This window comes from Tenrec ecaudatus, chromosome 3 (assembly GCF_050624435.1).
Source record: "Tenrec ecaudatus isolate mTenEca1 chromosome 3, mTenEca1.hap1, whole genome shotgun sequence".
In the NCBI taxonomy this organism is placed as follows: Eukaryota; Metazoa; Chordata; class Mammalia; order Afrosoricida; family Tenrecidae; genus Tenrec; species Tenrec ecaudatus.
Window position 1 is genome coordinate 25,611,102 of NC_134532.1, and position 72,089 is coordinate 25,683,190.

At 42.3% G+C, this 72,089-nt stretch overlaps 1 protein-coding gene, 1 non-coding gene and 1 pseudogene across 2 annotated transcripts; 2 read left to right on the forward strand and 1 right to left on the reverse strand.

Moving 5' to 3' along the window:
* Positions 1-23,513: 23,513 nt before the first annotated feature.
* Positions 23,514-30,316, forward strand: LOC142443187 (xylosyl- and glucuronyltransferase LARGE2-like; annotated as a pseudogene).
* An 11,351-nt stretch (positions 30,317-41,667) lies between these two features.
* LOC142443188 (uncharacterized) lies at positions 41,668-43,686 on the reverse strand. Its single transcript, XM_075544714.1, has 3 exons — positions 43,347-43,686; positions 42,310-43,082; positions 41,668-42,228 (listed from the first exon to the last, which is right to left on the reverse strand). Exons 1-3 carry the CDS (start codon positions 43,684-43,686, stop codon positions 41,668-41,670), a joined length of 1,674 nt encoding a protein of 557 aa, XP_075400829.1.
* Positions 43,687-64,265: 20,579 nt separating this feature from the next.
* LOC142444047 (U7 small nuclear RNA) lies at positions 64,266-64,326 on the forward strand. The gene has a single exon (XR_012783728.1). It is a non-coding gene; the product is annotated as a U7 small nuclear RNA (small nuclear RNA).
* Positions 64,327-72,089: the final 7,763 nt, after the last annotated feature.

The following is a 72,089-nucleotide window of genomic DNA, read 5'->3' on the forward strand; positions in this document are numbered from 1 at the left end:
GGCCTGAATTACCTATCATGAAGTGGGTATTGTCTGACCCACATAATCATAAGGTTGGACGTGCGCAGCAACACTCCATTGCTAAATGGAAGTGGTATATACGAGATCAGGCCAAAGCAGGACCTGAAGGAAAAATAAGCTGCATGAAGAAGTGGCCCAAATGCCAACAGTCTCCACTCCTGTCACATTGCCTTCTTTCTCCCAGTCTGCACCTATGGCCTCCTGGGGAGTTCCTTACCATACTTTAAGTGAAGACCAAAAAAGTCATGCTTGGTTTACGGATGGCTCTGCATGACATGCAGGTGGCACTCATAAATGGGCAGCAGCAGCACTACAGCTTCTTTTGGGGATCTCCCTAAAGGGCAGTGGTGAAGGGAAATCTTCCCAATGGGCAGAACTTCGAGCAGTGCACCTGGCCGTTCAGTTTGCATATAAGGAAAAATGGCCAGATTTGAGAATATATACTGATTCATAGGCTGTGGCTAATGGCTTGGCTGGATGGTCTGGGAATTGGAAGGACCATGATTGGAAAATTGGTGACAAGGAGGTGTGGGAAAGAGTTATGTGGATAGATCTCTCTGAATGGGCCAAGAAAGTATAGTTAATTGTATCTCATGTAAACACTCACCAAAGGATTACCTCTGAAGAGGAGGACTTTAATAATCAAGTGGATAAGATGACATGTGCTGTGGAGACTGGTCCTCCTCTTTCCTATGCCACTCCTGTTATCGCCCAATGGGCACATGAACAAAGTGGACATGGTGGCAAGGATGGAGGTTATGCATGGGCACAGCAACATGGACTTCTACTCACCAAGGCTGACTTGGCCACTGCCACTGCTGAGTGTCCCATTTGCCAGCAACAGAAACCAACATTATGTTCAAGATATGGGACCATTCCTCGGGGAGATCAACCAGCAACTTGGTGGCAGGTTGATTACATAGGACCACTTCCATCATGGAGGGGACAGCGTTTTGTTCTTACTGGAATAGACACCAACTCTGGATATGGAGTTGTCTTCCCTGCATGTGATGATTCTGCCAAAACTACTATTCGTTGACTTACAGAATGCCTCATCCACCAGCATGGCATCCCACATAGCATTGCTTCAAATCAAGGTACTCACTTTACAGCAAATACAGTGCAGCAATGGGCCCATTCCCATGGAATCCACTGGTCGTATCATGTTCCTCACCATCCTGAAGCTGCCGGCTTGATAGAACGATGGAATGGGCTCCTAAAGACACAATTACGGCCCCAACTAGGTGGCAACAACTTGCGGGGCTGGGGCAATGTTCTCCAGGAAGCTGTATACGCTCTAAACCAGCGGCCAATATATGATGCTGTGTTTCCAATAGGCAGAATGCATGGGTCCAGTAACCAAGGGGTGGAAGCTGGAGTGGCACCACTCACTATTACTCCTAGCGATCCCCTTGCAGCATTTTAGCTTCCTGTCCCAGCAACCCTGTGTTCCTCATGCCTGGAGGTCCTGGTCCTGAAGAAAGGAACTCTCCCACCTGGAAACACAGCACGGATTCCACTGAACTGACAGCGGAGAATGCCCCATGGGCACTTTGGACTTCTCATGCCTTTGGATCAATAGGTCAGGAAGAGTGTCATCATACTAAGTGGTGTGATTGATCCTGATTACCAAGGAGAAATTGGACTGGTACTACATAATGGAGGTAAAGAAGAATATGTCTGGAATCCAGGAGATCCCATAGGCTGACTCTTAGTGTTACCATGCCCTGTTATTAAAGTAAATGGTAAGTTACAGCAACCCAATCCTGACAGGACTTATAATGACCCAGACCCCTCAGGAATGAAGGTCTGGGTCACCCCGCCAGGCCAAAAACAACAGCCAGCTGAGGTGTTTTCTGAGGGTAAAGGTAATACAGAATGGTTAGCAGTAGAAGGTAGTTCTACCTATCAATTACGACGATGTGATCAATTGCAAAAGCGAGGTTTGTAATTGTCAATGTATTTTCTCTGGATGTGATTATCACATATATTTCCTTTGTTCAGGTATGATATATCAGATATAGTTTGATGATATAATTTATTGATATAATATATATATATATGATAGATGATTGATGATAAGTATGTGTGGGTAAAGAATTGTGTACAGGTGCCAGGTTGGCAAGGGGTAGATTGTGATTGTTTATTGTGCCAGCCTGGCCGATAAACACCAGTAGGATTAATTGAAGGGTGGAGGGATAAATGGCTCAGTGAGCCTCGCCTTGCTTGTCTCTCATTCTTTAATCATCGGACCTGCATGCAGCTGCCATACTTGTTCTGTGCCTCAATTTAAAGGGGTACACTACCTGTGGGATACCTAGCCTGTGGACTGTGTCACTGTAAGTTAAGGTCCCTTTAAGCCCACACAATTGGAATGTTCGTCTCTGGAGCTGGGGACCGACAATTGGTGACAGTTGGTGACATCCCTTGCTGTTTGCTGCCTCGGTATATATAGCCCAGCTCTCTCTACAGAAAGGGACTGACAACTGGTGGCTCTCAAGCCTTAAAGGACTGCTAGTGTCTCACTGCTTTATAATTTAACTGTTAATTTATTGTATTATCTATCTGTATATAATTAATGGTTCATTTCTTGTGTTATAAAACTATATTTATAAATATATTTTTATATAATTACTAGCAATCTGGTTTTGTCTCTCTAGAGAAACCTGTCCAACACAGTCACATAGGTTCATGCTCATATGCTGCCTCTTGAAACAGTGAACTGTTGACTAGTTCTTTATGGTACAGTGTCTGTATATATCCTTTTGATCTTCTGTAGGTGGTTACTGCATCATTCAGTATTTCTCCCATAGAATTTTTCTATATTGCAATCAAGAGTTGATTTTTAATTTAGTTCTTTCAGTTCTGTATATTAGGAAACATAAGCACAGGGAGTTCCAGGAAGATGGTGACTGAGTAACGCACACCCGAGAAACTCTGCAGAAATCAGCCCAAGCTTGAAGGTAAACAAACAGCCATCTAGCTCAGAAGCAACAGAGCCCACATGGAAGAAGCACATCAGCCTGCATGATACCAAGGTGTCGAAGGGAACAGGTATCGGGCATCAAAGAACAAAAATTCCTATCATTGTGCGCTCATCTCCATGATATTATTGCTAAAGACAAATGGGTACATAAGCAAATGTGGCAAAGAAAGCTGATGAGGCCCAGCTATCAAAAGATATAGCATCTGGGGTCCTAAAGGCTTGAAGAGAAACAAGCGGTGATCTAGCTCAGAAGCAACAAAACCCACATGGAAGAAACCCAACAGCCTGTGTGATCATGAGGTATTGAAGGGATCAGGTATCAGGCATCATCAGAACAAAAAAAATTACATCTTTGTGAATGAGGGAGAGTGCGAAGTGGAGACCCAAAACTCATCTGTATGCAATTGGACATCCCCTCACAGAAGGGTAACGAGGAGGAGACGAGCCAGTCAGGGTGCAGTGTAGCAACGATGAAACACAAGTTTCCTCTGTTCCTAAATGCTTCCTCCCCACCCACCCCCAATCATGGTTCCAATTCTACCTTACAAATCTGGCTAGACCACAGTATGTTCACATGGGATAAAACTTTGTTAGTGCCATCTAATTGATTCAGACTAAGTGACACTATGTACAATAGACCAAAACAATGCTAGGACCAGCATGTGGGAAACGGAGGATCGGAAGAGGATGTATGCAGACAAATTCTCTATGCTCATAATGAAGATTCTGGAAAGCCAAAACGCTGGTGATGGAAGGCCTTCACATTTGTGAGTTGGAGATTAATCACAGTCATATTCTCCTAACTAAATATCATCTCCCCATAATATTCTACAACAATAATGCTACTATAAAATATTTCTTACAAGCATATGGCTGACCTTTATGTGGTCTAAAGCTCTTATATATTGGAGCAGACTTGTTTCTATTGTTCTCCCTGAACAAGGGGTGGTTGACTCCCCTCTGCCTGCCTCAGTACTGGTATTGGGTTCCATCCACAATGAGCTCAGGAATAGCTAGGGCAAGATACCACCCATGTTGTTATGTATATGATTGATGAGGTTTGCTAGCCCCAAGATTATTGAAACGTTTTTGGGAATACAAACTCTCTCTCTCTTGTTCCTGGCTTCACAGTAGAGGTAATGCCTTGCACGCTTTGTCTACTGCCCTTTATTATTTCCCTTTAATTGTGCAATTGCTCCTCAGGATGTGAGACTGGACCTTGCCAATGGCTCCCTAAGCTAGGGAGCTAGAGGAAACTCTCCCAGAGGAGAGCGCAAATTTATGCGATGGTTGTGCAACCCCCATCTGAAGCTAGAGTGCGTTTAGGGAATAGTTTTGAAGTGAGAATCTGGTTGGGGGATTGGTAAAAATTTTAAACAAAAATGGGGCAAAATGAAAGTAAATTTTAAAAACTTATGGTATTATGGTCACCCACTTACTGAACAAACAAACGAACAAGGTGCAGCAGTAACAGAGAAAAGGATGCCGGGTTTTCAACAAGTAGTGAAAAGTATAATCCATGGTTCCTGGGGCGGTGGGTTGGGGGGGGGGGCATATCTAGGAATCTGGCAAAAGGTTGCTACAAATTTAAGTAAAATACACAGGCGGGGGGAACATATCCTTATGGAGATCTTGGATGTGTGAACAAAAGTTAAAATGGTTTCAGAACTGCTGCAGACAGAGGAGGAAAGAAAGGCTAGCCAGTGTAGTAAAAAGTCTTGTGTGAGTTATCCAAATTCTTGAAAGCAGAATAAGTCACTCCAAATGAGTATGAAATAGTTGAGGAAACTTTAGCAAAGACTGAAAGAACAAAATCTGATTCTAGGGAGAATCTCCTGGCCAGAGCCTCTGCACCCCCTGAGTAATGCTGCCCTGGAAGCTCAAATGCCATAAAACAACAGAGGAAGCCAGATTAGCTTTCCCTGTTTCTGTAATGGAAAGACAACCTAATGCAGACAACCCAAAGGATATGAGGAGCGCCATTAGAGTGGCTTTCCCTTTGAGCTGCTGAAAGACGTCCAGCAGGCAGCTGCAGGTGAAGGTGCTGACTCCCCTTTGCATTTAGCATAATTAAGTCACTAGCTGCGGTTGGGTGTCTGGTCACCACCAAAAAGAACACTTTAACCAAGTCTTACCTTTCTCCATAAAATTACTTACAGCACCAAATTTGGTCATTTGAAATTGCTGAAACACAGGCTCACTTCAACATAGAGGCAGAGCAGATATTGGGGACTGGGAATGTTATCGCCTTAGAAGCGCAATGGCAGATTACTAAATAAGCATTGTCACAGATATGTTATGTTTGTCTCCAGGTCTGGGAAAACATAATGCCATTTGGGGAGAAGCGGCCCAGCCACACTTCTATACGCCTGTGTAATGCAGAGCCCCATATAGATTTTTTGTCCCTTTTTCGGTATGCTGTTCGTAAGAACATCAATAACGAAGACACAGTGGATAGTCTAATACAGACTCTAGCTTAAGGTAATGCTGATATCCGTCCCAGCAAAGAGCAGAGCACACTTTCAGACTTCCTTAAGATTTGCAGAAGAGTTGGGTCCGACGTACAAAGAGCAGGCCTTCTAGGGCTGCTAGGCATAATTACAATAAGCCTAAGGTGTGGGAGGGTGTTTTAACTCTAAAACGGTCTGACATTTTCAAAGGGAGTATGAGCAAAGTCCATCAATTCGCCAGGCAACTGAAGGAGGCACCGGGTCAGGGCCCAGCTGGGTTGAAGAGAACCTGGACTTTGCCACCGCTATAAAAAGGGAATCATTGAGCCATTGAATGCCGCTCAAAATTCAGCAGTGAGGGGGTTCTGTCAGTGAACGCTACCCACCCACGAAAGGGGGACATGGGTGTGCTGCAAGCCCCACCCAACAAACTTGAGGGACACAGTTCCTACCCAGCCAGCACACACTGCATTGAACCTCAGTCAGAACCTATCCCTGAGTTCTGCCACCAGAGGGAGCTTAAAGACATATTTGACTAGCCAAAAAGATGTTTAGCTTTACCAGAAGGACTATCAGCAGTTATTAGGACCTGTATTTGGGGACCACTGCCAAAAGGGTCAAAAGGCTTTTCTAGGAAATCCACCCTAAATGCTCAAGGTGTTTAAATTGTTACTAGGTTTGTTGAGCAGAATTATGAAGGGGAATTTTGAACTATGAGTTAATCTGAAATACCACGGATGATATATAAAAAGGTGATTGCATCAGCCAATTATTTTTGGTTCCTTGTGGTCCTATTGATAAAAACGGATCTTACTCGAGAAAGAGCACCAGAGGAGTCAAATGTGCCCACAGCTAGTGGAGTGTTGTGGAATGCTGTTCTGTGTAAGCAAGCGCGCCCCTAAATAGAATCGAGAATTGAAGGCAAAGGTTTTCAGGGCTTTTAGATTCAGGAGTGGATATCACAGTTATGATCCATAAACAATGTTAAAAGCATGGTCCTTAACCACCCCTGGCTTCAGCATGGGCGAATCGAAGAAGTTAACCAGGATAAGGTATGGCATCGTGATAAGATCCTACAGTGCATGGGGCCTCAAGGGCAGTTTGGTTCAATTAATCCTGTAGTGACTTTTACCCCTATTAACGTAGGGGGAGGAATCTGTTCCAACAGTGGGAGCGCTAGATTGTGTACACGGGGATAGCAATAAAACAAACGAAACAAAATGGGGAAAGCTCTGCTGGGCAGACCGTACATAGTACACATCCCCACGCACCCACCCACCACCCCGCTAGGCTAGCATCAAGCAAATTGCTCAAAGTCAATGCTCCAAGTGCCTTGGAAAGTACTCTCTGGTCAGTGAATTTTTACATAAAACCATTTCACTGGAACCTCGTTTTGTGTGATGGCAGATTTAAAAGAACACCGCGTGGGGGTGAAATTTTGTTTCTTCCTGGGGGAGGGGGCGGGGAATGTTGCAAACACTCGTGATGTTGAACATAGCTTCCATGGGCTGTGGTATGGAAAAAACTCAAGTGTGTGAGTGGTTTTCTCATTTCAAAAGAGTTGAAATGCTGATTGATGACAAACCTTGTTCTGATGACCATTAACTTCCCGAACGGATGAAAATGTCAGCTCATCGTGCACTTGGAGTTAATCAAACCAGATCAGACTGTTAATCAAGCTTTCTATTCAGAAGTTCTGAAAAGATTGTGTAACATCTGTGACCAAAAAAGGCCTGATTCTTGGCAGATAGGGGACTGATTCTGCCACCACGACAATGCACCTGCTCACGTACCCATTTCAGCATGGCAGTTTTTGCAAAAAAAAAACAGCATGCTTGTCTTGCCCCACACACCTTGCTCACCTGGACTCACTCCATGTGAATTCTTATTTCTGTGAATGCAGAGGGACATGAAAGGGCAGGGATTTGATGATGTAGAAGCGGTGAAGGAAAAAAATGAAGAAGGTACTTTCAGCCACCCAAACATGAGTTTGAAAAAGGTTTCCAAGAGTGAAATACAATTTTACAGTGATGACGTGTAAAGGAAAGTACACATTTATTTCAGGTATTACATGTAATGGAAAGTACTTTGAAGTTGATAAGGTTGCTTTGAGGGAATAAAATTAGAAAAAAATTGTGTTATTTTGGTATACCCTCCTCATCCGGCCCCGGATTCCTCCACCAAATTACATAGCACAGAACATGATGAAGAGTATGGGTCATAAGGGAAGAGGCCTGAGAAAGAATGAACATGGAGATCTTTCTCTAATCGAGGTCACTCCCCAAAATGACTGCCAGGGCCTAGGATATTCAAATTTTTAATTGGGACTTCTCTTTTAAGACCTGAACACATTAAACTATCTTGGAAGTCAAATGACCCAATATGGATAGAACAAAGAGCCCTTTATAAAGAGAAAGAACAGGCTTTGCATGCCTTAGTCCAAGAGCAGTCCAGAGGTCATATTGAAGAGATTCTCAATCCGCAGGTTAGTAAAATGTTACTTATCTAAATGAACACATTCTAAACCAAACCAACTGCCTGAAATTGCTCACAGTGCCTAAAAGCCTCCATTATTAAAACAGAAGGATGAGATGAAAGGCAATTATGTAGAATGCACTTCATTTAGCTTCATTAGTGCATTTTTTTTCTTTGCCCCAAAGCTTCTAACAAAACCAGTGCAGATAAACAGCTTTCTGCCCCTACAGAGAAAGCAGATCATGAGAGAGATGGCGGAGCAACCACAAAGGCGTTTGGAATCCCGGATTGTTCATCGCTCTTGGGAAAGGCTATTGGCTTTCTGTCTTAGCAGGTAAGAGAAATTACAGGCAGATTCCTTGGCCGAGAATTTGATCCAGGAAGAAGCAGTTGCTGAAAGCATGATGTGGAGACCTCTTTCCAATTGCTGAAGCTTTCCAAAAAATAAAAATGTCCTTTCAGATTCTTGAGAACGGAAATTTTTGCCTTTCTTAGACTTATAATCATTTCAAACATTGCTGATGTTGCCAGAGAGACACTTCCAAACTCTTCAAAAACTGAACACTTTATGCAAAAGTGACTGGACAGATACAGGCTGTTTAATTACTAGAACATCAGATCGTTGACTTGCAAACTCAATTGATGTTGAATAGTGACTCTAACATTGCAAATTTTATATACCCCCTATCCCTGTAATGTAACCTTATTGTGCTTCAATTATAAATCATTTGCAAGGATTTAAGTGAAACATATCATTAGATAACAAACAGCTAAAGATAGGTTCAGTACATTTAAGATTGGGTCAAAAACATCCCCTGGCTCTAACATGATTAAACAATTGGTGGAGCAGCTGGAGGAGCTCGACTCAAGAGCCTGTGCTTAAAGTATCTCTCACCGCTTAGGTTCTGATCAGACTGTATTACTTGTTGCCATTCATTTTGTGTTGGCAGTCAGAAGGCTTCTGATGTATATAGAGAAGCCATTTTGTGGCTGTAGCCCTTTTTAATTTAAAACATAAAAGAAAAGGGAGTTACCCTCAAAGAGATGGTCACTAGTTCCAAAGCAAACTTTTACAATAGGGACAAAGACTGGGAAGCCCAGGATCAGGGGAAGGAGAGAAGGAAGAATATTAGGCATGTGCAGGTAACCAATGCCCATGGACTGCCTCCTAGGTTTTCAAGACCCCTGAACAAGGCACTAGGTGTTATGTGTTCTGTCGCCCAGGTCACTGGAAAAGGGATTGCCCTAATGGGAATAGGCCACCATGAGGGCCACCTTATCAATGCAAAGAAGTTGGCCATTGGGCAGCACTTTGTCCTATTGGAGACACCCAGGAGAGGAGGTGCCCCCAGGCTAGTGTGCAACTGCTAACTGAGGATTGAAATGGTCTGGCCTAGAAGGCCCAGCAGCAGGAAATCGCATTTACTGGGCTGGAGCCTCAGGTGAGCATAGATATGGCAGGTAAAGGATTGAATCAGGGTTGTATCCTCTCAGCACACTTATTTAATCTGTATGCTGAGAAAACCATCAGAGTAGCTGGTTTGTATGAATAAAAGAACAATGAGGAGAGCTAGGGTGACAGAGCCCATCTTGCAAGAAGGATGGGAAGGAATCACAATGTTGTCTCCAGCTGTGTGATGAGGGTGCTTCCCCTGTGGAGGTGACCTGTGGGTCTAAAATGGATATCTTCCACTTTGCATATTTCTGCCCTGCCCTCCATGTCAGACATCTCTAGCCTTAAAACCCTGGAAACCCAAGGCAGGCGGAGGTGCGGGTCTTGGGACTGCTGGGAGGGACAGAACCTGATCCTAGTAACATCCTGCAAGAGAGAGAGAGAGAAGACGGTCACTAGCACTAGCACCTCTCCCACGCAGAGCACTGAACGGTGGCTCTCCACTCAGTGCATCTCTCAGTCCACACCCGGGGAGGAGTGGTTTCAAACCCAGTGTGAATCTGCAGCCCAAGGAGAGGAGCTTGGGCCCTCACAGACGGTCTCTCCTTACTGTCTTGGGGGAATGATGGTACGGGATAGAAAGTACCTCTGTCTCCTTAGCGAAGACTTTGAAGAATCTGATCTCCCTAATAGCCCCTTCTCAGTAGACTCTCAGGTGCGTCCTAGCGCCCAGGTCTGCCCTGTGCTTCCTGCTGCCTGAGGAGAGGAAACAAATCTCAGGAAGTGTCAGCTTTACTCGGAGTGTCAGACAAATCTGAGCAGAATAAAGCCAAAGATGGGTGTGTCACTCTGAACACTCATGGTCAACCTGGCCCTTGTCACCGTCTATCTGACAGTGGAGCTCTGTTCAGAAGAGAAGTTACAAGTCCAATATTGAGAACATTTCACCTCCGTCAATTTAATAATTTGTCCCTAAATATTTCTCTGATCTGCTCTAATCTAAAGAAAACCATCAGTGTGTTAACTCTTTCTCTCTAAGGAGGAGGCCTTGGGGTTCAGGGAACACCAAGAACCGCTGACATAACAGCCCACAAAGTCAATGTCCCACATCTCGGTTTTAGAGTAGTGACTGGGGACTTTAAACCACACAAGGTGCAGCTAATTGTCTCTCCCTTTACAGAGTGATGATCATTGAAGACACAGGGAAACCATTCATCCAATGCTGTAATAAATCATGGATATGAGTCTCCTGAACAACAAGACCAGAAGAAATAGATGGTGCCTTGCTATCAGTACCCACTTCTTTGGAAAAGATAGTATTAGAATGTCTTGGGTAGAGTGGGATAAAAAGTGAAACAATGCACACAGAGAGAGAAATTAAAAACAAAAAAACTAGGTTTCCTGGTTGGGTAGACTTGTGGAAGTCCTGAGACCATGGCTACCAGCATCCCTTCAGGTGTGGGACTGAACTCACCCCTTGGAATAACTTCCAGTCAAATAATCCACAACCCTACCAGGGAGCAATAGTCCTGGGGAGATACAATTACCTTAGAATAATCCAACTTCTGCTATTAAAAGGGCAACATTTATCCAGGGGAAAATTCACAATGTTTGGAAAGAAAAGGTAATTGTAACTGGAGTTTGTGTGTATTACAGTCAATGAAATGAAACGAGAGTGTATGAATAGTTGAATGCGCATTAACCTTCTCAGTAAACCTTAGCGCAATCCACAAGAAAGTGTAAAGATCAAAATAGAAAATAATAATAAAATGTTTCCCTTCAGTTCTCCTCTGATGGGGAGAGATTACCTCAGGTTGAGTTGACGGTTATGCTAAAAACATCTAAATCTCGATTCTCAGAGACAGGAAGAGGACTAAAAACCATGACACTGGGGAAAATGGGATAGGGGAGGCCCCAAATTCTGCTAGGAAAGCTGTATCTCCCTCCCCATGCACTGAGTCTTGAATCAGGGTCATGTGTCTATTTGGCTTGAGACCCTGTGCCATACATCCCAACCTTCTCTTCGTGGTGGTTACAATCTTGTCTCCCATAGCTTCCCTGACCTACTTTTATCTGCATCACCACATGCATCAAATAAGTGATATAGTCCTGTTGTGGGGACCCATTTACTTGAGATAATCTCTTGAAGAGTGAGTCATTGTTTTATAACATCCTTACTCCTTATGACACACCTCATGTAGTAGTTTGTACATTTAGTCTTCAATTTATCTCAGGATAGACAAGAGTGTAGTCTGAACACCATGTGCCTGGACTCAACCCAAACCCCTAAACCTGAATGCACAATGACACTGGTGTCTGTTGAACAAGTTTCTCTTTCTCTCTGTCATCTATCTATACATTTTCCTATCTCTGCTGTCTATCTGTCTATCTATCTATCTATCTATCTATCTATCTATCTATCTATCTATCTATCTATCTATCATAAATGTATTAATTGGTCTAAAACTATCAATTTAGCTGTCAATTTTCTCTATATAGCCTGTCCATATCTTGTATCTCTCATCTATCTGTATTTCTATTATCTATCAATGTTTCTGTTTCTATTCATTACATGCTTAACTTTATATATCAAATAAATTCCAGCTTAACGGGATCAGTATGTTTTGTTTTTGGTTGAGTATGCTATATATATATATTGGTCATTAATTCTGGTTTGCTAGACCCCATTTATTTGTTTATTTATTTGATTCTTGATGTCCTCATGGCTTTTTATTTAAATGTTAAGACCATAATTGAAAATATTGAATTGAATTACTCCACTATTTGGTGGAGCTCTGCTGTCACTTATTTATTGCATTTAAAATATTAGCCAAAATTTGAGTGATGTATTTTGAAGGAATAATGTTATATTCTCACCACCTGTCTGTTAGTTCATCATACTGTGGTGGCTTGTGTGTTGCTGTGATGCTGGATGATATGTCACTGTTATATCAAATGCCAGCAGGGTCACCCAAAGTGAACAGATTTCATCAAAGCTTCCAGACTAAGACTAGACAATGCAGAAGGACCCCACTACTTTCCTCTGTAGAAGAAGTTTTCAACATCTTATGCATAAATTTGAAGCATTGTTGAATACTGACAGCATAAGGAAAGGAATTAGGAAATCATTGAAGCTACTGCTAGAGGATGGGCCCCTCAGGTTCGAGGGCCCTAAAATGTGACTGAAGTGGAGCTGGTTTCTTGGAGGGGAGTCGGCCATGAGGACGTAATTTGGGTAAAGCCTCTGGGAGTGGAGCCGTCAGGATCTTCATTTGCTGATGGGACATGACTCAAGAGAAAAAAAGTCTTCTAATGACCCAAACTGATCATTTGCATACTATAAATTTAGGAAAATTGGAAGGGGCCAAAGATGAAATGGGATGCTTGAAGGTTGCTTGGTATCCTAGGCATTAGTGAGCATAAGTGGACTTAAATGGTATTGCAAGTTGATCAGGAAACCATAAGATTTACTATGCCGGGAACATCACAATGAAGAGAAGGGGATGGCATTCATTGTCAGAAAGGATCTTGCTACACCCATCATGAAATAAAGTACTGTCTGTGATAAAATTATATCCGCCTTCAAGGAAATCCAACCAATACAACTATTATCAAACAGTACCTGAAAAATGCATTTGCTGTAAACATCAACATTAAAATAAGTGAGGCATAACACTAATAATTAAAATTATATGTGCTCCTTCCTCCCCACTTTCTGCTGTTCCTTGGGGGAAACAGTGCGATGGAGAAATATCCCCAGACCACAAGAAACCAGCCCTGAAACCATGAATCTGCAACTGGTCCTGGGCCGTGACCTGTGATCTGTGGGTTCTGAGTGCCCCCTGCAGCGCAGGTCTCTCCCAGCAGGGAGTCTGTGTCTGGGATCACACTGACTCCCTCTCCATCTTTTCTCACAGAGTACTAGGTGGCCTTGCCTTTCATTTTCTAACCTTCTATTTGCCAATAAACTGTGGTTTTGTCATTGTCTCTGGAGGTGGTAAATAGAACATTCATGGTGTCTGCATAGTTTTAAGTATGGAGATGGAAGTATTTACACAGAGAGCTAAGGAAAGGCTACATACCAAGGTATTTCTTTTGTGTGTGTGTGTGTGTGTGTGTCTTTTTTTATAACAATTTATTAGGGGCTCATACAACTCTTATCACAGTTCATATATATGCATACATCAATTGTATAAAGCACATCTGTACATTCTTTGCCCTAATCATATTTTTTCTCCTCTTTTCTTTTTTTACATTTTATTAGGGACTCATACAACTCTTATCACAATCCATACATATACATATATCAATTGTATAAAGCACATCCATACATTTCCTGCCCCAATCATTCTCAAAGCATTTGCTCTCCACTTAAGCCCTTTGCATCAGGTCCTCTTTTTTTTTATTCCCCTCCCTCCCATCTCCCCCCTCCCTCATGTGCCCTTGGTAATTTATACATCATTATTTTGTCATATCTTGCCCTATCCGGAGTCTCCCTCCCCTCCTTCTCTGCTGTCCCTCTCCCAGGGAAGAGGTCACATGTGGATCCTTGTAATCAGTTCCCCCTTTCCAACCCACTCACCCTCCACTCTCCCAGCATCGCCCCTCACACCCTTGGTCCTGAAGGTATCATCCACCCTGGATTCCCTGTGCCTCCAGCCCTCATATGCACCAGTGTACAGCCTCTGCCCTATCCAGCCCTGCAAGGTAGACTTCTGATCATGGTAGTTGGGGGGAGGAAGCATCCAGGATCTGGGGGAAAGCTGTGTTCTTCATCGGTACTACATCACACCTTAATTAACCCATCTCCTCTCCTAAACCCCTCTATGAGCGGATCTCCATTGGCCGACACTTGGGCCTTGGGTCTCCACTCTGTACTTCCCCCTTCATTTAATGTGTGTGTGTGTGTGTATATATATATATACACCCATATACACATACATACACACACATATATATACATACACACACACATATATATATTTTGCATGATGCCTTATACCTTGTCCCTTGGCACCTCGTGATCACACTGGCCGGTGTGCTTCTTCCATGTGGGTTTTTTTGCTTCTGAGCTAGATGGCCGCTTGTTCACCTTCAAGCCTTTAAGATCCCAGTCACTATCTCTTTTGATAGCCGGGCACCATCAGCTTTCTTCACCACATTTATTTGTTCACCCACTTTGGCTCCAGCAGTTGTGTCGGGAGAGTGAGCATCGTAGAGTTCCAATTTAATAAAAGAAAGTATTCATGCATTGAGGGAGTGTTTGAGTAGAGGCCCAAGGTCCTTCCACCACCTTAATACTTAACCTATAAATAAAGACACATAGATCTATTTCTTCATCCTCCTATATATATTTGCATGTACATGTCTTTGTCTAGACCTCCATAAATTCCCTTTGACGCCTAGCTCTTTCCTCCATCTCCCTTGACTTTCCTCCTGCCCTACTACCATGCTTCGTCGCCACCTGGGCTAGAGTATACCTCTTCTCTATGTAACCTTACCCTTGATCATTTCCCACCAGGCCTGCCACTCCCCCCTCTCTACCATTTGGGGTCCCATGTTTTTCCCTTGTCCCTGTGTTTGTTAACACCACTTCCTTACCCCCCCTACCCCTCCACCCCAAGTCCCGCCGGAACTGTCGGTCCCGTTGTTTTCCCTCCAGATAGTTCATCCACCAAGGTATTTTTTATCCTCCCCCCTCGAGGGGCTGATTTGATTTTACAGTATTGTAATGATAATTTCACAAGAAGTAATTTTCTTCATTTCTCATCTCTAAGTTCATAACTGGTAAATAAAGAGAAGATTCAACTAAATATTCCGAGTCACTGGCTCAGCGAGTACAACTGCCCTACCCTCACGTGTCCTGACGCTCTCAGGATGTGGATTTCTACAGCGTGTGTCTATCACAGGAAGAGGTGGCAGTGTCCTCCTCGTTCAGGATGCCAATCTGTAGATAAACTGTGCTGAGTGAGGAATCTTTGGAGATGTCTTCCTGCCTTGTGTGAATCCCTGGGCATATTTTGACTTCCCAGTGTGGGTGTTGATCCAGCCCTTTCACTAAAGGCCTTTTCCTGGTGCTTGTCAGACCCAATTCGTACCTTAGCTGGAGAAGGTGCATGCGGAAGTCCTGCAGGACACCTTCACCTACTCTCCTGGCTTCTGCACCTCGGCCTCAGACTGCACTAACTGCATCTGGGCATGCACACCTGCGAAGAAGTAAACCAGAAGGTGAGGGCTCTGGAGCTGCCACAGTGTTCTCTCCAGCCCCATGTCTTATCTTACCCAGGGCGACTACCAATAGGAAAGTGAAGCCGCATAGTCACTCCTTGATGAGTAAACTTTGGTGTCAGATGTTTACATTCAACCTATGTGGCAATGTCTTTGCTTAATGTATCAAAGGAGATGGCTTCTGCTTTCAACTCTATAGGACTCTTCTACATGCACGTAATTAACATTCATGAATGCATTTCTGGTCTACATTAAGTATAAATAAGAGGAAACCTGGAGAACTTGACAGAGCCACACACCAGGATAGCTCCATTGCTCATCTCAAATGTGGTCTGGAATCATGAAGGCTAGTGGTGGGTGTATCTCACGATGTGGGTTGACAACTGGTCACGACTGGTACAGATGTATCCACTTATACTCGACCTCCATAATTTCACTGACTGCATAGATGAGGTCTGACAAAATCAGCTTCTCATGGACTAATACTGACCAATCAAGGGGGCCATTCCTCTGTGTCTGTGATGAGGTATAGTGATGTTTCACTAACTCACTGGGGTGGGTATGGGGGGGTCTTCCTCAGTTTACTATATCGTCCTCACTATTACTGTATATGTAATGAGTGTGTTTTCATAAATAGTCAGCTATATCTTCCATGAACTTCTGGGTTTTTTACTCATTTAAATTTATATATACCAAAATGTTATTTTAGCAGGCATAAAGTTTTCTATTTCCTCTCCTCACATAAAAACCAGCCCACAAAACGTTATATAAGAAAAATTGAAAATCTACAAGTTAAATAATATAAAAATATGTAAAGTATTCAGAAAACATATAAAACCAAGCAATACAATCTTTAAAATATAAGGAAATATTACTTTATCACCCTAAGCCTGATAGAATCCCCAAATAAATTTAATAATTTTGCAAGATGCATTAAAGATACATTAACAAGATTAACATAAGTTGTAAACTTTAATAAAATAAAACAGTATTGTGAAAAATATTAGCCAGAGCCCATATGATTAGGATATATCTCTACAAACTCAGATATTTTTCTAATGTACAGTACCTATTTTCTGAAGAAAAAAAAAATCCTTCCTTGCCTGAATGGTCCTAAATCAATTCAAGTGCTTAGGACTCGAGGAAACTCACTAACCATTGGATGTTCTTCATTTCAAGGTCAAGGAACTGGTTTCTCAGGTTTCAGCTGGAAGAACCTAGGGACAAAGCATAAAGGTGGTTGATCAAATGTAGATCACTTTCCCGATGCTGGGTAATGAAACACCCTATACTATCTGTCCACTCATCCCTATATAATGTCATGTGGAGATGAGCACAAAACTCTGCCCATAGACAAGCTCTATGGCCTCTCTGGACACCTGCCACTCCATTTCTTTTCTGGACGCCTGCTCTGTCTCTCTTGGACTGTCTCCCTCTTCTCTGAGTCAGGCACCTGCTCCTTATTCTGCAACATGAGCCGTGGGTGCACGGATGCTGGGAGTCCTTGCAGGCACTATCAGAGAACTGAAGTGAATTGGCATATCAAATGCCATCCGAAATCTAGAGGAGGCCTATTCGGATGGGAACAGCTGTGTTCTGCTTACTTGAATCAGAAGCTACCAAATCCATGTATTTAAAAATAAAACAAAAATGCAAATTAAATTTTATAAATTTCTAGAGACTGAGTATTGTTTACTGTGCCAGTGAGAAACTGCTGGGGCCAGTCATTAGTGGAGCCCAGCATTTTGTGGGCTTTGCCTATAAAAACCCTCCAGATTTTCAAGTGTACATTCAAAATAAGCCCTGTGATTCAGACACTGGAGGGGGAGAATTTTATCATTTTAACAGATTTAGCACCACAGGAAGGTCAATTCCATTGACTTTTCATAGCTGGGGATGAAATATTTCCCCTATCAACCACACATCCCATATCCTATCCATGAGACCTAAGTGGGAGGGTATAGTGAACAGGTATTAAATATTCTAAGATAAAGAAAGGATGTACTGAAATGAAGGGAAGAAACATGGACAGGCCAAACTATAAACTACACCACAGGCATGAAGATCAGAGCCTTACTGCCCAGGTGCTATAAAAGCTTCAGCCTCAATCAGAACACACAGAAACTCCCTGTTCTCCCACTTCATCACCATGTAGATTCCCAGCATCACAATCCTGCATTACAATTTAGAATGGGAAGAATCTGCTCCTCTCAGGAGAAACAAAACAAAACAAATTACATATAGCAAACATGGCTATTGTTTAACTCTTGCCAGATTTGCATGAATCCCCACAAAACTCAGTTCTGAGAAAATGGTGAAAAATGTTTCTACCACGAGGAAACACTAAATACTAAGATAAATTTTCCTTTATCTGAGTACATCCATCTCATTTGTAGATTGGTTTTCTGTGTTGCCATACCTCAAATTTAACTCATTATTCATATTGAAGGTTTTTAAATGTTATTTTATGTTGAAAACTGAACTGAGTATTTTTCAACCTCTCAACCAATTAATATTCTTTGTTAAATCGCTGTAGCTTGTCCAGTAGATGTGTGCAGGACACACAGTTCTGGAAATGGAGTGCTGTGTGAAACAGAGTCCTTCTTCCTAGAAGAGGAGACCGTGGGACAAAATCGTCTACAGAGCACATTGAAATCTGCAAACTAAGAGTGAGAAGACGACCATGATGGATGCATGGATTGTGATAAGAGTTGTATGAGCCCCCAATAAATTGATTTTTTTAAAAGAAGAAAAGAAATGTCTAGGACATAATGATGGTGACAAATGTACAAATTATCTTGATACAATTGATGAGTGGGCACAGAACTATAAGAGCTTTCAAAATGTTTTTTTTTTCAAATAGTGACTTAAGAGATGATCATTCTAATAGAGTGTAAGTGAGATGTAGCAGTGAATAAAGAAAACATAAATGACAATTAATTAATTTCAAAATATAATGAAAGTAGTATGTGAAGCCACAAGGTTCAGGAAAATCTTCCAAGTTTAAAAGACAAAATGAAAATTATTTATGATTCCACTAAGTAGCATCATAAAGAGCAAACTTGCCATTTTCCAAAAGAGTTCACTAGAACTAGAATTCAGATTAGGAGCCCCAGGAAGAAACATGCGTTTAATATCTTTTTAGGGAGAATCCAGGCTGCATCATATTTGAGAATGACGTGTTGTTTTGTATATGTACCGTCCATTTTGACTAAAGGTCACCCATTATAGAGACTGGAACTGCCCCCATCAGCATCTGTAAACTGTAATCTTTTTGGACACAGATCGTCAGTTTAATTGTGCAAGGGGCCAGCTGGTGGGTGGTACCTGCTCACCTTTCCAATAGCATCCACGATCTTGAACTTTGTGTCACCAGGGATTGCTACCTCATCACTTACAAATATATAGAGAAACACAGTTTACAGAAACTTTTAATTGACATGGATAATGTTTAACTGTAAGCAAGGGTTTTCCCATCTCAATCCTATCCTCCACCTAATCTGGGCTGAGAACAGTAACCTCTGTCAACAGCTAAGAGCCGGAAATAAAGGAAGAACCTGCTTTCTGTGACATTCATAAAGATGACTGCATTATTTTCATTTCTTTTTTAGTACTGTTATACCTGTCTTACATTTATATTTGTGCTTATGCATAATGAACCACATAGATTTCAACAGATGAAAATATTTTGTCTATCATACTATTAATTATGAAAGTGTTTATTAAGAGAACATGTATTCACAATCTATTGAAAAAACTGATTTGTTGGTCCTAGTTTGAATACAAAAGAAAAATTACTTTTGCCATGTTCACACTCAAAATCCAACATTCATTATAAAATATGTAATAGAAAATGTAGACAAGAGTCTTGAATGACTACTGGGTATGTAATAAAATCCCCAGAAAAGGATAGAGGCAATGGTCTTAAACAGAATTGGAAGTTGTCTCACATCTGAATGTCAGTAGGTTGAGAAATACCCAACTCCATATAATCAATATTAGAGCTATATCTGAAACATCTATAGGTATGGTAAGAGGGAAAATAAAATAAAAAACTAGGTTTTCTACATAAAAATGTATCAAGAGTGTGCCAGGCCTAAGAATGGCTTGCCATTTTGTCAAACTACAGTGGACACAAAGGATCACGGAACCCATCGCCTATATTATGCAGAGATATCTAGCCCAAAGAGGAGCTCCACTTAAAATGAGGAGCACAAGAAATAGTCTGTCATCTCTAGAGGAGAATTTTCCAATTAGAACACCCAATGGCAATGCTGAACCTTCCTTGAAATGCAAAATGGTTAATATAATTTCTGCCCAACATACCCCCCTTCTCCTTCCCTCAGGATCATAGTCTTCCAAAAGTTGTGAGGAAAAAAAGAAAACTTGTTACTTTTTAATTACATTTCTCAATGAACTATTTGAAATTCAATTATCTTCTTTTAATAGATTAAAAGTTCTTCTCTCTGCCCTGGCCTCCTCAGAATGGTATGATTTACCTTTAAAATAGAGAGCCAAGAGGTCATTTCCTGGCAATATTCAGAAAAAAGATTGAGATCTTCTTTTCTATAATTTTTCAGCCAGATATTAATACACATTTTCTTCCTGTCATCATTTAAATCCAAGGAATATACAGAGATAATAGTTTATTAGCTCAAAAAAAGTAGATTGGCTTAATTCTGGAAAATTACACGTTACTACTGAAAATGTTCTCCGAAGGATATCAATTTAATAATAATAATAATAAGCCACCATTCCTGGCAGGTATAGGGCACATATGGGTAGGTCTCATTGAATAACAGCTAATATCATTACAACATTTCTGAACAATGCCAAATACAAGAATTTAAAAATAATTACTAAACAATCCTGTATAATAAGTAGTCTACTTACATCAGACTATAAGCTAATGTTCACTTTGGATGAGGCAAGATAAATGATTTCTAACAAAAGCTGCCTCTGCAATCATTATATTAGAAATAATTATTATGAAAAATATATAGATAGGTTCTAGTAAATGGCAAAATATTTCCAAAAAAGTTTTATAACAAAAATAAGGGAGGGGTGGGCACATTTAATATAAATACTGAATACATATTGTGATGGAATTCTAATAATGCTGGCTTCAGGGAATAACATACTTTCTTGAATGAGACTTTTTGGAAAATCAGGGGTCAATTCACAGTTATTTAAACTGTTTAATGAAGACCAAAAATGTGTGGTTGAATATATAAATAGCTTTCAACACAGGTCATTTTAAAGAGGAAAACATGCATCAAATGAGATTTCAGCAGTTACATTTTCACTTCAGGATTCTGTAGAATATGCACCTTTTTCCAACTTTGGGTTAAAATATCTACAAGACCATGGTCTTCGAGGCCTTGTTCCATCTGCCAGTTCTTTCCAATCCTCAGAAGACAGTAGATGATACCGTATTCCACTCATCACCATCTTAAAGCGCTCAGGGTTGTCTTGAATGAGGGGGTCAGCTGGGATGGTTTTACATCAGAAATTCTTCAAGATGAGAGGAAATCTGACGTTAGCGAGGACATCCACCATAAAAGTCTGGCGAATCGGCGCATCGTATCTCAGGCCCCTGACGGCAACATCATAAACCTGCCCTTCTGTGCTCACGGTTAGGGGGTCCTGATTGAGCAGACTTGTTACTCGCTGAGCATCAAGTTGGAGAAACTCCTCAGTTTTGGAAACGTCAGTGAAATGCTGGTGAATAAAGGCGTCTGCAGCGGCTTTCAACTCAGGACAGTCTAGACCCGCTGCTAGAACGCTTAGACTGAGACAGTTTGAAGCACCCACTTGCTCTTTCAAAAAGTCAACACACATGTTCTTCACAGGCTGAATCTGGTACTGGTTTGCGGCATCCAACAGAGACTGCACGTTGTTGCTATTCACAGAGATCCTAGCAGTGTAAGCACATTCCACCAGGTGCTCAATAATGTCAGGGCCGGCATCTTTGAGTTCTATGTCAAAGGACTTTGATTCGAGCGTGTCAGTTGTGAACATGACTTTAAAAACTGGGCTGCTGCAGCCAGGACCACATGAGAAGCAGGGATCTCTGTTTCCTGGAGCATGAGAATCACATCACACAAAGTTCTCCGTCTTCGCATGTCATTCATGACCGCCATGGATCCCGCCAATAATTTCGCTTCTTCCCAAGCGTCAGGTTTCTTCTTGGTCTTTCTCCTGCTGCTCCGTGACACCCTGGAGGCTGACATCCTCCCTGAGCTCGGTTCGCATCCAGGGCTCGCTGGCCTGCTGCGGGCTGCCTGCTGAGGATGCCAGCTGCGGGATGCCTGCTGCGCGCTGAGTCTTTGCAGCTGCAGTCTCAGCCACAGCTGTGGTTCCTTTGGCGGGAACCGTCTCTCCCTGGCTCCTCCCTCAGCCCCGCCCCAGGCCCACCAGGCCTTGTTGCCTAGTCAAGTACCTGTGTTGGTGCCCAGCAGAAATGGGCGGGGCAAGAGCTGCCTTGAGAAGAAGTGAAGGCAGAGAACCCACTCCTCCATGACCCCGCTAGCTCCTCCCCCTCCGGGTCACGCCCAGAAAGGGCCGGAAGTGGCGGTGTCTTATACTGAACTGCCGCTCACGTTGAGGATCCAGGTGTCCCATGCTCTCCTTGCGGTACCAGAGAAGCGCCCACAGCCTGAGCACCCTGTTGCCGGCGCTCCCAGGTGGGAGGCTCTGGGCTACGGGACATGTATGTGGGCGGAGGCTGTTTTAGTCCAGCTGACTAGGGTGCAAGCGCCCTTTCTCTCCTCCAGGAACCCTGCCAGAGCTTCTCTTGGTGAGAGGTGGGCGGGTGTCCCTGAGACAGGTCCTATTTCCCCGCTTTCGGATTGGTTGGGGTTCATGGTGGGAATACCTGTTGGAGAAAGGGGATCCCGGCTGGGGTTTGGGGCTTTGTGGTTCCCTGATTCTCTCTTTCCGGGTCTCCTAACCCCCCTCCCTTGTTTCCTTCCACACAGCGGCGCCTCCTCCCGAGACTCCTTGCGCCTCCTCAGCTCAAAGGTGAGTCCCGGGGGGTCTTGTTCTGCTGACCTCACTCTGGACCCGACCAGAGTCTGTTCTAGGGGCAAGATCTCTTGCTGGTCCGTGACATAAACGTCTTCTCTGGCTTTAAAATATTGGTAGCGGCCCTTTTTTCTTACTCCTTGTTTATATTTTTATCTATATATTACTGTTTTTTTCCTTCCCACTAAAATTTGTTTGTGTTCCTTATGGTTTCTGTTGGGTCTCACAGTTTGTGAAGCACAGGAGTGGATGCCTACAGATAAGAAATTATGGGAGGGTTTGTAGGGGATGTCTGGTTGGGGTGGGTGGTGGTGGTGTCTGAGTTGGGGAAGGGGAGGGCATTTGGGGAGCAAACAATGAAGGAAGGAGGGAACTGAGCACTAGAACTAATAGTAACAACAGAAGTCATTTAAAGGTGATTTAATCATGTTGGGAAAAAAAGACAATGTTCAATTGATTGTTGTACTCATTGTACAGTTCTTCTTGAGATGTTTGAATGGTTGAATTGTGGGATATGTGCATTAAGTGCCCCAAAAATATTTAAAAAGAAAAGAAGGTCTCCATCATGAAAACTATCCAACTAAATAAACTATGCATGAGTCAAAAACCAAAGCGAAACAATCAAACCAAACACTAGGTAGTGCCAACGTGTTAGACTTCTTTCTCTGGGACGATAACGGAAGTGGCCCTGAAACGGGCCCTTGGGTTTTGAACATTGTGAGGCTGAAGGACAATTTACTTGGAGCTGGTGTGGTGGGCATTGGCCTTGGTGCCCTCGGCCATGGTGCGCTTGGCCTGCTGTCCAGGTAGTAGCAGGTGCACAGCTGTCTGGATGTCCCAGGCCGTGATGGTCGAGGAGTTTGGAATATGTCGTTGAGCTGCCTGGTGGGTGATGTGCACGAAGGTGTCAATGGTCAACGAGTTCACGATGCCCATGGCCCTGGACGAGATGCTGGAGTCTGCGTGGACCTACTTGAGCACCTTGTGCACATACATACAAAGTAGGTCTCCTTGCACCTTCGCTGACATTTCTTGCTGTGCTTCCTCTGAGCCATAGCTGCAGCCTCCTTGGGGCCCCTCCCCGGGCAGGCAGGGACTTAGCGGGGTCAGGTGGGTTGTTTGACTGGGACTGAACACCTGGAAAATGTAACGCAGGTGTCCTAAGGCGAGCTCAGGGAGGACAGAAACTCTTGTGGAGCAGAAGGACAAAAGCTCGAGGGATCTTGATTTTCAGTACCAATACACACCGTGAAAGCGGGGCCTAACGATCCTTCTGACCTTTTGAGTTTTAAGCAGAAGGTGTCAGAAAGTTAACACAGGGATAACTGGCTTGTTGCGGGCAAGCATTCACAGCGACTTCACTTTTTGTTCCTTTGATGTCAGCTCTTTTTATTGCTGTGAAGCAGAATTCACCAAACATTGGATGATTCTCCCAATAATGGGATACATGAGCTGGGTTTAGACCGTCTTGAGACAGATTTCTTTTACCCTAATGGTGATGTGTTGTTTCTGTGGTAACCTTGCTCAGAAGGAGAGGAACCTTAGGTTTCCCTTGTGTGTCTGGGCTTAGTTGAGGAGCCAATGGGGCAAAGCTGCCTTCTGTGGGATTAAGACAGAAAGATTCTTAAACTGCAGGAAGGATAGGACACCACCAGGGAGCCTCCATTGGGCTTGGATAACCTCCAACCCTGTCGGCCTGGGCTGTGGCTGTCTGTGGATGCGAGTCCCCACTGTACGCTGGGACCAGAAAGGTGGCAGCACCCTCGCCTGCCTGTCACGCACCTCATGTTGGGGATCCTAGTGCTAAACTATTGGTAGACAACCTGCTTCTTGGTCAGGGTTTCCTATGGAGCACAGCAGCTCCCTCCCTGTGATCTATTGCTGCCCTAACAGGACCTTCCAGTTGACCTCCCAAGTGGCAACGAGAAAAATAACTAAGTCCCACTCAGTCCCAGTGGAAGGGGACAGGGCTCCTAATGGAGGTGCCCAAGGCGCATGTGCTCATCGCAGCATCTCCAACTGGTTGCCTTAACGGGCCGCCTGGTCGATCTCCCAGGTGGTGGTGAGAAAAATGACTAAGCCCCACCTGATGCCAGTCTATCCAACTTTTGCGACAGAAGCAGCCTAAGGTTGCAGGTGAGGCCAACATGGACATTGATAACAGGTTATTCCCCATCTCCTAGAAAGTATTAGTAAGGGTTCTTTCAAAACGACTTTTATATGTGAGCCCAATAACTTAAAACAGGGAGGAAAAGTGTTTATTCATCATATGTGAATAATCTGGTCTCTAGATGCCAGAATCTTTAATTTTTATTTCTCTTATAGTTAGGCTGGAAGGGTCTCATGAAATTTTATTTTAATTCAATTGCACATAGACCTTTTCAGCAGCCTGAAACCCACTCAACTATCATTAGTCTCTTGTTCTGCTGGATCCTTTGATCTTCCAGCTGACCCCTCAATGTAGAGGCCTGTATGATTTACACTTCCCTTGAAAGACAAAATGTCACTTACAACCGATGACTGTGTGCTGTCCTTACACTAAAGCCCACATTCATGAAAACACTCTGTCATATGGCATCCCGTGTGGAGCTTAGAGAAGTGCCTTCAGCTGACCTCCAAAAGAATGATATAATGAGGCATAGGAAGTCTTCACTGATTTTGTTGTCACCTTGTTCGTTCCTTTTTTTTTAACTAAAGAAACCTCTTCCCTCTTTCAATAAGAGAAATAAGAACTTGGTAAACATAACTAGCACACTAGCATGTCTTTGTGCATGTCTTGGGTGTTTATTTGTGGTTTCTGGGGATGGTGTCATATTAGCTGTCATGGAGTCAGTTCCATCTCACAGGGCCTGAGTGAACAACAGAACAAAGCACTGCACTCTCCTGTGCCAACCTCACAATTTAGGATGAACCCATTGTTGCAGTCACGTTGTTAGTCCATTTAATAGAGGGATTCCTATTTTTCACTGCCCCTCTACTTTACCCAACTTAATGTCTACTCCAGGGACTGTTCTCTTGATGATTTGTACAAAGTATATTATACGAACTTTCACCATCTGTACCGCTAAGCAGTCCTCTGATATTACTTCTCAGATATTGCTTCTGCCAAGACAGACTTGTTTGTACCATGGCTATTAATGGTACTTGGGGTGTTCTTGGCCAGAACTACAACTCAACCACATTGATTATTCTGCCTGCCTAATTCAGTGCCCATCTTTCACATGCAGAGGAAGCCATTGGCAATAGCATGTTTTAGTCAGGTGAACCCAATCCTCAAGGTAATAATCTTTTAAAAATATATCATTTTGTTGGAGGCTCATACAATTCTTATCACAACCCATACATACAAGCACATATGTACATTTGTTGCCATCACCATTCTCAAAACACTTGCCTTCTACTTGAGCCCTTAATATCGGCTGCTCATTTCCCCCTCCTTCCCCACTACCTCCTACCTCATGAACCCTTCATAATTCATAAATTATTATTTGGTCATGTTACACTGTCTGATGTCTCCCCCCGCCCTCTTCTCTGCTGTCCATCCTCCAGGGAGGTGACTATACGTAGATTCTTGTAATCAGTTCCCCCTTTCTACCTCACATTCCCTCCACCCTCCAGGCATTGCCACTCTCATCACTGGTCCTGAAGGAATCATCTGTCCTGGATTCCCTGTTTCCAGTTGCTATCTGTACCAATATACATCCTTTTGTCTAGCCAGATTTGTAAGGTAGGACTGGGATCATGTTAGTGGGGGCAGGAAGCATTTGAAAACCAGAAGAAAGTTATATGTTTCATCGTTGCTACCCTGCACCCTGACTGGCTCATCTCCCCACCACAGCCCTTCAGTAAGGGGGTGTCCGGTTGGCTACTGATGGGCTTTGAGAGTCCCCTCTGCACTCACCCACATTTACAAGGATATGAGTTTTTTTGTTCCTTGATGCTTGATACCTGATCCCTTCGACAACTCATGGTCACACAGGCTGATGTGTTTCTTCCTTGTGGGCTTTTGTTGCTTCTGAACTAGATGACCACTTGTTTATCTTTGAGGTTTTAGCACACCAGATGCTATAGCTTTTGATAGCTGTGTACCATTAGCTTTCTTCCTCAATGTGATATCTTCCCAACACTGTAAAGAGGCGTTGTTCCTCTGATTCATCCAATGCAAAGTAGCTATAGATCTCCTGACTTACTATCACCATATGGGGTGTTTTTTGGGGATTTTTTTTTTCATAAACTAACTTTTTCTGGAAGGAGTTAAAATTTCTCAAGCTTAGATTAAGAATGTTGATCAAGGTAGGATTCAGATCATGAGAGTGGAGGGGGGGAGAGGAAGGTTGTTGGAACTAGAGAAAAGTTCTATTTTTCATTGTTTCTACATCACACCCTGACTGGCCCGTCTCCTCCCAAAGACCCTTCTGTAAGGGGATGTCCAGTGGCCTACACATGGGCTTGCAAGCCTGGCTAGACGAGATGATGTACACTGGTACAGATGGAAACTGGAAACACAGGGAATCCAGGGCGGATGATCACCTCAGGACCAGTGGTGTGAGTGGCAATACTGGGAGGGAATTAGGAGGGTGGGTTGGAAAGGGGGAACTGATTTCAAGGATCTACATGTGACCTCCTTCCTGGGGGGCAGACAACAGAAATGTGGGTGAACGGAGACATGGGACAAAGCAAGTTATGACAAAATTATAATTTATAAATTATCAAGGGTTCCTGAGGGAGGGGGGAGTGGGCAGGGAGGGGAAAAATGAGGATCTGATGCCAGGGGCTTGGGTGGAGAGCAAACATTTTGAGAATAATGAGGACAGCAAATGTATAAATGTGCTTTACACAATGGATATATGTACGGATTGTGATAAGAATTGTATGAGCCCATAATAAAATGATTTTTTTTTAAAGAGAAAGAATGTTGATCAAGTACGTCCAACCTTGTTCTTTAACCAGCCTGCCTCAGAGCTCAGATTGAAACTTGGACTTAAGGGGAATGGTGAGCCTTATATTCCAAATATTTATAACGACTAGATATGACAAAGATAAATTGTGTGTTTTTCTAGTAACCTGACTTGCATACTAGTTTTATAGGGGCACAAACATATACCCCTGTCAAATAACTGCCACTTCACAACTCCCTGACTAAGAAACACTCTGGGAGTTGAAAAGGGCAATGCCAATGACATCAAACCAGGATATCCAACTAGCCACGTCAGGCTAATGTCTCCCTACTTTAACACAGCTTAGCCTAGTCCCATCACATTCGTTTTGTGTTCCTACCCCTCGGGGCTCCTGGTGGAGCAAGTTTCACAAGTCGTGCCAAGATACTAGCTTTTTATCTCTCCCCAGATGCCCAAAACTATGGGTGAGATGTGGGTGTTATAGTGAGATAATCAGGGAAAAGGATAAAAACATGTAAACGGGAAGAATTTGTTGGTAGAAAGGTACACAGTATCAGCACTGAAATCATTGATCACACCTCATAATTCTATAAATTTTTAAGTACATTGTAAATGTTTTATAGCAATAAAACTAGCATAGAATATTGTAGTAGTGAGTTTATTGACTTGGCTTGAAAGCATAGATTCTTCCTGAAAATTCACCTATTTTGATAAATTAAAGTGTGTGGGTTCCTCTTTGAAGTCAACCATTCAAAACCTAGGCCAACACTCAACTTAAGCATTGAACTCCCAAGGCCCGGACCTGGACTGCGGGCGACTGCGAGGGCCTGCTGTGCTAGACGGAGCCCTGCCTTGGGACCACAACAGCTCAGCCTGTGTCCCACTGCGGTCGCTGCTGCCCAAGTGCGAGCTTTTGCAGGTGGCCATCGTATGTGCAGGGTCTAACTCCAGCCGGGATGTGGTCACCCTGGTCAAACCCCTACTGTTCTACAGGAGAAACTCCCTGCACCTCCACTTGGTGATGGACGCGGTGGCCAGGAACATCCTGGAGACACTTCCACACGTGGATGGTACCTGCCATCCGAGTCAGCTTCTACAATGCTGATGAGTTCCAGTCCCAGGTCTCCTGGATCTCCAACACCCACTACTCCGGCCTCTATGGGCTCTTGAAACCAGTGCTGCCCGGCGCCCTGCCCTCTGACCTGGCCCGGGTCATTGTCCTCGACACAGACTTCACCTTCGCTTCTGACATCGCGGAGCTCTGGGCATTTTTTACTCACTTTTCTGACAAGCAGATGATTGGTCTTGTGGAGAATCAGAGTGACTGGTACCTGGGCAACCTCTGGAAGAACCACAGGCCCTGGCCCGCCTTGGGCCGGGATTTAACACAGGCGTCATCCTCCTGAGATTAGACTGGCTTCGGCAGGCTGGCTGGGAGCAGACGTGGGAGGCAACTGCGAGAAAAGTGCTTCTCACCCTGTCGACCAGCTCTTGGGCTGACCAGGGCATCTTCAGTGCTGTCCTCAAGGATCACCCAGGGCTGGTGCTGCTGCTGCCCTGCACCTGGGACGTGCAGCTGGCTGATCACACGCTGGCTGAGCACTTCTACTCTGAGGCGTCAGACCTGAAGGTGATGCCCTGGAACTCGCCAAAGAAGTTCCGGGTGAAAAACAAGCATGTGGAATTCTTCTGCAACTTCCACTTGACCTTCCTGGAGTACGACGGGAACCTGCTGCGCAGAGAACTGTTTGGGTGCCCGAGCCATCCCCCACCTCAGGCTGCGCAGCTGCAGCTCGCTCTGGCACAGCTAGATGAGGACGCAGCCTGCTTTGAGTTCCAGCAACAGTGGCTCACTGTGGCCCGCGTGCACCTCACCTCCCTGCCTTTTGAGTTGTCACCGCCCAGGCACCACGACATCACCCTGGTGGCCCAGCTCTCCATGGACTGGTTGCAGATGCTGGAAGTCCTGTGCAACTGACCTGGCCGACGATGAGGCGAGGTGGGGGGCCTCGCCAGTGCTCTTGGTGTGGCGCAACGTGGCCTACCACATGGTGTACCCGGAGGGGCCCCTCTACCCGGTCAACCATCTGTGCAACGTGGCCTTGGCCAGGCCCTCACGTCCCACGTCTTCCTCAGTGACATAGACTTCCTGCAGGCCCACTCCCTCTATGACTCCCTCAGGGCCTCCCTTGAGCAGCTGGAGCTGCGGAGCCGCCCTTCGAGAGCCTGCACTACCGCCTCCGCTTCCCTACTTCCAAGGCCAAGCTGCTAGCCCTGCTGGACGCCGGCGCTCTTTTAACCTTCAGGTGCGACATGTGGCCCCAGGGTCATGCGCACATGGACTACGCCCGTTGGAGGGAGGCGCAGGCCCCGTACCCAGTGCAAGGCCGAGCTGCTAGCCCTGCTGGATGCCGGTGCTCTTTTAACCTTCAGGTGCGACATGTGGCCCCAGGGTCATGCGCCCATGGACTACGCCCGCTGGAGGGAGGCGCAGGCCCCGTACCCAGTGCAGTGGGCAGCGGACTACGAGCCTTACATGGTGCTGCCCCATAACTGCCCCTGCTACGATGCTCGCTTTGTGGGCTTTGGCTGGAACAAGGTGGCCCACATGGAGGAGCTGGATGCTCAGGAATATGAGTTCCTGGTCCTGCCGGAAGCGTTTACCATTCATGTGCCCCACGCGCCCAGCCTGGACATCTCCCGCTTCCGCTCCAACCCCATCTACCGCCACTGCTTGCGGGCCCTGAAGGAGGAATTCCACCAGGACCTGTCCCACCGCTATGGGGCCTCCGCCCTCAAGTACCACACTGCCCTGAAGCAGCCCCTGGGTGTCTTGTGATCCCCCAGGGCTGGGGCTGCGCTTGCCTGGCTCAGCTGCACCACTGCATGCCGGGAGCTTCCCCTGCCCCTCCCAAGGATATTTCTATTAAGGTATTTACGGTCTCCATGGGGTTGGCTGAGGCAGGGTCATCTGTGGTGGGGCCTGAGGTCCACCCATGCTGCTACTCCCCCATTGGGGTCCAGCCTCCCCCTGCCCCAGCCTTTTTGGGGCTGGTTCCCTGTCCCAACGACCTATAGCTCTTTTTTATAATTAATGTTTGTTAAAAACCCCTTGTATACCCCTCTCTCTTGGTTTGGGGGCGCGGACTTCTCAGGAAGCCTTGTGCAACTGCAGTCACGGGAGGGGCAGCAGTGTGGGGGCCAAAGAGGACGGAGGCCACGCACCCCCTGCCCTCCCCTGCCCCAAACCCAACACCTTGAGGCCAACAGACTTTATTTGGCTTTATTTAGTAAAATGTTAAAATAAATAAATACAAATTGATCAGCTAAAAAAAAAGAAAGAAATGATTCCAACACAGAGTAACTTTAAAGTTGTGGCTAGAACTTCCCGGAGGTTTCTTGCACTGTAACTATGTGTGGGCATAGAAACTTTGTCTTTCTCCAGTGAAATGACTGATAGTTTCAAAGTACTGACCCAGCAGTTAGCTCACGGTACTACCAACGGTATTGCTCCATTGTCCATGATAAGTTTGTGATAAGAATTGTACAAGCCCCCAATAAAATGATTTTTAAAAAACACCTGTCCTTTAATTTCCAATGAGAATTCTGGATGTCCTGCTTCTACAACAGGTCTTTTTGAAGATATTATTATTACTTATTTTAAGAGGGAAACCACTAACTTCCTTTTCTATCTCTTCATTCAGGAACATATCACTTAACATGCTCATTGTTTTTTTATCCATCTTTACATACAGCTTGGTGGCTTTTGAAGACATCACCGAAGACCACATTTTATTAGTCTGTTAATCCAGAGACCACAAATCCTGGATGATTTCCAAGATCAGCCCCTTCAAATACCTTGTGAATAACTGCCAGCCTGCCTTTAGGAGAACACAAGTAGGTGATGATCATGGTAGTATATACACTGAGCTTGTATTCAGTTAGTTTATCTAGTAAAATGCAGAACCATGAAAGGGAGGTCATCAAGCACTTCAGTATTCTCAATCTCTCTTCAATTCTTATTTGTGTCATTCATATGCAATCCTTGTATGAATATCCTGTGTGAGAACTTTGTATGACTTTATGTAACCATAAGTTTTCCAGGATATAAGTATCAATAGATATTGGTTTCAGCATATTTGTTAGTCTGGGTAGACTAGAGAAACAAATTCATAGACACTTATGTGTATAAGAAAAAAGCTTTATATACAAGAGCAATTGGGTATTAAGAAAACATCCCAGCCCAATCTAGATCAAGTCCATAAGCCCAATATTAGCCCAGATGTGCAATACTAGTCCATAAATTCCTTGTTACACTCATACAGCCAAGTAATGATGGATGCAGGAAGATCACAGGCCAATGGGTGAAACATCTTGTGAATCCAGTGGCAGTAGAAGCGCCTCAGCACTGGCAGGGGTCTCCACATGGCTCCTACAACTCCCAGGGCTCTGGCTCCAATAGCCTTTCTCCATGTGGCTTGTCAAATGCGATGTCTAGCAAGGGGGGGGAGGGGGGAGGCCCCACCCCCAGTGAGCTATTTGTCTCCTTAGCACCTCCAAAGAGATCATCAAGCTGCTACCTGATTGACAGGCTAACCTCCACCCCTTTCACTCTTAAGTATGTACTTTTCATTTTGGTTTTTTTGGGTTAGGTCAGTTCATTTCCAACTCTTAACAACCCTATACGCAAAAGAACAAACCAACGTACAATATTGAGTCATCTTCATTATGGTTCATAACTCTGAGCCCATTATTGAAGCTATTGTCATTCTGTCTCCTCATGGGCCTTACTCTTATTTGACCTGTCCTCTACTTTGCCAAGTATGATACCCTTTTCCAAGTACTGGGCTCTTTTGATACCATGTTCAAAAAATGTGAGATGAAGTACCATCATCCTGGTATCTAAGGAATATTCTGGATAAACTACTCCAAGAAAGATTTGTTTGTTCCTTTGGCCAAACCAAAACCACTAGCATTAAGTCAGTGCTGACTCATAGCGACCGCCCTGTGGGTTTCCAAGACTAATGGTTTACAGGAATAGAAAGTCCAGTCTTTCTCCTGAGGAGCTTCTGCTGCTGGTGGTTCATCAGTTAACCTTTACTCTGCGATCCACATGGTTGGTTCCTTTGAGAGTCCATGGTAATTCCAGTATTCCTCAATAGCACCACAATTCACATGCAATGATTCTTTACTCTTCTTTATTCAATGCTCAACTTTCACAAGCATATGAAGCAATTGAAAATACCATCTCATGAGTTAAACTTGGTATGAAGGTGTATGGCAGTAAATTTGAATTAAGTAAAGACATGGTTACCCAATTTAGCAATAGGTTTGGTGATTTGGATGTTGTCTGACCACACCACAACATTCCAGTGTTTAAATATAGACTAACGTAGGTGTCATGAATCAGAAGAGATATGGCCCTGGTTTATGGTGGATATTTTCATTCTCTCTCTCTCTCTCTCTCTGTTGATATCTGTCTGTACCTATCACTGGGAATAAAAATGTCCTCGCTCTGTGGCTGCATTTAGCTCCCAGAACAGAATATACTCTTGTGTGGATTAAGAGAACTCTGCAGCAGATAAAGTGAAGACTTCAGAAGAAATCTGGGTTACCCTGAAGTCCCAGCTAGCCGCATTCTTTGAGTGGGAGGAGCAGACCCAGGGGCCTCACTTTATCCTGTTCACCTTGATGTACAAATGCACTTCCAACATGCAAATACCTTTTTGGCAGCCACATGAAGCTACAGCACACGTATATTTAAATTCAAAATCCTCATCATTCTGAAGAGCATTTTGGGGTGTCAAATCTTATCCACATGAACATGAAGCATGTGTGGATTTTCTTTTCTGGTGGCAACTCTGGGAGGTGAGTGCTTCAGGGATTCCTACATGAAGTCTGGGGATGCAGCATTTGAGCACATGACTCTTTTTCTCTTCATCCCCAGGTGTCCTAGCTCAGGTGCAGCTACAAGAGTCAGGCCCTTGATGGGTGAAGCCCTCACAGACCTTTTTTCTCACCTATGCTGTCTCTGGATTCTCTGTAGCTATTATGTGCACTGGATTGCCAAGCTCCAGGAAAGGGCCTGGGGTGAGTTGAGGTAATAACATGATGGGAAATATATACTACAATCCATCTCTCCAGTCACGAGTCAGCATCACCAAGGGCATTTCCAAGAGCCAAGTTATTTAAAACTGAGCTCTGTGAATCCTGAGAACACAACATGTATTGCTGTGCTAGAGACACGGTGATGGGAAGTCAGTGTGAGCCCAGACACAAACCCCCCTGCAACAGGCCATGGTTCTAGGACATGCACGAGAGAGGAGTCAGGGATGCTTTCCTCTCAGAAGCTGTGTTTCCCCCCACACTTTCAGCACATCTCTAGGGATTGTCATGTACACACTCTGGGGAATCTTCATGTATCTGAAAGTGCCTTTTTATCATTGGAATGGGCTTTGTCTATCTTTGAACATATAAATATAAGAGTTCACACTTATATGGCTTGATATGTCTGCAATTGACTGTATTAACTAGAATTATTTGTTGTCAAAGCCAGAGACATTCCAAAACACCAAACACCACCACAGAGTCTATGCCAATTCACAATGATGCCATTGTGAGTTTCTGAGACTATAACTACAGGAGTAAAAAGCCCTCTCTTCCATAGAACATCTGGTTGTTTTAAACTGTATACATGCAGATCTCAGCCCAAAGCAAAACTACTTTACTTGAGGGATCCTTCCTGATAGAAACCTTAATGCAGGAAAAATCTCTCTTGTGAGTCCCAAGTTTTCTCTAAGCAATCAGGTGTATTCAAACATGCTCCCACATGTATATTTATGTAATAATTTTAACTTACAGTGACCTGGATAATATTACATGTGTTGATATTATTAGGTATGCTTGAGTTGGCTTCAACTCAGAGATCCTATGTACAACAGGATGAAATGCTGCCTGGACGTGCACTGTCCTAACAATCATTCCTCTGTTTGGACTGATCATTGCAGCCTTTGTGATAGTTCATCTCACTGAAAGTCTCTCTCATTTTCATTGACATTTTACTTTACCAAGCACAAGACCAATCTCCGGGGACTAGTTCCTCATGACGACATGACCAAATAAGTGCAATGAAGTCTTACTCGAATGCTTCCAAGAAATATTCAAGATGTTGGACAACAGACAAATGGGTGGGGAGACGTCGGACAGTGTAAGATATGACAAAATAATAACTTACAAATTATCAAGGGTTCATGATGGAGAGGGGAGCGGTGATAGAGGAATAATGAGCTGATAAGGGCTCAAGTAGAAAGCAAATTTTTTGAGGATGGCAACAAATGTACAAATGTGCTACAGACTATGTATGTATAGATTGTGATAAGAGTTGTACGAGCCTCCAATAAAATGATTTTTAAAAGAGAAGTATTCAAGATGTGCTCATTTCAAAGGAGACCTGCTTGTCCTTCAGGCCGCCCATGATATATTTAACGGTATTCCCTAGCACCATAACCCAGATACATCAGTTCTTCTTTGATATTTCTTACAGGGTCTGGGCCATTATTGGAGTCACTCTTAGTTTTCACAACTGCAGCAGCTGTTTCTGGCACTACAGATAGTGTCCGGGGTGCTTCTAAAATCATAGAATGCATAAGGCAGCACCACTCAATAAACACTCAGGAGCAGAAAATAGCAATAGTGCTGACATGGAAGAAATCTACATCATGTCTAAACATGGGGCAACAAGAAGATACACATTCATCTGCAAAAATAAAGGTCGATGCATGTAAATTATACTTAGGTGAACCTGGACCACAAAATTATGTGGCACAATGATTAAATGCTCACCTTTTAGCCAGAAGGGAGGCCATTCAATTTGTTAAAATTGATTCAGTTTGTTGAAGACATGATTACTTTCTCCCATGAGTATTATGGAAAAGAAAATCCTTTTCAGCAGTTCTTCTCTTTGATGGAGCGTCTAACCACCGCCCTGAACCCAAACAACCTTGGAGCGTCTAACCACCATCCTGAACCCAAACAACCTTGGAGCGTCTAACCACCATCCTGAACCCAAACAAAGTTCTATAAATGTTGACAAAGACATTTCAACCACCAATTAGCCAAGACACAGTGAGCTTTAACATATGGGCAATGATCAAGACAGTGTATTCTGTTACATATTTCCCTTTGTTAGGTGTGTTTCCCACATAAAACATCTACCCTTTCCCCCGGCATTGTTATTCAAACTAAGAAGAATCTTGTGTGCTTTGATTTGTTTTGATGTTGTTAATCCCAAAGTCCATTCCAATTCTAAGTGATTCAATGAGCAACAGAACAAAATAATGCCTCCCATTGTTACAGCCACCATGTCAATCCATCTCATGATGTAGCTTCTTCATTGATCCCTACTTTATCATGGAGGATGTCTTTCTCAAAGGACTGGGATCATGATAACGTTGCATGAAACAAAGTCTTACTGTCCTTGATTTTAAGGAACTCTGGCTGTATTTCACTCAAACATATTTCTTTTATTGAAAGGCTGTCCCACGGTACTTTCATCATTCTTTTACAACACTATAAATCAAAGGTCATTTTTATGGCCTTCCTTATTCATATTCATATAATAATATTAAAATTATGACTTGGCTTCTAAAAGTGACATTTAGGAAACCCTGTAATATGGGCTTGTTGGTGCAGAGATATAAAGGGCTATGGTGGTGCTGTGGGATAAGATTTGGTTGCTCACCACAAGGTCAGGGATTCATACCAGTCAACGGTTCCCTGAGTAAGATGACGTTTATTCCTGTAAATAACTATAGTCAGAAAGCCTAATGAGCAGTTCTAATCAGTCTTCTAGGGTTCCCATGACTCAGAAGAGATGCAATCATAATGGGTTTGTTTTTGTTCGTTTCCTAGCTCGGTTGCTTGCCTTATTGGTTTTCCCTTTGTGCAGAAGAATGTTTGGTGTGTTCATAACCCTCAGATCCCACAAAGAATAAATTAGTGCATGAATTAGTGGATGCATATGTTCAAATCAAACCATAATGCTGCACTGGGATTCATAATTTTCTAATTGCAAATATTGGAATCTAAGGAATTTACTAATTCAAGGCATACTTGTGGGTCACATCACTCCTCTCTCTGTCATCCAACTTGATTCAAGAATCAGCTCTGGAGACACTTTGTTGTGGAGCTGTGGTGCCTGTGCATTAGCATACTGTTCATAGTCCCCACCTCATATAACAGCCAGGATCACTCCTCGGCAAATGCCTGCTGTGGTTTCTTACTTAATGAGACCACCACCATCACCGCCCTGCAATCGGGATTCCAGAGCCTTCTGACTCAGGGAGCCTTTGATACAGAAATGTCTGCCTCCTTTCTCTTCCTCCCCCTGATGGTGCTGGGTCTCCCATCGGGTCAGTGGCAGGGAGATGCAGTGGGTCACAACAGATTCAAAGGCCCATGGGTCCTTTAATGCTTGTTCTGACCTCATTTATCCTGGGTCTATTTGCCTGTTTTTTTTAAACTTGAGTAATTTCCATGTCCTTAAAAATAGATGCTGGAATCTTGTTCAGAATTGCATTATAATTATAGATCCCTTAGAGCAGTGGTTCTCAACCTGCCTAATGCCGCAAACTTTTAACACAGTTCATGTTTTTCTTGCTACATCATAACTAATTTTGCTACTGTTATGAATCAGGAGAACCTTGTGAAAGGGTCGTCCAACCCCCAAATGGGTTGTGACCCACAAGTTGAGAACCACTGTTGTAGACCATATTAACCTAAATAATTTTATGTCATAATTTTAATTTAAATGTAAATCAATCACTTTTTATATAGTTTTCACTTTCTTTATCTCATGACTTTCAGGAGACACTCAGGGACCATGTTGGGCAGAATCTCAGTCCAAAAGAGAGATCCAAGTTTTAGGTCAAGGCCCTGGCCCTCAACCCTGTATGTATTCCTAGCTTACAGCCAGGACAGCATGGCAGACTTAAGGCAAAGCCATCTTCGAAGAAAGGCTCCATTCATCCCTTGAGCTTTTCAATCGGACACTAGATAAGATCTGGAAGGGGATCTTCACCTCCATGCCATCTCTTAGCCATAGAGTCAGAAAAAAAAAACAACAACAAACTAGAATTTTAACCTACAATGTTTTATTCTTTGTTTACCAATTAACAGAACACAACTGCAACCAATTGGATTGTATTTTCCTTTGAATCATATTTTCTACCATCATTCCCACATTTCAGAATATTAGGGAGGTTTAGTGCACCTTGAGGATGACTGACCTAATGTAAGTCCAAGCAGTGTTTGTGACTATTATATGCGGGTTCACAGGGAATCAGAATTGACTACAGGACGCCTAGCAATGACGCAGCATCATCAAAACAAGACCTGCTGTTTTTGAGGCTAGCACTGCAGTCATTGTACCAATGCATCTCCTTGAGGACTTTACAGAAGGAAAGGTCTTCTCAATGGTTAATTCAGTCAGCACAGGACATCTTCAGATTGTCAGACTGCAGTCTGAGGACACTGCCACCTATGACTATGTAAGAAACAGTGAAAACCCACATCCCAAAAATGCCAGCATCCCAGGACCGAGGGAATGACGTTGACAATTTGCTGTCCTTCTTTGACTCAAATCATACAATTAGGCCATAAGCACAGTCCCGAATCAATTTGAACTCACAGGGGGCATTTTAGGGCCTGGATTGTAAATTTTTTGGAAGCAGACCCTTTTATCATTCTTCCTGGAAGCTGGCTTTCAGGCGGTCGATGCCCTAACTCTATGCATCCAGGGTTTCTATATGCTCATAGCTATTAAACAAACCAAAACCAACCAAGGACTGTTTTAGGTTCCATGGGGGTGATTCTGATTCACTGTCACGTTATGCAAATGAGTAGAACTGTATTTCTAATTTAAAGGCTGAGACCTCCGAGAACTCATTCACTAAGCCTGACTTCCAAGGCATCTGGATGAGTTTGAATCACCAGCCATTTGGTTCGCAGTGAAGTGCTGTAAGAACTTCTCTTGGGGAAAAAAAAAAAAGAACTTCTCTTGACTCATGTGCCCCTGTTAAAGAATTTTGAAAATGCTGCCCAGGCCTCTTTCCTTCACACCTAGTTTTCCCACTTTGCAGTGTATTATTACCCAAATGCCAATATCCTCCAGCTCTCAGTATGTGCCCTTTGTCCCATACCCCATTCCACCCTGCCTCAAAAAGTTAAAAAGATTAATGCTTATCTTAGCTTATGTAAACTGCTTGCTAAAAGGAATGTGGAACCTCCAACCCTTCCCTGCTTACCCGCCGAAAAAAATGTAATATTTCCAACCCCTCCTGATAGCCAAACCAACTTCGGTTTTTTGTCATTATAAACCCGCCTGAATATCATTGGGCCTTGAGTCATTTTGGAGAGAATTGAATCATCCCAAAAGCCACCGGCTAGAATAACGACTCCAAATTTGGACACAATGAAATTACACCACTTATGCCCATCAGAGGACTGCATGAAAAGGGAGAAATGAGAGCCCATGGGTTAGGAAATGATTTTTACCAACGACACATCAGACAAAGGGTCAAATACAAAAATATAAAGAACTCTGTAACATCTCATTAAGAAAATAACAAGACCCAATCAAAAAATGGGAACGTATGAACAGACAGTTCACCAAAAATGAAGTACAGATGATTAACAAATATATTTTAAAAAATGCTCATGATCACCAGCCTTCAGGAAGATGCAAATTCAAACCAGAGAGAGCACTTAACTCCTATAATGCCATCCCAAACCAAATAAAACAAAAAATGCTGGAGAGGATCTGGAGGGATTGGGATTCATATATACTGCTGGTGGACTTATAAACACATACAGCCACTGTGGAATCAATGTGGCACTACTTAAAAACAAACAGAATTTGAAATCCCATATGATCTAGCAATATCACAATTAGGCATCATGGAATTCATACACAGAAATATATATTTTAAAACAACAGCATAGTTAAACAGATAAAGCTCAATCGAAAAGAATCTTAAAAACTGCAATAGATTTAAAATGGGTCAAAAAGGATCTCAAAGGATAAAGGGATAGATTTTAACTTAACTGCATCTGCAATAATCCACCTTCCAGAGAATTCTGCATGACAGCAAGGCCATTCACATTCCTGTTCTATTGTCACAGTATTTCTCCAGTTAACAGAGTTAACATGAGTCAAAAGAGAGATCAAATGTAAAATCACATACTGATCTTGATATCAATATACATATGCACACATGATGAGTCTATCCGGTTTTCCCAGTTTTTGTATTCATGTTTTCCTGCAGGATTTACGTGGCAGTCATACAATGTATGTACAGATATTTTGTTCAGCCCTTTTCTGTCCAATGAGTACATCGGTTTATCCAATGGAATTTGGGGAACATAAAAGAAAATGTAATTGGATACTGGAGGCACTGCCGTCACTCAATGCCTATGAACTGCTACATTCCCTGTATTTATATGGTTTCTCCGCTGTACAAATCCTCTGTTGTCACATGACTCCGTTCGGGCTAAAGGCCAGCCAACTTGAACTACATTGGTTAAAATCCTAATGTAGTTTACTGACACACTGAGAGAAACCAAAGAGGGTATTTGCAAAGTCACTATATTGCCGGAGTTTTCCTTCTGCATGAGATCACTGGTATGTGATGCCACACGACTTCCTGTGGAGGTTCCCATCTTGACTGAATTTATAGCTTGTCAATTTTGTGTATTTATGTCAAGAAAATTTAGAAACACAGGTAAAAGTTTGTTACCAATATTCATTACACCTACATGCTAACTATTGTACATGAAATCACTGATGGGGCATGAACTCTTCATTTTTTATGATTGAAAACATTGCAGAGTAAATTGGTTTTCAATTCAATAATTCATACATGAACTGTATTCCCCGAGATATATCGGCCTTCTTCCCACTTCCGCCCTCCCTAAATTTTTCTATTATTCATCCTTCTTTCCTGTTCCTTCTTGTTCAACAGTTTTGATCCATAAGCATATGCTGTTCCTTTGATTTTGTACAGTGATCTTCCAGGGAGTGTATGTTATTCTTTGATGTATTTGGCTGAAAGGTGAAGCAGAGGAGTGAGTACAGGTCCAAAAGTGAATGGCCGCTAAAGGACATAATCTGCGGATTCCAAGTCTCCTTCAGACCAGAAAGCCTGATCTATTTTATGATTTTGGTTTTGTTCCACTTTTTTCTCCCACTCGACTCAGGGACCCTCTTTTGTGATCCCTTTCAGAGTAAGCAGTGGAAGCTGAGCACCATCTAGTTCTTCTGGTTTCAGGGTTGTGGAGGCTGAGGTTTGTTGTGGTCCATTCATCCTCTGGATTAATTTTTCCCATACATCAAAGAGCATGCAGGTGGGGAAGGCTCAAGTGGAATCAGGGTGTACACTGTACTGCTTGGTATAGCTGTGATCCAGAAACAGCAGGTTCAGCTCTCTTCTGGGCACTGAAAGCTGGAAGGGCAATGAGGTACCCATGTATCCTGTGGAAGTCTGGAAGATCCTCTCCCCACAAAAGTGGGTCATGTCAGCAGAGGGACAGCAATGCAGTGCATGGGTGCTCATAAGTCACAATTGTCTGTTCCCATGCTTGGCCCAGGCCAAACTCTAGCACCTCTTTGTTTGTTTTGAAAGCTTTGTTACACTAACTCCAATGAAAGATTTTCTTGTTGGGGATTTTCTCATGTTTAACGAGCTCTGAATTCCACATTAAGATTTTCCACATTTAATTCATGCGAAGGGCTTTTTAACTTTGTGATACTCTGATACGCAATAAGCCATCACATCTGGCTGAAAACTTTACCACACTCACCACATACATAGGATTTTTCTCCTGTGAATTTGTAGATGAGTTTTAAGATTTCCTTTATGAATGAAGTTTTTGCCACATTCACTGCATATATGGGGATTCTCTCCAGTATGAGTTCGCTGGTGAACAGTGAGAGAAGCCATCCAGATAAAGGCTTTTCCACATTCATGACACACATAAGGTTTCTCTCCACTATAAGTTCACTGATGAAAAGTAAGAGATGTCTTCTGGGTAAAGCCTTTGCCACATTAACCACACACTTGGGGTTTCTCTCCAGTATGTACTCACTGATGATCAGTGAGCTTACTCTTCCAGATAAAGGCTTTTCCACATTCATCACATACATCTGGTTTTCTCTCCAGTATGAGTTTGCTGATGAACAGTGAGAGAAGTCTTACGGATAAAGCCTTTTCCACATTCACCACATACATGGGGCTTCTCTCCAGTATGAGTTCGCTGATGACCAGTGAGACCATCCTTCCTGAGAAAGGCTTTACCACATTGACCACATACATGGGGTTTCTCTCCAGTATGAGTTCGCTGATGAACAGTGAGAGAAGTCTTCCTGATAAAGCCTTTTCCACATACACCACATACATGGGGTTTCTCTCCAGTATGAATTTGCTGATGAAAAGTGAGAGCAGTCTTTTGGATAAAGCCTTTGCCACATTCACCACATACATGGGGTTTCTCTCCAGTATGAGTTCGCTGATGAACAGTGAGAACATCCTTCCTGATAAAGGCTTTTCCACATTGACCACATACATGGGATTTCTCTCCATTATGAGTTCGCTGATGAACAGTGAGAGTAGTCTTCCAGGTAAAGGCTTTTCCACATTGACCACATACATGGGGTTTTTCTCCAGTGTGAGTTCGCTGATGATCAGTGAAAACATCCTTCCTGCAAAAGGCTTTTCCACATTGACCACATACATGGGATTTCTCTCCAGTATGAGTTTGCTGATGAGCAGTGAGAGCAGTCTTCCCCATAAAGGCTTTTCCACATTCACCACATACATGGGGCTTCTCTCCAGTATGAGTTCGCTGATGAAAAGTGAGAGCAGTCTTCCTGATAAAGGCTTTTCCACATTCACCACATACATGGGGTTTCTCTCCAGTATGAGTTTGCTGATGAACAGTGAGACCATCCTTCCTGAGAAAGGTTTTTCCACATTGACCACATACATGGGATTTCTCTCCAGTATGAGTTTGCTGATGAGAAGTGAGAACAGTCTTCCAGATAAAGGCTTTTCCACATTCACCACATACATGGGGTTTTTCTCCAGTATGAGTTCGCTGATGAACAGTGAGAGCAGTCTTCCTGATAAAGGCTTTGCTACATTCACCACATACATGGGGTTTCTCTCCAGTATGAGTTCGCTGATGACCAGTGAGACCATCCTTCCTGAGAAAGGCTTTACCACATTGACCACATACATGGGGTTTCTCTCCAGTATGAGTTCGCTGATGAACAGTGAGAGAAGTCTTCCTGATAAAGCCTTTTCCACATACACCACATACATGGGGTTTCTCTCCAGTATGAATTTGCTGATGAAAAGTGAGAGCAGTCTTTTGGATAAAACCTTTGCCACATTCACCACATACATGGGGTTTCTCTCCAGTATGAGTTTGCTGATGAACAGTAAGCTTACTCTTCCTGATAAAAGCTTTCCCACTTTCACCACATATGTGGTGTTTCTCTCCAGTATGAGTTTGCTGATGAACAGTGAGATCACTGTTCCTGGTGAAGCCTTTACCACGTTCACTGCATATATAGGACATTCCTGCCACATAAGGTTCCTGATGTCCCTTGAGGTGTGATACACTGTGGAAAGTTTTCCCACATTGCAAGCATTTTCCTAGCTTTTGTCCTTCATGACTTTTTTGGTAATGTTCATTGAGTATGAACACTTTCTTGAATTTTTGCCCACACTGACTGCATTCATAGGTCTTATCGAGTATATCAGTAATATGGTGCTCATAGAGCATAGAGTCCTCCTTGGAGGTTGTCCCACATTTATCGCCTATGTGTGGTTTCTCAATTTCATCAGACTCCTGATGCTGAATGCATTGTGAATTCATGAGCCTGGGTGGTTCACACTCAGGGAATTTCATTTCAGTACAAAATTGCTCTTGTTCAATGTGGAGAAAAGTTTTCTCATCTTCACTGAGCACTGACTTCTGTATTTTGTTACTTCTGTTCTGATTTGATTCCAGAATGATTGTATATGATTTTACGATTTTTTCATGTAAACCAAACATCTCATAATATTCCTTTGGAGGAAAATTATTTTTCTGCTGAGAAACAATACTTTCCAATGTATTACATTTATAGCACCGTTCCATTCTGTCCATGCATCTTTCACATTGCAAGTCCTCAAGCAAATGATCATCTTTCTGGATTTCTATTAAAGGAAAGAACATTGACTCTTTTCAACATCTTTACAATGGACATCTTAAAATATGCACTGATACAAAGTTGATCTTTAGTAACATCCCTGTTATATTACTATAAATAAAATGCTATGATTAATGTTTATTGCCCACAGGAAGAAATACAATTGTGTAAACAATCCAAAGGATAAAAAGTTATTGTAGAAATCACGTTGGATATGAAAGTGATGAATGAACATGGATTTGGTATTTGCTTAAAGACGTACATGAAAGTGTACAACAAATGTAATACAAGGAAGACACTGAGACCAATAGACTGCAGGGGTGCTAAGGCTTGCTAATTCCAGTTGGTAGAGATCAGATATATTCACTCCATCAATCTTTACTGAAAGACAACTAAGTACTACATAAAGTTGGGAATGTGAAAATTGCTGAATGTTCTACTTGGGAGAACACAATTTTCACAGGTATATATGAAAGGGATTATGGTTCAGAAACATATTCTTTATGTTTATGGAGTCTGTATTCTAACTTAGACCACTCATCTTTCAGAGTTGTCCTGTAGTGGCTTGCATGTTTCTGTGATTCCAGAAGCACTGCTGCCCAGTATTTCAAATACAAGCAGGATCACCCGTGGTGCACAGGGATTAGTGGAATCTCCAGAAATAGGGGCTGGGAGGAAGACCTGGTGATCTATCTACTTCTAGAACATGAACCCTTCAGATTTAATGGCAATGGAATAACACTGAAGAAGTACTAAATCCTCAAAGTACAGTCAACGGTAATGATGTGGATGGAGGGGAGCTTTAGGGACCCTCAGTGGTTGACATGTCATGACTGAAAATGAGAAAAATTAGCTGCAAACATCCTCTAATAATTTGAACATAGAATACATGAAATTGTATTGAGAAAAAAATTGCAGTTGTCAAAACAAAATGGAATGTTTAAAAATTGATAATGTATGAATTATTCAACGAATAGACTGGAATTGGCTATTTTAAATCAGATAATCAAGTGGTTTATAAGGCTAAGGCTGACAAATTAAAGGAGACTGGCATCATATTCATCATCAAAAAGTACACTGCAAGATCTTCCCTGAAGTACCATTCTGTCAGTGGACGCTTAAAACTCATATGCCTTCAATAAGAGCAATTACTACTCGGGTTATTACATTTGTGCGCCAACTGTTTAAGCAAACATAAAGTATGGGATCCAGCCCCATAGTTGAAAGAGCTCATACGAATAGCATGTACAATTAAGGAAGATAAAGCAGACAGCAAAAACAGGGTAGGGTGGCTTCATTTCCTATGATGGAATAAGATAGCGCGGTCATTTAACAGTGAGTTCATTTAGTAACCAGGTGTGCAAGCCTCCAAAAGACACAGACACATTGGAACGGACAAGTGGAAATGTGGGCATATGTTGAACTCTTTTAGAACGCTTCTTGATAAGTACCAGGCTGTGGGAAACTGAAGACCAAGAAGGGAATGGATGCAGACCAATTCTTTATTCTCAGAATTCACGAAGATTGGAAGGCCAGGTATCTGGTTGGAGCGAGGCATTCACATTTGTAAGTTAGAGAAGAGACCCAGTCACATTCTCCTAATGAAAAATCATACTCACAATATCCTTTCATTATCGCGCTACCTTAATGATGCCTCATACAAGCATCATTACTATCTGCCACCAGCTTTAACTACAAGAGCAGAAATGTTGTTATTGTTCTCCCTGCTCAGAGACCAGTTTCTCCCTTCCACCTGCCCTCAGCCTCAGCACGGGTCTTAAGTTACTCACCCAAATTAGTCCCAGGACCTGCGGGATAAAGATACTGCCTACCTTGCTATATAGGTAGGTGTCTGTATGTGTGTATTTGTGTGTCTGCAGGAGGTGGCTGCATGCCCTGAAACTATATAAATTGGTGAAATAATACAATGCATTTCTTTCTATATCTGCTCTTCAATTACACAACCATCCCTTAGAACCCATCCAGAGGGGATATAAGAGACAAAGGGATAGTTGATTACTTGAGTGATAGCAATAAAGGGAATCTGATTGCTTTTAAAACTAGGCACCTTTTAGCTAAGTAGCAAGAAGAAAGGCGCCTGTAGGGGCTGTATACTAGCATCTTACTGGAGGGCAGTTATAGTGAAAACTCTATCTGGAGATTGTGCATTATCAGCTCTAGCTTTACCCTTGGGGCTGTGGAAGTTTTCTTCTAACATTAGTACTGATTGTCCAAGTCCTGGGGTAAGGAGTATAGAGATAAGGCTGCTTACACTTTGATCCAGGTTCTGTTTTCCACAATAAATAAATTGAGGGTGGGGAAAGAAGGGATAAAGAGGAGCTAATATCAAAGAATTCAAGAATAAAATGTTTTGAAACTGTGGTAGCAATTGTACAGCACTGCTCGATGTGATTGAACTGTGGAAAGTTGTGATATCTTTAAGAGCTCCCAATACAATTTGAATACATATACATATATAAATGTATATAGATAGATAGATAGATAGATAGATAGATAGATAGATAGATAGATAGAAAATATCTCATAACTTTTGCAGGCTGACATTGATCAACCATACAATCATGTACACTGATGATTATAAAATTTGGGAACGGTATTAGTAGTTGGAAAATGTGGCCTTACTGACAGAATGACACATAAGTTCACTGATATAATTTTGAGACCAATGATGAATTCACAGCAAATTCCTTATTAAACAAGAGAAATGGAAACTAAACACATGGATCTTTCTGAATGGAACAAACAAAAATCAAATCAACCACATCTATTGAATGAAATGATGGAGAAGCTCATTAGTCAAAACAAGGCAACACTGATGTCTGAAGACTAATGACTGAAACAAGATGAGTTGTGCGATGACACCAAGGACAGCATCACACATATGGAAACAAGAAGAGTACTCAAAAGACAGAAAACAAGAGAGAGCAATGTTGAATAGACAGAAAATGAGAGGGCAATAGTGAATATACTGTGCATTATATGAATAACAACAAAAAAAATCTGTTGGAACATACAGTCAAACCGCTCTTTAAAAGCAGCAAAGGCATACTGTATAGTAAGGAATATATAGCAGACATGCATTTAATTAAAAAAAACAAACAAGAATGCCCTTTCCACTTACAAAATTATCGGAGAAACAGACGAATTTTAAAAAAAATCTTACAAGTAGAAAAAAAATTGGAGGAACAATGCTAAAGTATATCCTAAGCTGATACGAATTTTCTTGCTAGAAAGATGACTTTAGATACCTGAAAATAACAGAAGTTGTAAATGTGGTTCACCAAAAGGAGTAAAATATAGGGAAATGCATCCATTAAAGAATTCCAACAGAGAAGGCAATTTGACCATCTCTATTAGAAAACAGAAAGAACTTATTTCACCAGAATGAAGAAAACTTTAAAGGGACAAGAACCAATGAGAAAATGGACACCAAAACCTTTAGGGGAAAGCTAAGGAAGCACAAAGGAGACCCGTTTATGGTGGGAGCTCAAGATGCAAGATGGTGCTGCATACTGCAAAGGGCAATCCATTCTCACTCAGTAGGGGAGGAATGTGCTGTATTCAGAAGACAGTTACAAATTCAGAGTTCTCTGGAGAGAAGGTTGCACGATGGATTTTCATAGTAAGGTAGAAGCATATAAAACAGGGAAAGTTTTGAGAATCTTAAAGAAAGAAAATTATGGAAGCAAACATACAATAATATAAATCAAATAATTGGAAATTTAATCTCATGAGAGCTACAGAAGTACTTCTCTCAACTTTAGGAAAAGTGAGCTCTCACATTCAAAGAAGCACACACTTTTATGCATTTTCCGATACCAACCATGGATGTGAGGCCTTCTGCCAATTGAATCAACTCGGCCAGCCAATTCTTCTAAAGGTATTTTAACCATACCCCTGAAAAATTCCACTATAGCTTGTTTTTAATACCGACCAAAGTTCTCCTTGTTGGAGTTGAGAGAAACCTTCTCAATGTTAACTAGATAACATGTGTATGAGAAATTACAACATCTTAGACACACTAAAATTAGCCTAAAGTTTGTAAAGCCTGAAGAATGTTGTAGTTCTAGGAAACTCATGTTCAAAAGAACAAAAATATTGTTTTTCTCTCAAGGATAGAAGACCTTACCCATTAACAAAGGACCAGAGAATTCAATGAGAATCTACCTTCTTTGGAACACCACAGACACTGCAAAGATTTTAACACATAAGATAGGAAAAGCCAGGGACGAGGTCAATGACTCGAGAATTCTCCTCACCAATGGAAACCAGGTTACGATAGTTCTCCAACATCACATCCTGATATAGGGTCTTCTGAGCAGGGTTCAGGAGCTGCCATTCCTCCCGGGTGAACTTTACAGCTATGTCACTGAATGTCAGTGATTCCTGTAGTAAAGGGAGTCTATTTAATGATATATTTTTCATTTGAAGATTTTTAAAAATATCTTATAGCAAAGAAAGCAAAACAGTAATGAAAACTGTACATTCCATAATGTGTAGTAAACTGAGAACTTGGTAGAAAGTGTATTTGACCTTATTTCGACACTGGCAACCATGGGGATGGAAAACTAGCCCTATTTTCACAAAGATCTCCTTTGTTCTAGAAATTAATGTTTTCATATACACATTTTCCAGATCAAATAATGTGCTCTGCCAACAATAGTTCTCCATTAAGGAGCAGTCTTAAAGGAGCTACCATAGTAGATGAATCATTTCTGTGCCTGGCTACTTCACTATGCCTGAAGGTTATCTGTAGATCAGAGCAATCAGATTCTGAGTCCAACCCATCATAAATGTAGCAAATACCTGAGGAGGGCTCAGAGAGGTTTTGAAGTCAACTAACACTAGGTAAAGTTGGTGACTCGCCATCTTGCTTCTTTATTATGTTACCCGCTTATGACATTACCCATTGACTACGTATACACTAATTGCATGATGTGCATTCCTTATGGAAAGATCTATAAGCTCAATTATATAGACCCATTAGAAAATACATTCACTTTCTCAGTCCTGACATGGATGAGGAGCCCCTGTTCCCCACTGTCTGCTCTCTGTCTTCACTATTTGCCACGATTGCAATGTCACTCCTAAGGATCACCGTTTGAGTGCTGGGACCACCATGCTCCGAAATAATGCACCCATTCATAAAATTAGACTTTTTGAGTACCAGTGAAATTATCTGAATGAGCTAGATATAGCTCAGATTTATATTCACACAAAGTAGATAAAAATGCCTCAGATTTATTTCATAAAGGTAGATTTATATTCACACACTTGTTTATATTAACAAACAAGTTACAGTACATTGTGAAATGGAATGAGTTCTACCAGTATCACCATTATAAGAGGCTCTGTACCTTCAGTGGCAATAGGTATCAGGAACAGTTCAGATGGGGGTGGTCAAACATACCTCAGCTCTCCCACATATTTGGTCAATACTCGAGTCATTCCTCCCACTCCACTCTTTGTCTGATATCAAATTACATGCTGTTACCAAATAAAACTTTACCAAATACATCAAAGTCGTCTAAAATTAACAAGGTACAACCTGGGATCAGGAACAAGAAGCTATAACTCAGAACCATTATCAGAATAATCATAGGCAATAACTCCCTTCAGGAATGCAGAACAACTTTCTACATTCTTAAAGGACACCTTAGCAAAATCTACTCTTGACAACATTAGGACAAATTCTTCACAGCCACCTTTGCCTTAACTTTAATTGCAAGGTGCTCTTGAACCTGTCATCTTTGATCACATTCTCTACAAGCTCTAATGCCATTGGGTAGACCTCTGGAGCCCTCATAATCTTGCCTAAGCAGGGAAGGTGCTAGGCTGGGCTAAGAAGCCATCATCTCCAGACGGAGAGAGAGAACTTCCAGCAGGCATGCTGTGGTGAGAGAGTGACACATTTGGTTTTGTTAGCCCCTGCAGCCACAGAGTTCAAAATGAACTCATGGATTAGGGATTTGTCAGCTTCCAAAAATATGAGCCATTTTCTTGAATGGCAACTATGAGCTGCCTGTATGACCTGACTTGAGAGCTTCCTCCACTCCATGAGCCAGCAGCTTGCTGTCTCACCTTCCTATTTGGATTCCTCACTCCCTGCAACCTAATAGCTGACCAGATTCAACAACTTCACTTTGTGAGGCAGTGGACTGTTGTCTGACCTGATGATGTGGTTCATCAGCCTTTGCAAACACATTAATCAGGAGAATTCTACAGACAGATATCTGATCTGTATACAGATTTGGGACACACCATCTTCCACATCTTGAAGAGGGATTTATTTACTTCGTGACTATTTAGTTTTTTGCGATGCTACTGAGCAAATCATGGACCATCTTGAACCTCTACCTCATAGGGACTGGTCTACTTATGCTCCTGAAAAATGAACTGTACTATTCAGGGGTCAAGAGCTGCACCAATGGAGACAATGACCAGGGTAGAAGGGACACAGTGACAGAGCCAATGGTGACAGGTACAAAAAGTGCTTTTCAGCCAAGATAGTGGGACAGGCAGGCAAGATCAAGAAGAGGATATCCAAAGGGAGTTGACAGGAGCCTGTAAAGATAGAACTAACAAATGAGCCTACGTTTAGAAGGAAAAATGTCTAATAGGGGACAGGAAAAACAGGCCTTCCCTGAAGAAGAGCAAATGTGCCTACATGGTTTTTTAATATGAATACCAATGTGTAGCCTATTAATTCTGATACCAAATTATTTGTTACCGAACAAAACTGGTACCTGTAACTCTGGACTGTAGTCAGTCCATGGCCACTGCATAAAATTAATGAGCTGAGTTAGGAGAGAGCTGTGGCAAAGATACTGCTGTCATAACTGGAAAACTACTGTAGGGTACAAGTGTGTTTAAACACTGCCTCATACAGGTATGTTTAAGCTCTGCCTCATTGATGGTTGATGCTGCATCTATAGTTAGAGGGGGTGAGATGCTGTCAACTATTTTTAAGCCAGTATTGCTACAAGGCCCATTTTAGATGCATTAATGAGAATGTTGCTGTTTGGGAGAGTATGTAACATATCACCTCCAGAAAGAAGCATTAAAGAAACTTAATCAGACAAAAATCCCATGGAATAGTGAACTCTCCTAAAGAAGTGAATTTATTTCTCCTTAAAAACTATGCATAGCGTATCATTTTGATGATTCTCAGGAGCTGGCCATAGAATAATGAAATATGAGTTGGAAGATAATGCCATCCAAAGCATTCTTAGTTATGTATTATATTGAATATCAATAGTTCAGTGTTAATCCTATGAAAAATATATTCCTAATCTTCTCCAGCAAAATTTTGAAGTCAGAGTCAAAGTTTATCTCTAATTTCTAATATTTCAAGTCTCCGCTTTTCCAATAAACTGAATCAGTATTATAAAGGTTCTTCAATTCCAGTAGGAAATACAGAAAATGACAAAACACATCAGAATCACCTGAGCCTTGGTCATTTTCTTTGGTCCTTAGGGCACTGCAGGCAACTTGGATGTTCCGTTTGTCTTATCTGGATTAGCTCTAATGATGCTCACAAATTTCAATCTCTAAAGAGGACAACCCAAAAGTAGTAATACCAGGCTCTTCTTCCTCCTTCCTCTAAGCTGCTGGTAATGCACCATCTGCAGGCTGATGGGAGAATACAATGTAAGACATAACTTTTAGTTCCAGATGCTGTTACTGTTCTTTCTTTCTTCTTAACACGCAAAGTTCTTAATACTGTTAACGGTGCCCTTATTGCATGATGATAACCATGCTTATACCACGAGCAATAAAATTTAACCTCATAATTTTCAGACATATGAATAAAAGATGACTTTATAACAAACAGAGATTGGGTAATCAAATATAAGTGTCAACAAAAGGAACGAAAAATATCAATTACCACACAGCATACAAAAATATCAATGACTTACTGTGTGACTCTCAAGGAGAATGGCAAATTAAGGAACCTTGAAGATGACTATTAATTAAAGCATCTGGAAACATCTTAAATGGGCTATATAAAGAGTTATTATAAACTAAACATTGACCAGAGGTACTACACAGAATTCAGCCCACCAGACTTGCTTAGAGGGAAATTCAACAATGCTGGAGCACAGGAGGAACATCATAAAGAAAAGTAGGCACAGACTCACGGGGTTTGGAGGGGCTGGGGGATTTTGGCTAAACTCAGTGGAGGCCAGCTGGGGCTTGACCTATGCCCTACCACTGTTTTTGCTGGAGCCCAGGACCATTTGGATCATGTAGGGCGGATTGGTCTCAACATAGCCACAGTTTGCCAACACCGGCCTTGGGGCAAGGACTGGACCCTTGCGGCTCCTCTCTGTCCCCCACCCTTAGACTTGGAGGGGTGCAGGGCTGTGCAGAGAGCTTTTCTCAACACAGCCATGGCTTGCCACCTGCCTCCTAGGAGCAGGGACAAAACCTGTGCAACTCCACTGGAGGGAATTGCAACTCAGATACATTGTTGTTTTGTTTCCATCTCTTCACTGTATCCCCCCTCCTCCACCCCTTACAGCCCCAGAGGGCTTGCCTTTTAACTCCTTTTCTCCTCCTTTTCTCTTTCTTGGTCTCTCACACACTACTGCTATCCTCCAGACCACTCCCCTTAGCCTATGCTGCAACACACCCAGGTAGGTGAGCTCCACTGCTGTGTAGCTAGCCCGAGGCTGGGAAGGCCCTCCCCACCTCCACCAGGGGATACTCTGCTCAACTCCTTACTGGGGAATTCCTGCCTGTGTGCCAGGGGGCATAAGACAGCTCCACCAACACTCCTCCAGGCTGAGGCAGAAACCTTCCCCCAACCTCTGCAACACCAAAGCAGGCAACCCTTCTGGGTCACTCCCCTGAGAGGGAAGCCACAGGAGGGTAACGTGGTAGTTTAATTCCATAGTGAAATAAGCTATAGACAGTTCAAAGAAGTACTCCTTCAAGTCTCCCAGAGAGAGTCAGTGGCCTTCGGCTCCCTGAAAAATGGCACCTGGCTCATCTAAAAGAACACAACGCAAACAGCCATTAGCCCCAACGACCTCAATGAAAAAATGGGAGAAACTACAGATAATGCCAGAAGATGTCCTGAACATAATGACATGCATAGAGGAAACAGACATTGAGCTGCCACGGAAAGAAATTTTCAGAATGCTACTTGGAGTCATAGAGGATAGAAGTGAAACAATACAGAAAAGGGATGAAATGACAGAAGAGATAAAAGCCATAAATCAAAGAGAAATACAGGAGCTTAGGGAGGAGATGACAAAAACGAGTAGCAGACTAACGGATGTTGAGAAGCGACTGGAGGAATCAGAGAACTGCATCAGTGACTTGGAGGATAGCCAAGCAGACTTTAACAAATGCAAACAAAAGTCTAATCAGATCATCAGAGAAGCTGAAGAAAACCGAAGAGCCATATGTGATACTATGAAGCAGAACAACATTAGAATTATTGGCATACCAGAGGAAGACACAACAAAGAAGTCATTTGCAACAATAGAGAATTCATGGAAGAAAGCTTCCTCAGGTTAATGAGTGAAAACCAGGCAACCTTTCAGGAGGCTGAAAGAACACCAGCAAGACTAGATCCTAAGAAGAAGTCACCAAGGCTCATAATAGTTAAATTATCCAACTTTGAGGAAAAGGAGAAAATCATGAGAGCAGCTAGGGAAAAACAAACAATCACATATAAAGCTTCCCAAATAAGAATATGCTCAGACCTATCAGCAGAAACTATGAAGAAGAGGAGAGAGTGGAGTAACATATTCCAAAGAAGGAAAACAATGCAAACCCAAGAATACTCTGCCCAGCCAAATTATTGATCAAGATAGATGGAGAAGTAAGTATTCCCAGACAAGGAAAAACCCAAAGAATATGTTAGAAGAAACCCATCCCAACAAAAGATCCTTGCCGACCCAATATGGGCAGAAGAACAACACTCACCAAGCATAAATAAGAGACCACCTCATAGAACAACCTCACCCAGAGGGCAAAAAAGACAAAACAGACCTCAAGATAATATTGACTTAAAGATAGACTTCAAAGGCTGCTGAGGTAAACTTTAGAAAATAAAAAACAGGCAAAAGGGGCATAGGGAAAAAGCTACAGTATACAAACATTCCCGGGATGAGGACCAGGTAATATGGTAGGGACCAGACCAAATACAGGGATACACATGGTAGACACCTAAAAAGGAGGTGGGGAAAGCAAAAAATAATAATAAAAAGAAAAGGGTAGCAGGGGCACTTGGCACTAACCCACCCAAGGGGAGGGTATTGTTTGTGTCTCCACAGAGAAAGAGGGACCAGATTTCAACCCGGTGCTCTAAGATGGCAATGCAACATGCCGGTGTGGAGTAGGGAACCAGTGGAGAGGTCTGGGGGCGGGGTCAATCCCAACACCAACTACTAAGTGGACACCTGCCCCTCCCCTCAGAAACATTTATTTCAAAGGACAGCACTGAAACTACAGCTCCAGAAGAGGGACATATCTGATCGGAGCACATGGGAGCAGATGAAGGGGGCGGAGGAGAGAGTGGAGCACATCATGACCCACCAGGCCAAGAGGTCAATGTTCCCAATTAGAGCAGCCAGGCAACAGAGAAGAGCACATGGCCGGCCCCACTATGAGACATGACGTCCCTCAGTGACCCATAGCCCTACAGGGGACAATACCGGAGATACAGTGTGGGAATTGCACCCGACCAAATCCTACCACACCGAGGCAAAACATTAAGGGGGTGCAACATAACCACAAGGGAATGCAGCGACAAGGTCCCCAGGGAATGAGGAAAGTATATTTTGGGGCCAGGGCGTGGTGCCCCAACATACTGCACTGCACAACACTCCTAAATGCCAACAAACAATCCTTGAACTAACTACAAGCTTTTCTTTCTTGTTGTGTTTTGTTTTGTAGTTTTTATCATTGGTTTGTTGTTTTTTGTTGTATATAGTTGCTTAGTTGTGCTCTGTCTTGTGTTGTGCATGTTATTATCCCCCCAGGTCTGTCTAAATAAGATAGGCTGGATCAACAATTGGAGGAGAAAACAAGGGGACCAAGAGTTGCGTGGGGACATGTGAGAGGTGAAGGTGGGAGTAAAGGTAGTGGTGTTAATAAACCCAGGGACAAAGGACCAACAAGCGGTCCAAATCGGTGATGAGGAGGGGATGGGAGGCCTGGTTGGGCATGATCAAGGGTAATGTAACTAAGAGGAATTGCTGAGACCCTGATGGGGATTGAGCATGATAGTGGGACAGTAGGGACAGAGGTTGGGGAAATAGATCTATGTGCATAAATTTATAGGGTTAGCATTAAGGTAGCAGGAGGACATTAGGCCTCCACTCAAGTACTCCCTCAATGCAAGAATACTTTCTATTAAATTGGCATTCTATGATGCTCACCTTCCCAACACAACCATTGAAGATAAAGAGGATGAACAACCAAATGTGGTGAAGAAATCTGATGGTGCCCACCTATCAAAAGATATAGCATCTGGGGTCTTAAAAGCTTGAACGTAAACAAGCAGCCATCTGGCTCAAAAAGAATAAAGCCCACCCACATGGAAGAATTACACCAACCTGTGTGACCATGAGATGCTCAAGGGATCAGTTATCCAGCAACAAAGAACAAAAAAATCATATCATTGTGTGCTCACCTCCCTGATACAACCTCTGAAGAGCAAGTGGGTACATAAGAAATGTGAAGAAAGCTGATGGTGCCCAGCTATGAAGAAATATAGCGTCTGGGGTCTTAAAGGTTTGAAGGTAAACAAGCGGCCATCATGCTCAGAAGCAACAAAACCCACATGAAAGCAGCACACCAGCCTGTGTAATTACAAGGTTTCAAAGAGATCAGGTATGAGGCATCATCAGAACAAAAAATCTTACCATAGTGAATGAGCGGGGAGTGAGGAGTGGAGACCCAAAGCCCATTTGTGGGCCACTGGACATCTCCTTACAGAAGGTTCTTGGGTAAGAGACGAGACAGTCAGGGTGCAATATACCAACTGAAAAATCCAACTTTCATCTAGTTCCTAAATTCCTCCCACCCACCCCTCAACACACACTCACACTGTCATGATCCGAGTCCTACCTTGCAATTGCAAGTCTGACTAGACCAGAGGAGGTACACTGGCATAGATGGGAACTGGAAACAGGGAATCCAGGGTGGATGATCCCTTCAGGACCAGTGGTGTGAGTGGCGAAACTGGGAGGGTAGGAGGAGGGTGGGGTGGAAAGGGGGAATCGATTTCAAGGAACTACATGTGACCTCCTCCCTGGGGGACAGACGGCAGAAAAGTGGGTGAAAGGAAACGTGGAACCGAGCAAGATATGACAAAATAATAATTTATAAATTATCAAGGGTTCATGAGGGAGGGGGAAGTGGGGAGAGAGTGGAAAATATGAGGACCTGATGCCGAAGGCTTGGGTGGAGAGTGGGTGTTTTGAGAGGGATGAGGGTAACGAATGTACAGATGTGCTTTACACAATTGATGAATATGTGAATTGTGATAGGATGTGTATTAGCCTCTAATAAAAAAGATTTTTTTAAAAAAGAAAGTAAGTGTCTAGAAAGGAATGAAGGCAACATATGTACAAATATGCCTGATACAACCGATATATGGATTGTAACAAGAGTTGTAAATGTCCTGAAAAAAAATGATCTTTTAATTTAAAATAAATAAATAAGCTAAAGATTATTTTACAGAGGAACTATAAATTGTGCAATCACTTTAGAAACACTTTAAAACTCACCATCAAGTAGAGTTAGATGCATAAGTTGCAGATAGGACACAGGAGAACAGCTGTACAGAGCTCCCGAGACCCTAAAGCCATGACCGGAAGCTAATGGGTGTGTACCTCTGATCTTGAGAATAGCAGGCCAACTCCTAACACATGTCAAAACCAAGGCTCCATAATAAACACTTATATGAAATCTATGAGTTTGAAATATATATATATGAAATATTATATATATAAATGAAGAAGTATACATCCCCCAATAGTGAGTGCACTTTTGAATCCCAATATAGATAATGTTGTTAATGTAGTATTTTTTGTATTAATGCAGTTACATCACGGTTCTCAATCTATGGTTCCAGACCCCTTTGGGGGTCGAATGACCCTTTTACAGGGGTTGCCTGATCCATAACAGTAGCGAAATTCCTGTTTTAAAATAGCAACCAAAGTAATTTTATGGTTGGGGGATCACCACAACATGAGGAACTGTATTAAAGGCTCGCGGCATTGGGAAGGTTGATTATCACTGAGTTAAGACAGTTGACATATACAAGTTTTACAGTCTTTCTAGCTATGTCCCCTTAACTTCTTCCAAATTACTTATGTGGGTTTGTCGCCCACCAATGTGAACGAGGAAAGGAGCCCATCATAGTGGTGACTGTTGAACTGCTAACTGCAAGGTCAGCAGTTTGAAACCACCAATTTCTCCTTGAAAGCGGGATGGGGCTTCCTTCTCACACAAGTGACATGGCTTTCTACTCCGCTACAGAGTTACAGTCTTGGAAACCCACGGGGGCTGTTCTACCCGGTCATACAGGCTCGCTATGAGTCAGTGTTAACTTGATGGCAGTGAGTTTGGTTTTTTTGTTTGTTTGTTTAAGAGGATTGGGCAGCTTGCCCAACAATAAATTGGCACCTTTGTGCCTTGTGGTTATGTAAATAAATGGTCTGAAACCTAACCTGAGGATTAGTCAGATTGGAAATCATATTAGGACTAATTGAGTCATTTCAGAGAGAGCAATTGGGATCTCACTACCATCCAAAAAATGAGCCAGGAGTAGGGGGCTGTGGATCCTAGATTCTTGCATTGAAACTCTTCAATCCCAAAGACAAAGAGCTGTGACACAAGAGAGAAAGTGATGGGGAGAAGCAGCAACACAGACATGGTGACAGCAGAACCAAGAGACTGAAACAGAGCAGTGGGATTTCCAGGCCACAGGACAAGAGTTGAGTGCCTTTGGGCAGAAGGTTAGTAAGTAAAGTGAGGTACATATGATTACTTATGTGGAGAACTAGCTTTGCCACCCTACACAGAGCTGGGTGTGTTTGGTGTGAGGCTAAGGTGCAGAGTGAGCATTTATCCACAGAACTAAAAGATCTTTGTAACATTTGCCCATTCAGGACAGAAGCCAGGGAGTTGCAGGGCCTGACTTCACCTGCAGGGATGGCTGTCAAGATGCTGTCCCAAAGAACTGTACCTTGAGTCATTTCATATCCCAAATTGTGTGTTAGGGTAGAAAAGTGATCCCTTTGTCAAATATAAATTAAGGAGAATATTTATTAAACTATAAGAGACAATAAAAGACACACACAAAACGTATGGATAAGGGGGGCCATTAGTAGGAGGTGAAAATGTAATTGAGGATTCAGTTGGGACCCTGGATAATAGGGCACAGAACAAAAGGCATGTCACAGATCACGATTGGTGGCAGATCAATACATCACAGATACAGGTGGGACTGTAGCAGCAGGAATGACATCATAATTAGGACCTGTACATTTTTAGATAGAAAAAATTACAAGATTGGTCCAAGGCCTTCAAACTGAGGCAGTCACGGCTAGACTCATGACAATGCCCCCTGTGCTGTCCTCAGTAAGGTGAGCTTCATCAAGGATACATATAGGCAGGCCCTTGGAAGGGGTTGGCTGGAGAAGAGTGCAGGCAATCTATTTTCTAAGGCATTCTCCCCAAGGGGAAGATGATCTACATTCTTGGTTAATGATAAGAAAGAATTCAATGGAGGCTTAATCAAAGTGGGGATGCAGCAAATGGACAGTTGTTATGTCATCAGCAATGCAATCCTAAAACCCAACTCACTGCCACCAAATAGATTCTGATTATAGCGACCTTTAAAAGAAGGTGGAACAGCCCTTTGTGCGTTTCTGAGACTGTAACTCTTTATAAGATTAGAAACACTGTCTTTCTCTCGAGGGGTGACTTGTAATTCTGAACCACGGACCTTGCAGTTAGCTGTCCAATCTGTATCCACTATGCCACCAGCTTTTTGAAAATCAGAGTGCTCACAATTTAAGTTCTAATACAATTATTAAACGGTTATGTAACCAGTGCATTCTATCATTCAGGGAGATGCACAAAAAACTTGGACCCTGACTATTGGAGCAGCCTGGGCCCTTGTACACTGGTGTTTTCCTGGGTTTAGACCCCAGGAAGCCCGGATCCCTCCTGCTTTCCCTCAAGCTCCTCCACCTAGCGACTCCCCTAGGAACTCCAGAGTTGCTCAACCTATTTGGTGTCAGGTGAATGGATTTGGTTCAGAACCCCATCAGAAGTTTAAATCCTTCCTTGTGATGCTTCAATGTGCAAGACAGATTTCTAGCTCCCTAGACTGGACCATATTTGTCTGTGGCAAATCTTTCTTCTGAAACAGAAGAGGAGGCAATGTCAGGTTGTTAGCCTCCACTTCCTGTGCTAAATAGTGACTACCCTCAACCCAAGGGATCAAAGTCCTGCTCCAGTCTGAGGGTGTGTACATTAAACAAGTGCTCACTCTATCTTTACAGGGCAATTTTACTAATTTCTCAAATATCATTATCAATTTTGGTTCCACATCCTATAGATACAATATTTATTTTTAGAATAAAGTAGAAGTATTTAAGACCTCAAAATTCTCAAGTTCCATTGAAGGTAAATATCTTCTTTTCACCAGCAATCTAACTGAAGAATGGGATATTTTATGAAGAATGTTCTTTACCAGCCTCTACTGCTGCACCTCAGACCATAACCCTTGACATATTTGGAAAAGTGATCAAGTTGAATCATGGTCATATATGCCACTCCAGCCAAGTATAACCCAAGTTTGAACTGCTCCAATCCCCTTGCATCCTGGGTACTCTTTACAACATATTTATTGTGTGTGAAGAGATGCCTGTGGTTGGGTAGCCCATTTATGCACAATAGTGAGGTAAGTAGAGAAACTTGCTTTAGAGGTGGACAACAAGAGACAGAGGGACACCAATAGGACATCCTAGAGGTACCTTGGCCAAGACAGAGATATTTTAAACAAGAAAACAAGTCAGGGGAATCCTTATTTACTACTCTCTTAAGCTCTTGTGTTTACGGATGTCTAATTTTAAAGCCTTTGGGAAAGTCTGCAGCCTACAGTCAAGGAATGTCAAGGGGTAGGTAAATAGGTGATGCCCAGAGCAAAGGTAAGGGCAGAAGCTTAAAAGAACAAGATGGATCCAGGAAAGAGATGACTGAGCAACCATTGTGTCATCTTGGCCTAGATTCTGGATTCCAAGCTTTCTAGTTAATGTTGACCAATGGAAAACAACACACACTGTAGGAGAGAGCTTATTGGCTTGGGTTCTAAGATGTCTCATCCATAGTCTCAGGTGTGAGTGACTATTTGTCAAGATTAGTGTAAATCATTTATCACTCTACACCGAGGAGTCAGCTGCAAGGATCTAGAGGATCTAGTCAGAGCAAGTGATCTATAAGAGTTGAGTGAGATTCAGGATGCTCAGAAGGTCTGTAAACAACTGAATCAAAATTAACTTCCAGAGAAATGTCAAGGGTAACTGTAAGACAGATTAAAGTTGAAGACTCTGGCAACTAGACAGCAGAGTATTCACATAGTATGAATAAACACGTTTATGTTTTTTGTCAAAGTTCAAGTTATTGGGTGAAACCTAACAATGGTTATGAGAGTACACTTACATTTTGTATGAGACCAGTAAAAACCTGTTAACAAGGTGAGATGATACTTCAAGAAAACTGTAGAGCAATATTGATAATGGATTTTCAAGAAGATGAAAAAGTTCATAAAATATTGGTAATTGAGTCAGGGAACACATTAAAATAATTACATATGATGATTAATTGAAATATGTCCTACAGTTCGTTGACTTACCTTAAGAAAATAAGCACTGTGATACACCAATTAAGGTAAAAAAAAGAATTAATATCTAAACCTGGCCGATAAACACATGTGGGGTTAATTGAAGGGCAGAGGGATAAATGGCCTGGTGAACCTAGCCTTTCTCGTGTCTTTCTTTCTAATGGTGGGACCAGGGTGCAGGTACCTTAGCCAGTCCCCTGCTTCAGCTAGCAAGGCTCACTTCCTGCAAGTTATCCCAGAGGAGAAGCCAAATGGATCTACCCTGATGCAGCCCTGGATGCTGGAGCACCCGTGTGGAGACCCCTGCTAGCACTGAGATGTTTACATATCCACTGATTCAGCTTTCCTCCTGCAGTTGGCATCACTGTGTCTGTTTTGAGAGATGGAGGAGAACTTTGTGGATTTGTATTGGACACATGGGTTAATATTGGACTTATTAACTTGGGCAGCACTAGGTTTGGGTGTTTTCTTGATGTGCACTTACCATTTACATAAAACTCTCTTTTATTCATGAGTTTCTGTGGATTTGTTTCTCTAAAGTACCCAGACTATCACATATACTAAACAAAGTCAAAGACTTTTCATGCTAAGAAAAAAAAACTACAAATCTAACATAAAACAGATATAACTCAGTATGTTAATAAGCTAATATACATTCCTAAAAAAGAAAAAGTCAAAATGTCATACTTAGAGGAGAGAGAAAAACACGCCACCTCAGAAAAAGGACAAACATAAATGTCCACTTTTACCAATGATATTAAAAACTGACTGTATGTTCTAACTACAGCAATGAGATTAACATTTTTTAAAGAGGCTTCCATGAAAGAAATAAAAATTCCTCTAATCATAATTTAGTTATCGTATCGATAAAATATTAATGATATGCCATAAATAACTAATAAATATTAAAATGCTGTAGGCTACATTTCAACACACAGTAATAACTTTTGGTACAAACTCACTAACCATTAATTGCTAATCAGGAGGGTAAAGGGAAAATGGTGGGAGAAAGGACACTGATCACAATGATATACATATAACCCCCTCCCAGAGCGATAGAAAACAGAAGTGTGTGAAGGAAGACATCTGTCTGTGTAAGACATGAAAAAATCATAATGATTTACAAATTATCAAGGTTTCATGAGGGATAGATGGAAATAAAAATGAGAAGCTGATAGCAAGGGCTCAAGTAGAAAGAAAATGTTTTGAGAATGATTAAGCCAACAAATGTACAAATGTGCTTGACACAATGGATGGATGTGTGGATTGTGATTAGAGTTTTACAAGCCCCAATGTTTTCATTTAAGAAATACAGCATGATCAAAATTACAGCATTTATCTTAAAGAAAAGGAAGTGCAAAATTATTCAGATTAGAACCATAAAGCAGGGAACATGCTTCCACCCATTTTGTGATGATGTCATGGATTTAGAGTCCTGTAGTTTTCTGTAGTGTTGAAGGTCCTCATATACTGATAAATTAATGAACTAAAACAAGAAAATTCTATGCACATATTAGTGAATATATATATGGATTTACATATATAGACACACATATATGTATATGATACACACACGTATATTAAGGTGGGCAGCAAAAAGGATAGATGTTCACCCAAAAACTGAAGTTTGGGGGCTTGAACACACTGAGCCATGGATGCTCCAGTTAGCATTGGACTCATAGGGTTCAGTTGAGCTGGGCTGGGTTCTCTTGATAAAAGTTTACTTCTTGATATAAAGCACTTTGTTATGCACATGTCAGTGTCTATAGTTGTATTTTTCTAGACAACCCAGCCTAACGCAGGTCCCCATCACATTGGTGTCCTATGAGGGCGAAAAGGTGTATCTGACAAGCTGCTCTTGGAGAAAGGCACATCACCAGGAAGTCTGAAAAGATGATCAACAATTCCCTGACACCGAGTCAATCCTATGTTCCTCCAGGGCTGTGGATTTGGGGTGGGTGTAAATCTATTTATAATAAAAGTAACCTGTTAAGCTTGTAAAAAACACAGAGCACTTCCAAGGCACAACACACACATATTCTCTGCACCAAACGTCAACACTCACATTTATAACATGTGAAGAACTTAGTAGACTCATGGTCACACTTGATGTAAGAAGTTAGTATAACACTAAGAGCTTTATATTCATGGGGGAAGCATGACATGCACACTGTGGAGAGGAAATTACTACACTTGTTTATGTAACAAATATTCCCATTACTCAGCTGACATACTACAGTAGCATCAATTACTATGCCCCCACACACACATATTTTCCTTTTTAATGAAAATATTCACAGTTACTGAGGCCAGCTTTCTAAAAGATTCCATCATCACATATCTATAGAGTTTCCTCTGAAAAGGATCCAGCAATACCCATTCTTCTTAGGAGAAATCCATAGCTACCTCTTCAACAGACACAGTGCCCTACAACATCTCATATATTCTGGTTCGGCAAGGTACCATGCATTCCACTATGTGAAAGGATGAAGATGACAGTCCTGGGAAACAGAGACTTCACATGGGGATTAGACACAGGGGTCTTGTTCTACTAAGGTTTACCATCAGGGTCTAGCTACCAGCCTCATCCCTTCACCCATTAGACCAAAGGTTCTCAGCCTGTGGGTTGAGACCCATTTGGGGGCCGAAAACCCTTTCATAGGGGTCGCCCAATTCCTAAGAGTAGCAAAATTACAGTAATGAAGTAGTAATGAAAATAATTTTCTGGTTGGGGGGTGAGCACACATGAGAACTCTATGAAAGGGTCGCAGCATTAGCAAAAAAGAGAAAACAGACCTCAAGATAGCATTGACTTAAATATAGAAATACTTGAAAGGCTGCTGAAGTAAACTTAAAAAAAAGGGGGTTGTGCACAGGGAAAAAGCTACGGTATACAAACATTCCCGGGATGAGGACCAGGTAATATGGCAGGGACCAGACCAAATACAGGGGTACACATGGTAGGCAACTAAAAAGGAGGTGAGGAAAGGGGAAAAAATAATAAAAAGAAAAGGGTAACAGGGGCACTTGGCACTAACCCACCCAAGGGGAGGTTATTGTTTGTGTCTCCACAGGGAAAAGGGACCAGACTTCAACCTGGTGCTCCAAGATGTGAATGCAACATGCCAGCATGGAGTAGGGAACCAATGGAGAGGTCTGGGAGGCCGGTCCCAATACCAACTACTAAGTGGACACCTGCCCCTCCCCTCAGAAGCATTTATTTCAAAGGATGGCCCCGAATCTACAGCTCCAGAAGAGGGACATATCTGATCGGAGCACATGGGAGCAGATGAAGGGGGAGGAGGAGAGAGTGGAGCACATCATGGCCCACCAGACCAAGAGGTCAATGTTCCCAATTAGAGAAGCCAGTCGACAGAGAACAGCACATGGCCGGCCCCACTATGAGACATGACATCCCTCACTGACCAATAGCCCTACAGGGGACAGCACCGGAGATACAGTGTGGGAATTGTACCCAATCAGATCCTGCCACACCGAGGAAAAACATTAAGGGGGTGCAACAGAAGAGCAAGGGAATGGAGCAACGAGGTCCCCAGGGAATGCTGAAAGTGTACTTAGGGGCCAGGGTTTGGTGCCCCAACATACTGGACTGCAAAACACTCCTAAAGACCAACAAACAAGTGTTACAGCTCTTTTAGAACTTGTCTAGCAGGTTTTCTGGTTTTTCTGGAAAACCCCCACACACCAGAAAAAGCAAAAAGAAAAAAACGACCGACAAACAATCCTTGAACTAACCAAAAGCTTTTCTTTCTTGTTTTGTTTTGTTTTGTAGTTTTTGTCATTGATTTGTTGTTGTTGTTGTTGTTGTTGTTGTTGTTTGCTGTATATTGTTCTTTTTTGTGCCCTGTCTTGTTTTATGCATGTTATGATCTCCGCAGGTCTGTCTAAATAAGATAGGCTGGATGAACAATTGGAGGAGAAAACAAGGGTACTGATAGTTCCGTGGGGACATGGGAGACAGGGAGGTGGAGGGAGAGGAAGTGGTGTTAATAAACCCAGGGATAAGGGAACAATAAGTGATCCAAATCAGTGAGGAGGAGGGTATGGGAGGCCTGGCAGAGCATGATCAAGGGTAATGTAACTAAGAGGAATTGCTGAGAACCTGATGGGGATTGAGCATGATAGTGGGACAGGAGGGCACTCAAAGGAAATAGAGGAAAGAGCTGGGAGGCAAAGGGAACTTATAGAGGTCTAAATAAAGGCATGTACATATGCAAATATATTTATACATGAGGATGGGGAACTAGATCTATGGGCATAAATTTATAGGGTTAGTATTCAGGTAGCAGAAGGACATTGGGCCTCCACTCAAGTACTCCCTCGATGCAAGAATACATTCTTCTATTAAATTGGCATTCTAGAATGTTCACCTTCCAGACACAACCATTGAAGACAAAGCAGGTGAACAACCAAATGTGGTGAAGAAAGCTGATGGTACCCGGCAATCAAAAGATATAGCATCTGGGGTCTTAAAGGCTTGAACGTAAACAAGCAGCCATCTGGCTCAGAAGCAATAAAGCCCACATGGAAGAAGCACACCAGTCTGTGAGACCACGAGGTCATTGAAGAATGATGAAGCCAACAAATGTACAAATATGCTTGACAAAATGGATGCATGTATGGATTGTGATAAGAGTTTACAAGTCCCCAATAAAATGTCTAAATTAAAAAACACAGCATGATCAAAATTACAGCCTTTACCTTACAGAAAAGGAAGTGCAAAATTATTTAGATCCGAACCCTGAAACAGGGAATATGTTTCCAACCATTTTGTGTTGAAAGTCATGGATTTAGAGTCCTGTAGTTTTCTTTCATGTTGAAAGTCCTCATATACTGATGAATTAATAAACTAAAACAAGAAAATTCTATGCACATATTAGAGTGAATATATATGGATTTACATATATGTATATGATAAACACACATATATTAAGGTGGGCAGCAAAAAAGGACTGATGTTCACCCAAAAACTGAAGTTTGGGGGCTTGAACACACTGAGCCATGGATGCTCCAGCTAGTATTGGACCCATGGGCTTCAGTTGAGCTGGGCTGGGTTCTCTTGATAAAAGTTTACTTCTTGATATGAAGCACTTTGTTATGCACATGTCAGTGTCTATAGTTGTATTTTTCTAGACAACCCAGCCTAACACGGGTCCCCATCACATTGGTGTCCTATGAGGGCGAAAAGGTGTATCTGACAAGCTGCTCTTGGAGAAAGGCACATCACCAGGAAGTCTGAAAAGATGATCAACAATTCCCTGACACCGAGTCAATCCTATGTTCCTCCAGGGCTGTGGATTTGGGGTGGGTGTAAATCTATATATAATAAAAGTATCCTTTTAAGCTTGTTAAAAACACAGAGCACTTCCAAGGCACAACACACACATATTCTCTGCACAAAACGTTAACACTCACATTTATAACATGTAAAGAACTTAGTAGACTCATGGTCACACTTGATGTAAGAAGTTAGTATAACACTAAGAGCTTTATATTTATGGGGGAAGCATGACATGCACACTGCTGAGAGGAAATTATATACTCATTTATGTAACAATTATTCCCATTACTCAGCCGACATATTCCAGTAGCATCAATAACTATGCCACACACACATATATATTCCTTTTTAATGAAAATATTCACAGTTACTGAGGCCAGGTTTCTAAAAAATTCCATCATCATATGTCTATGGAGTTTCCTCTGAAAAGGACCCAGCAATGCCCATTCTTGCTAGGAGAAATCCATAGCTACCTCTTCAACAGACACAGTGCCCTACAACATCTCATATATTCTGGTTCGGCAAGGTACCATGCATTCCACTATGTGAACAGATGAAGATGACAGTGCTGGGAAACAGAGACTTCACATGGGGATTAGACACAGGGGTCTTGTTCTACTAAGGTTTACCATCAGGGTCTAGCTACCAGCCTCATCCCCTCACCCACTAGACCAGCGGTTCTCTGGCTGTGGGTTGAGACCCCTTTGGTGGCCAAACGACCCTTTCATAGGGGTCGCCCAATTCCTAAGAGTAGCAAAATTACAGTAATGAAGTAGTAATGAAAATAATTTTTTGGTTGGGGGGTGAGCACACATGAGAACTGTATGAAAGGGTCGCAGCATTAGGAAGGTTGAGAACCACTGCATTACGCATAATTCCTCACTAATTACATGCTATCCCAACAACTGCATTCTTCTAGCATAATGAGTTTATCTCTGTACAGTTTGTCGGTGACCAACTGCAACCTTAGTCTTCTCTATGTGGTTCAGGATAGAGAACATTCATAACACATAACATAAATCAGAAAAATGATCAAAAATAAGAGCCTCAATTCCACATTCACATCCTCTCTTCTATTGGAAGGAGGATAGAAATTCACCTCCTTGCAAAGGACCAACCAGAATATTTATCAAAACATGAAGCACAGGGTGAAAGGAACATAACAACTAGGAAACACTGCAGAACTTGTATTTTTCCCTTTAGACCCTCCTTAGCCATTGGAGAGCTGCAGGTATGAACTAGCAAAGTAGCAACCAAAAGCCGTGGATTCACAGTATCCTCTTGGAAAATTCTACGTGATCAAGAGCTAGCATATTACCTACCGAAAGAGATGATTATTTGGGGAATCATGAAATTTTCTAAAGTGTTTCTGTGTTACTCGCCTACTTTTCAGTCACTCTACTGTTGCCCTCTTGCGTATGTTGTACTTTTGTGGAGATAGGCCAAGCTATTGAAAAGGGAAACAGGGCAATTGGGAAAGGTAACAATAGAATATAGATATTCTTAAAATCTTCCCACTCTGAGACACAAAGCCACTGTCATGTAATTATTATGGACTGCCCCCCTCAAAAAATACTGAATACACACATCAATACACACTAAGCTCATAGAATATACTGACAAACAAAGCACAATATGTGCTGTATCATAATAGGATGTCCTTTTTGCTGATTGGGAAAATGTACTTAGGTTCCAATTTTCTTATAAGTTGACTGAACTTCAGTGCATTTGACTGTTAAACTGTGTTAGGATTCTAGGACTTACACACCAGGCTTTGAGATGGGCCACTGTAAGATTTTTTCACATTTGCAGATCATGGAAAGCAGACTAGCTGAACATGATGACCACTAGCATTCTCTTAGCTGTGGGACTGGCCTCTATGACTTGTCAGACTTTTGTTCCCACATTTTGTCAGGAGAGACAAGTCCCTGGAGAAGGATATCTGTGGGGGGAAAGGCCAACCATTCACAACTAATCACAGGTTCAGTCAGTAAGTGCATTTTATGGTTAAGACACATAAAGATTATAATAAAGTCATAGAGAGCATGAGAGGTAAGAGATTGAAATAATGGCATTAGACACATTTCATAGTAGCATACTCACCTCATGGATGGTCATGATATTACCAGCCAGGTCCACATACAGCGTGGACCGAGGACAGGAGAGCAAGGTGAAGCGCATCAATGTATCGGTCCCAACACGTAGCTAACAGAGGCTTATATCTACTTAGGGGGCATGATTGGAGGTAACCACACACATCACAGGAAGGGGCTGAACTATAGGCACTACAAGCAATAGGAGGAGGGATATACAATGGGTATAGGTGTAACAGGAAGGGGATGAGCTAGGGGTGAACACTTGATGGCAAGGGGAGGGACTAAGGGTATACATGTGACAAGAAGGGCAGCTTCCTAGACTCAATTTGGCAGCCTAACCTTGATCACCCTTCAGTGGGCTTTACCTCCCTGGGTTCTCCTTCAGAGAAACAATTTACTACTCTCCTTATCAGAAGAGACTGGGCCCTGCTTGTTGTAGGATAAACAGTTGTGTCTGCTTATTCTGAATGGCTGATAAACCTTAGGGAGAATATCCCCTGACCTACTTCTGTTGACCCCCAAGTGTAGTCATTTGACAGATGTAACAAGCACCTAAGTTTGGCATCTATTTGTGGGAGACAACTTGGGAGAAATCCTCTGTTTCCCCCAGACATTGTGCTTGGTAAGGGAGAGAGAGGTAAAGAAGAGAACGACCTTCCAACAAAATGGATTGACACAGGGGCTCAAACATGGGGGCATTTGTGAGGATGGTGCAGGAGAGGGCGGTGTATCATGCTGTTATATAGAGGGTTTTAGGGGATTGGAATGGACACAACGACACCTAACAACATAGAAGAGGCTGCACTTTGATGCTAATATTTCACGGCATCGCCAATTAGCTATGACACAAAGTCACATGAGCTCCCACAGTCACTTTACAATTCTGCTACAACAGTGTAACATAATGTCGATCCAAGAAGCCTTTCAAAATCTCTTCTACAGCAATGCATCAGGTGACATATTTTAAAGCCTTCCCAAGCCAAAATTTCATTCCTTTATGATGAACAAAAACAAAATGTAGTGCTGTCAAGTCGATTCTAACTGATTTTGACCTTCTAACAGGGAATGAAACTGCTCCTTAGTGTTTCCAAGGCTGTAAATCTTTATGAGCACAAGTAGTCTCACTGTCCTACCTTGATGGGCGTGGTATGCTGGAGCCACAGAGGGTCTGACCAGCAACCAATCGATTAAACCAGTGAACCACTAGGGTCTCTTTCACACAACATTTTCATGATAAAATATTGCATTTATTCAGAAACTACGATTCTGAAGCAATTTCCAAAGAAATTTCGACACATTGGCTCCTTTAGTCCTCTTGTCTCTTTTAAGCAGATGTTGCTTCCAATGGGATACAGCTGAGGAAAGTCACGAACCATTAAGTCCATGTTCTGTATTGCTCAAATGGTAAGTTGTTGAATCGAGTCAGCATGCAGGTCCATGTGTCTACCTACAACTAAGTGCCTGGCAACAACATTTCTGTTCATATGCCGATAGTCTGTATTCTGTCAGTCATCAGTTACAGAGATGATCTAGACATCTTCTGAATAGCACAAAGAGGAGACAAAGAAAACAATCTATTCAATTCAGGTAACTGGAACTCATTTTCCTGGAAAAGCCAGGACTCTCAGAAAATACTGCTTACCTCAGGCCCGTAGAGCTGGCTCTTGCATTTATTAGACTGATTGAAATAATATAACACCCAGGCAAAGCATGGAGGAAATCAAAAGAAAACAAGACCAATCTGCTCAGACAGGGCACACCATTCCAAAACCAACAGAGTTCCACCCTGGACACAGGAGGTGGCTATGAGTTAAAAATGACTCCACAGCAACTACTAAGAACAGAAGGACAAGGTCAAATGGTAACAACTTGTATGAGAAATGCAACAAAGGTGGAGCCTGAGCATTAACACATGCATATTTACATTTCGTGAGCTAGTGTAGGAGAAATAAAATGATCACTTTAGGAAACACTAGCCAGAGAAGCCTGGTATGATAAGGAAATTCTAACAACATGGGAAGGTTCTGTGATGAGTTGGAAAATGCTCAGTTAGATTTCCGTTTCTCAAACGTGCAGGCAAAGGAGTCAAAGAGCACCCAGGTCTTCATGGGCAGGAGAGGGAAGCTCCATGGTCAGCCACCAAATGAAAAGCTCATTAGCAATAAGCATTCATGGAAAATCCCACACGAGAAAAATAAATGGAGTATGAAGAAGCACTAGCAAGAAAGTCAAACAAAAGAGGCAATAGTTACAAGAAATGCAAAGAGGACTTTCAGGTTTATGACCAATATGTGAAGAGCCCAAAGTCACCATTTCAGTCTCAGATCAAAAAAGCTGACCATGTTGAAGTCAGAGTACGGAGGTCACAGGGCATGTTTTTCTTTCTGTTGTACATTAAAAAACAAACAAACAAAAAAAACAGTCATTGGGTCAATTCTGACTCAAAACATCCCTAAAGAGCAGAGTAGAACAGGCCCTGTGTGTTTCTGAAACCACAACGTTTTAAGGGAGTAGAAAGTCTCATCTTTCTACTGTGGAAAAGTTAGTGGCTTTGAATGGCTGAACATGTGGGCCCACTACATCAGCCCACTACATCACCAACTCAACACATAGCCCACTACCTCACCATGGGTGCACGGTGCTATTATAAATTAGAGAAAAATGGATGGCAACTAACATCAAAAAAGGCATTCTCTTCAAAGCCTCTAATTAATTAGTCTAGTTAGACTCCAGAGCAAACATCTGTCCTCAAAACAGAGGGGAGGTGAACATAGGTACTCTCTCAGCTGATTTCAATTGTGAAATCATTTTCTGTACCTGCCTATGGGGCCCTTTTGTTCGGTGGTGGTTTTAATCATCTGCCCTTAATAGTCTAATCAATTGAATTCATTGATAACAGTGATTTGAAGGATGTAATGGACTTACCTAAGGGATAGCCCAAAAGACTTTGGTCCAGGAGGAGAAAATACCAGACCACAAGGCATCAGGAGGGGGTGTACTTGTTATGTTTTAAGGATAGGCAAAGTCCAGGGTGACCAAATAAATTTTAATAAGGATAAAGTATGTCAGAAAAGTGTATCACTGACACTTCAATGAAGAAATACAAACAAGACTGAAATCAATGAAAAAGTAGCATGTTCCAAAACAACTCTCCTCCACAAATAATCAGTTCCCAAAACTGTGACCAAAATATTTTTTTTCGCACTTCACAAGAATCCACAAAAACGTAAATCTAATTGCATTTAGCCTCAAATAGCTAATAAGTGGTCAAGAACAAGGGTTGGCGTTGTCCACACATAACTACCTGCCACCACATCTGGTCCAACTCACAGCAGAGCTATCATACAGAGTAGAACTCCCTATAGCTCTCCCACTCCTGCACATCTTTACTGGAGCAGGCAGACTCATCTTCTCCTGCACATTTCTGGTGAGTATGAACAGCTGCCCTTTCAGACAGCAGCCCAATTTTTAACCCACTGTGACAAAAGCGGTCCTTTGTTCATATACCCCATATGCAATAAAGTATCATTACAGGAACACATAAAAGATCTACAGAAAAAGGAAAGCAGCCCCAGAAAGGCCCACCAATTTGTAAGGGAAGCTAATTCCTAACACATCAGGCAACACAGGGCTCTGACTGCAAGCACTCACACTTCAAGATGCAGGTCCTTAAATGGAGTCCCTGAGTAGTGAGAGCAACTGAGTGCTCAGCTACCAAACATAAGATTGGAGACTGAAGGCAACGTAGCAGTACCTTAGAAAAAATCAACCAACTTCTGAAGTTAGCCAATGAAAATCTTATGGAGTATAGTTTTACTCTGAAACCACATATGGTCACCATATAGAATCATATAGTAGGCAAAATGATTGATATTTACCAATTATCTAATTGCGATAGAAGGAGCTCATTGGTAGCCAATCATTCATGCCATATTCATGAATGCACAAGGGGCTTTCATAAAAGTCATGAAAAGGGAATAAAGATAATGGAATTTATCCATGAAACTTTTGAGGCCACTGCATAGCTGTTCCTAATAGATTATGCTAAACAGAATAATGTAATAC

Excerpts from the sequence above, each read along its gene's own strand:
- LOC142443188 (XM_075544714.1), bottom strand. The coding sequence starts at position 43,686 with ATGGACAGAATGGAACGGTGCTATAAATGTAATACATTGGAAAGTATT. Across the intron at positions 43,083-43,346 it reads ACCACACATAGGCGATAAAT|GCTTCACCAGGAACAGTGAT; the intron begins GTGGGACAACCT and ends AACGTGGTAAAG. Across the intron at positions 42,229-42,309 it reads AAGCCTTTATGGGGAAGACT|GATGTTTTCACTGATCATCA; the intron begins GCTCTCACTGCT and ends TTTTGCAGGAAG.